The sequence below is a fragment of the Haliaeetus leucocephalus genome, unplaced genomic scaffold (genome assembly GCF_000737465.1).
Source record: "Haliaeetus leucocephalus isolate CR32 unplaced genomic scaffold, Haliaeetus_leucocephalus-4.0 Scaffold295, whole genome shotgun sequence".
Taxonomy (NCBI): domain Eukaryota; kingdom Metazoa; phylum Chordata; class Aves; order Accipitriformes; family Accipitridae; genus Haliaeetus; species Haliaeetus leucocephalus.
In genome coordinates, this window is record NW_010972731.1 from 8,967,857 (window position 1) to 9,038,478 (window position 70,622).

Here is a 70,622-nt window from a genome sequence, read left to right on the forward strand (position 1 = left end):
TGCAAGTCAAGTTTATTGCTGTCGGGGGTATAGCTCCATGACTGGTAATTCTGGCTGCAGCTAAGTTCATGTATATGCAGTACTTTAGCTGGGACAATGAAGGAACCCTGTGAGTGTTGCTATAGTTTGTACAAATAAATGCTGCGATGAGAACTATGATTGCTTGAAAGCTGTCAGTGGTGCCACCACGCACATGGGCCTTCGCGGAGGTGTTTGGCTTTTCAAGAAACAACTGTGGGTTCCAGAGCTGCTCTCCGTACTTCAAATGAAGGAAAGAAGTAGGGCAGTTGTCTTATCCTGTTTCTGCTCCTCTTTGATTAGAAGAAGCACTTGGTAAGTCACACGCATCAAGTCACACTCACACACACGCAGAGCAAGCTTAGAAGGAAACAGGCACTTGGGAACAAAAATCCTGACGCTTCAGTTGGGGAGCATCCTTGTTACACTGCCTGCTCGCCTCCTGTTAGCTTATTAAAGGCTGTTCTGAGCAGTCGGGTCTCTGCTTGCCACTGCCTCTTGCCTCTGTCTCTCCTTCCTGCACTTAACTCCGATTAACAACCTCTTTTAAATAATCATACTCAAGCTGTGGGGGCAGAGAGGGGCTGAGAACTGAACTTTGGCTTTTGAAGATGCAAGAGCTTTCCAAGACCTGCTTGGTTCATTTTATTCACTGAACATTACTGCATGGCCCTTGGGGGTGGCTGGATCTACGCATGTTGCTCCACTGCAGCAGGAAAGGGATGCACAGGTGCAGCCAGGTGTGGAGCTGGAGGTTAAAAGTGGCAGTTTTGGTGCAGTTATGCTTAGGCGATCTCCCATGTAAGAACCCAAAATACAGTAAGAGCTGGTGGCCCACCCAGCAGCACATGCCAATGACTGCTTTCCTATAGTAACCCTCCTTTGTCAATCTCTCTGCTGGTCTGCATGCTTACACAGCAGTGTTAGAAAATGAGCAACTTGCTTTTGTCTTTGCGGGTAGTTGCTGTTTGTGCAACTAAATACTTCTCCGGCGCCTTTCCTTTTGAGGCATAGCCAAAGAGTCAGAAACTTCTGTCTTTACAGACAGAAGTAGAACAGAGTTCCTGAGTTTCACCCAGAGCCTGTGCTTCTCTCACCAAACAGGGTTTTGCTTTATAACTGCATCCTTCCTAGCCCCAGGGAGGACACGCCAGAGGGGCAACGAGCTTAGGAGCTGGATGTGACTGCAGATGTGTGCCCAGCGCTATTATCAGCGCTGCAGTGCCACAGCCTAGGTATCCTGGTACATCTCACAGCTGCTCGTTTTACTGCCTTAGGGGTTTTTGGACATGGCTTGCAAGGCACTTGCACCAATACTGCACCTGTCACCAAAAAAGAGTCACGGCCATCTACCAGAGTTGAGCCTGGTGGCTGTGCTGCTTGGGTAAGTAAAAGGGACCAAAAACTACAAGGCCAGTAGTTTTAATCTCTGCCTTGAAAACCAGTTTTAGAACCAGAAGCTTTCTGGGGAGGATGGAGCCATTTGTAAAAGGAGTAACAAATCACGTCTGTACAGTTCACAAAGCTTACTAACATCAGCACCTGAGCCAGCACTGGGCCCTATCCCTGGCCTCTGCAGCCCTCACTGCTGGTTCTACCTGCTCCAGGCACCTGCTGCTGCCGCGCTGGAATCCTCCATCTCCAACTACTGCCACTGAACTCTAGGCACTTCTCTGTCATCTCCTCTTCTACCTGCCTTGCCTTCCCATTACGACAGCTTCATGCTTACTAGTATTAGTTTTCTCCCCTCTGCACTTTACTTCCCTCTGCACTCATCTGCTCTTTCAACAACCTCTATGGTGACCAACAACCATTGCACTAAGTGATCTTCAAGCTACACCACGCTTGTTTTCTCCTGCCCGCATCCTTCTGCAACCTTTCCACAGTGTCTATCCTTCGTATCAACTGAGTTTTTCAAAGGTAACTTACACCAGTCCCAATGCCATCACAAAGAGCACCCCTGTGTCCTCCTGCGTCCTCCTTCAGTCAGCCTTAAGGGACGTGGGCAGGCGCCTGGAGCCAAGGAAGCACAGCTGGAATGAAATCATATTTAAAAGTATCTAACACAGCACAGCAGAAGTGCTGGGAGCTGGACGGGGAGACTCAGGAGGTGATGTGATTAGTAATGGAAGTAAGTGTCCGCGCAGACCCCTTGCTTTGCCCAGAAAGGTCTCCCCTGCCAGGGGAAGGGGACAGATGCTGCCAGGACCACCAGCATCAGAGGCAAGATGCAGTCTAACGCGAGGCACCCTCCGCTGCGGCACTGCCCGCCTGGTCTCGCTGCCTAATGCTTCCCTTCGACCCTCTCGCATTTCTAAAGCGTGGAGCAGGTTCTGGGAACACACCAACTAGCACACTGCGGGGCTTTCCCTCCCCTGCCACGCTCCGCTCCACCGGCAGCGACTGGCCCAGAGCCAGCCCGGCCGAACCTCAGCTGGGAGGAGAGCACACGCACCACATGCACACAGACACCTAATACTTTATATACACGGGACATTCCCAAGAAGAAGCACTTAATACATCCTTTAAATAACTCTGACAATAGTATTCTGTCTCCTATCTACATGTTTCAAACACGTTACCGATGCTATGAAAATATAGCAAACATACAAAAATATATACATTTAAAAACAAAACATATAAATTACTTACAATATACATAACGTGAAATGGGGATGATGAAGTGAAGGCAGCCCTTGGGAAGGCTTCAGCCACTGCTCAGCACCCCCCACGCTGCGAGCAGGGGGTGCCCCACGGCGCAGCCCCTCCCCGGCCGGGCATGGCGAGCACAGGCCAGCTGTAGCCCCGTGCACGGCGAGTCCCGGGGAGCTGCGGGGTGGCAGGACTGGAGGGACCCCGACAAAAGCTCCGTTAGGGCTTCACCTGCCTCCCCCGACGCCTTTGTGCTTCTCGTAGGAAAGATGCCAGGAGGTACCGGCCCGGCTGCCTCAGGCTGGGGCCTTCTGGGGGCTGCAGTCACTTCACCAGCACTTGCTCATTTCAGTTTATGATTTAAACCAACAAACAAACAAAAAAAAAAATACTGCTTTTTGTGATATATTATCCCGTTCTTGTTAGATCGCATGTGTCATTGTTAGCCGAGGAAAGCAACATTTAAAGTGCTGGGCAGTACATACGAACAAGTAAACCAAAAAAAATACATATACTTACGTCAATACATTCCTTGGATTAGAAAAGCCAAGCAGCCAGCAGCACCCGCACCCCGTGGGCCACTGCGTGGGGGGCGAGCACTGGCAGGCAGGGGCTGGGTGGGGGACCGCAGCGAAGCCAGCACGTTGGCAACCCCACGCTCAGAGACGGCTGAAAGCAGCCCGAGGTCTCCACACCCCTCGGGCTGAGCTGCTGCTCTTTATCCCCTCCGAGCCTGGCCAGGTAGCAGGGCTGGCAGCTCGCTGCAGCTTGCAATGATGTCATTTGTTTTAAATATTGGATTTCTTTAAATACAAATAATAGTACCAATTTCTGGAAGATAAAAGTAGCCAATACTGGAAATTAACTGATCTGGGTGTAGATATCATTTATCTATATCTATATATATTTATGCTTTTAAAAAAAAAAAAAAAAAAAAAAAATTGGTTAAATATCTTCTCAAAACCTGTAGCTTTCCTCCACAGTGTGACTGGTCGACAAAAATCCAAGACTCAGTTCAAACCTTCAAGGCCTGGGGCTCTCCTCTCCCCCTTTCCATCCGGCACAGCCAGCGGGGAAGGGAGGTGAGCTTTGTACCGGTCACCCTGTGCCAGTCCCCAGTAAAGTGTCCTTGTGACAGTCGCCATATGCAGGCTGTTTGCAGATGGGGCCGTTTAGCAAAAAAGACAACTTTTTAATACTGCCCTACCCCAACAGGGATTTTCTGCACGCTGACCGTACCCCGCACAGCCTTCCCCAGCCGTCCCCGAGGGAAAGGCTCAGCCTTCTCCAACCAACCCTTAATGCTGGAAACCACATCTGATGCAGACGGTCAGGTCCGTGGAGGATGGTGGCTGTGCCAGCCCCGTTGCCGGCACCAGCCCCGTGCGCCCCGGCAGGCACAGCCGCCGCGGCGGGAGCTTTCAGAAGCGGCAGCTCCTGAGGCTCCAGGTCTGCACGGCAGGCACAGCCCACCCTTCGCAAACCCCTTCCCAGGCGCTCTCTGCCCTCCGAGGGCATTGCGCCCCGCGATGCCCGGCACGCCGCCTGTTACTTGACAGCGGGGTGCACCCTGTTCTTGGCCCGGAGGGGCCGTTTCTTCTTCACCGCCGGAGCTACAGCAGCGTAGGGTTTGTGTGGGGGCAGCACAGAAGCCGCCACACTGATGCCTCTGCTAGCTCGAAGGAGCCGGCTGGGCACAGAGCCCCTGCTGCCTGGTGGGGCGGCAGGAGAGTTGAGGGACAGCGGGGCGTCCCGCGGGGGCTGCAGGTCCGTGTCGGAGGAGATTTCGGGGGAGGGCCCCTGCTCTGTGCTGCCTGCGCAGTACCTGCTCAGGACGTCCTCTGACATCTGGGTGTACCTCCTCCTGGAGCGGCGGCTCTGAGAGCCCTCCAGCTGATGCTCGATGCGGTACACGTCCTCCGTCACCTGGTTGACCCGGTCAAATTGGGCGAGCAGCATCTCAAAGAGGGAAAGGAGGCGCTGGATGTCGGCGTCCACTTCCAGGCTGTCCCGGGTGCTCAGCACGAGGCTCAGCCCGTCCAGCTGGCTGGAGGAGGTGGAAGCCCTGGAGCTGTCAGAGGCAGCGCTGGGAGTGGGGCCCCGAAAGGACTTGGAGTCACTGGAGTCTCGGGACGGCAGCGGCTCCATCCCTTCGAACCTCACCTTGTGTCGGAACTGGAAGAGAACAGGGGAGCAGGGGACAGAGTTATTTCAGTTAAGTGGGAACGCCGTGCTGTGTGTCCTGCTCCAAACAGCCCCAGGGCTGCTCCCAGCCATTCCTGGCGGGCCAGGCCATGGCACGGACCTGGGGATAGATCCCAGATAAAGCCACGTGGAACTGTGGGCCTGAGAACTGGCAGCAGATACCCCTACAACACCCCATCGCTAACCCAGCTCTTGGGCCTCCAGGAATGAACACTGCTCCAGCCCTCACCTGCCAGAGGAACGTGACTGTGAACAGCAGTGGGAAGTAGCCAGAGGCAAAGGAAAGCCAAGGATGGTGGACATTGATTCTCTGCCAACATCTGCAGCCTACTGCCTGCTACCAGGGCCCTTCTCCACAGAATCTCCCAGGCTGCACTCACCTCCTTGGCTTTGCTGAAGCCCATCCACATTTTCAGCCTGCGCACGAAGAGCTCCACCATCTCGTAGTCCTGGGGCTCGAAGGCTGGGCGGTACAGCTCAAAGTGCATTTCCCGGTAGCTGTAGATAAGCACCACGGTGAACAGCCTCAGCACAATCCACACCTCCAGGATGATGTAGCTGGTGCAGAACAGGTAGTAGAGGCCCGAGGACTCAGGCAGGCAGGGGCGGAGGTTCACGCTGCCCCGCAGCATGGCAAACAGCAGCAGGAGGCTGCTGCCGACGCTGCGGAAGGACTCCGAGGAGGAGGAGAAGAGCTGCAAGGAGGACATCGGAAACGTAATGAGATGTAGCAAAATGTTCCCCTGACCCCCGATACTCACTACCCCATCTTACAAAGTACGAGCCCTGAGGAGTGGCCCACAAGTCAGCCATGACAGGGACAGGACACAGACACAGTCCCTGGCCAAAACCGCCTGGCCTGTGGCAGACAAGAGCACCCCGCGCGGGCTGGGCACTGGAGCGCCCGGAGGACCTGCTGAGCTTTGCTCGCAGTCATGGTGTGGTGAGGGACGAGGGGCAACGCGACGCTGGGCAGCCCTTGCTGACAACCAGCCACTCTGTGAGGCGAGGCGAGGACGGCAGGTAGTTACCAAGAAGCCGAGCTGAGCGTAGGCCAGGATGAGGACGGCGAACGCCAGCCCTGTGGCGGTCAGCTCCTTCGCAGACTTCTGAAAGGTTTTCCCAAACACGGACCACTGCCTGACGAAACGCAGCTGCTGGGCAGCCTAGGACCAAGAGAGAGGATGGTGTTATAACACGCGCCCATCGCAGAGGCTGCTGCAAGATCCTTCCAGCCCAGGGAAGGGTCTTTCAAACATCTCTACAAGTCCGAGAAATGCAAACTCTGGCAGAGTGGAGGACATCCTAGTCAACGGGCTCCTTGCAGAAAAAGTCATCCCATCAGCCACACTAGGGTGAATTCCCCAAGGGAACTGAGGGCCTTTAGAGACCCAAAGTGCTACAGCAAAGATGCATGTGGCATCACTGCCCACCACCTCTGTCCCACAGTAGAGTCCGGATGTGGCAGCAGCCCTGCTGCATTTGATCAATGCCTGGCACAGCAGGACCACCGTCTTGCATTTGTTTTTACTTCAGGGGCCTTTGCTGCCCCTGACATGGGACTAGTCGTGCATGGATGACGAGCTGGCACAAGAGGACCAAAGCACAGATCCCTGCCCACGTGCTGTTCCTACCCAACCCTCTCCATACCTGCACAGTCAAGAGGAAGAGGAGGGACGCAGCCAAGGTGCTGAAGACGGTGTTGAGAAAGGCCACCTGGTAGAAGTTGGTGAAACCCTTGCGGTTGTTGAGGTACTTGAGCCACTGCTGGTCAGCAAGGGTGGCTTGGCTGAGATGTACCACCACGGTGCAAGTGGTGAGCAGGATGAAGACCCACTGGCTGTAGTTGCTCCACAGGGTGAAGTAGGCTCTGCCTTCCTTCTTGATGGACAATGACTCCGACACCACGAAGTAGACCACAAACATCATGAGGAAGACCTGGGGGAGGAATGGAGAGGTTACCAGGGAAGGAGAGGGCAATGTTTGACTGCTATGCTGCACCGGGGCACCCTGCAGCACCCCAGGACAGCAAAAGCCCCACATACTAGGCTGAGTTCTGCCAGCCCACAGCTAGAGCACACCGCCCTGAGCCCTTCCATGCCTTCCTCGCTCGCTCAGCGCCCTGCTCCCTCCTGCCCTGGCAGCAAAGCTCCCCAAACCACGTCCAATGCACTTGTGGCAGGGTGGCAGTGCCCAGGGGAAGAGGCTCCGCTTATGCTGAACCCTGGCCCAGGCAAGGTCTCTGGGGACACGGCTCAGCTGGCTGATGTCCCTGCTGAGGACAGAAGAACAAAAGCCTCAAGTTTCCACAGCAACAGGCATGAGTTCAAGGAAGCAAAAAGGCTGAGCCAAAACCAACAAATGTTGCCAGACAGGAGGAAACTCCTTCCCCTCAGTGGTGCCAGGGACGTTTTCCATGTGCTATCCAGGCCTGGAAGTGGAGTGGTGACAGGCATGGGGACAAGTGGCCTCAGGCAGGGGAGATCTAGTTCACGGTGATTGACGCTGCCCTTCGGGAGCCCAGGCAATGGGTCCCCAGAGCCCTCTGTGCAGTGACCGAGAGGGAAGAGGAGCGCAGGGGAATTAACACACACTGACCATCATGAGAAGCTGCAGCGTGACACCCCTGCTGAGCCGCAGCAGCGGGAAGGGGCTGATGGTGACCGCGGCGATGGCCTGGCCGGCCCCCAGGAACTCCAGCTGAAGGGTGATGGCAGCGTGCAGGTCCACACTGGGGTTATACTGCATCAGCTCCACAAAGACTGCCCGGCTCCTGTGGAGGGGAGAAGAGCAGCTCAGGGCACTGGGACAACACCAACTCTGGGCTTTGGTGCCACTGTTTTGTAGGACCATAGATCCTCTCCCCACTGACGCTCCAGCAGCTCCCCTTAAAAACCTGGGTGACAGCAGAACATTTCCTTCGCCCCTGCCACACTTACATGTTGTCGATCCAAGTGTGCTGCTGAAGGAAATTCAGCTGAGCCCTGCTTTCCTCTAGCGAAGCCCCCAGCTCCTGGACGTAACCGCTGCTATCGTAGAATGAGATGTAACCCCAGTACCAGACCCTGCAGAGGAAGAGGAGCCATGGGTGAGAACTGAAGGACGGAGCAGCCACTGGTATGCTCTCCTATGTGGCAGGCCAGGAGGAAGCGTACAGATGCAGACCCTGACCCCTATGCTGCACATCCAAGGGCAACAGCTGCCTCATTATTTATTTCACAAGACAAATTACAAAAGTGCATTGATTCATCTCAGTGTTCCCAGCCTCAGAACAGCCCCAAGCCCTGTTGTGCCCCAGACCAATGAAGACACATCCAGGAACAAACCAGAGCAGAAACCAACAGTGATTTAATGTCCAGTATGCTGGTAAAGGCCAATCTCCCATAACCCACTTTAAGAGAAAGCCAGTGCTGTTCTGTGGTCTCTGTGGGTGGCTGGGTTACCTTGTTCTGCAGCTTGTCTCTGCCCTTGAAGCTAGAGAGTTGAACCCTCTAGCCTGGGCCCCTGAGAACAGCACTATGCTGCCGTTCAGACAGCCCAAGGTGACACGCACATCTCCAGGGAAGTTGGGTGAGTGGCAGCTATGTGTCTCCCACCATTCACACTGCCACTGTAGACATGTTCAGAGAAGGCCTTTGGCATTTCTGTGTTTATTTGCACTTTGCCAGGCTCAGGGGCTGCAGTTGGCCTCACTGAGGCGAGGGCTGGGAACCACCCTGGGCACCGAATCAACTGTAAAGATGCAAAGCCTTTGGCAGATGGAGCAGGGGGTGTAAGTGCAGGCTGGGCAGCTCCTTACCCCGTCAGGTCGGGTGGCGAGTAGGACCACGCAGCCGTCACATTCATGGCTGCCCTCTTCCAGCCAGCTGTGTAGTCAGCAGTAGAAAAACTGTCCGAGTCGGTGCAGTTCCTCCTGGCAGTCATGCCCATGCCGTGGAGGACGTCCTGGGCACTGCGCTGGCACTCGGCTGGAATGAGACCAACACTGTCATCCTGTGGGGAGCCCAAGGCAGCCAAATGGTGCTGGGGCACATAGCTGAGCTTTCACACTTAGCATCTCCCTTCTTCCCAAGCTCCCTCCACCTCCACGTCCTCAGTCACACCTCCAGAAATCAAGTCGACCTCTCTAGTGTAAATCCCCATGATTGATGCTCCAGTTCATCTCCGCAGGAGCAGAACCAGAGGCACACTAATATACACGCTGCAAAGAAAAACCTGCCTCTGTAACCTCTGCCTTGCTTCATTCAGCCCCAGCTGCATCCAGACCTGGCCATTTCATCCCTGCAGGAATGTCACCGCCCACCCTGTGACAGCAGAGCCATGGGCCCTTGCCCACCTACCTTCCTGCAGCCTGAGCTGGCGCAGCCGGGCTGTCCCCAGTGTGGTGCTGTAGCTCTCCTGACCCGACCGGTTGTTGTAGAGGTAAGGGAGGAAGACCTGCGACATCCAGACCCAGAACTGATCTGACCTGCAACGGGGAAAAGGCGTGAGAGGCAGAGCTCCCGGGGCAGCTCTGTTAGGGCAGTCTCTGCATGTCTCACCCTCGTATGACCATCTGTGTTTCACCTGGAGGGGGGGGACTGAGTTTTGGAGAGCTAACCTGGGCTGCTCTCCTCCCAGGTGCCTGGCTAGCAGGCAGAGGCAGCATTTCCATTGGTGCTGGGGTCAGGAAAACATTTATTTGACATGCAAGACCTAAACGTGATTGAATCCACTTGGCACCTGGATGAGGATCAGACCAGTGGGTCTGTGGCAGCGCGGTGGAAAAGGGATGATATTTAGGACCAGATTCTGCTCTGCTCTCCCCCCTTACACCACTTCCATCCCAGAACTCCACCGAGTTCACTGGAATAATTTCTGATTCATATTGTGGTGAATCAACATTTCTGTGACTTTGCGTGGCACAGACAAGTCACATCTATTTGCACAGAAGAATCAAGGGGTCTGTAGTGAGACAGGTACAAAGACGCTGTTAATCCCAGGCAGCCGCTCTGATGTGAGTCTAGACTGCTGAAGTTTGCAGTGGTGTGGAAACTCAGCTGGGAAAATTTAATCTAGTTAAACCATATGTGCAGAGCAAGGAAGGGAAGGACTGTATTTATATGAGATGTTATTTTTGGTTCTCGTGACACTGTTTATGGCTAAACCTTACAGTTGTAAATTTTAGAGGCAGAGCAAACTTGTGTCCTTTTAATCAGAAACAGAAAGATAAACATCTATAATTCACACAGTCGCTTCCCACTGAGGAAATAATTAAAATTCAAAGAAATTAAAGCTCTCAACCTCCACAGGTCCCTCTGTTCTCCAGGGCAGAAGCAGAACCACAGGGACAAAAAGAGACCTGCTCACTGCCACACCATGCTCGTGTGCGAGTGCCCAGCTCCCCAGAGGCACCAGTGCTCCCCACAGAGTTGAGAATCTCTTTATGGGAACGACTGTGGAGCACGAGCCCAACAGCCAGCCCCAGCCCGCCCCCTGACTCTTCACTGCAGTCCTGGACAGCTTCTCTGATATAAAGCAACATCTTATTCCTCCCCAACCCCAGGGCCTTCACAGTTACCTCTTGATGCGGAGGAATTCATTGCTGCCCAACTGCTGCTTGATGGAGCTCTGCAAAAGGAAGGCCCTGCTGTTGCGGGAGGCATCTCCGTAGTTGGTGAGCAGGATCACCAGCAAGAACATCATGTAGATGAGGAAATTCTGGCAAGCAGAGAGTAGAAAGGGATTGCACCCAAGCATGGGGTGGGGGGTTGTTTCCCAATCCTGCAGCAAATCAGTGCTTTCCACTGACTGCTCCCTGCCATGCAGCAGGATCAGGACCCAGAGCATGCTGTTCGTTCTTTTTCCATATGGGAAGCAGCTTAAAATGAAACCCAGACCACAGGCTCATAACAATATTCTTTGTTCAAAGCGGCCAGCCCAGCACCACATGTTTTAGTTGATATGCATTGCACAACCTCCCTGTACGAACTCCTATATGCTGGCAGCTCAGCTTATACAACAGTTATGGGGGTTTCCATCCTTTAAAGGGAAATCACTCAGTTAAAAATAACCTGACTCTGTTAAAGCAGCTGTGTATTCCCAGCACAAGTGTGGAGGATTAGTACTGAACGAGCTACAAACAGATTGAAACTTCTGCTCCTAGATAGGGAGTTGTGTGTTTCACAAGACACAACTAATGAATTTTCTTGTGCAAGTTGGCATCTACTCCACACTGCAAACCTTGCCCTAACCTCAAACACCTGAGTTAAGGAGTCAAACACACCAGCTCCTCCAAATCGAGGATGTACAGTCCCCTATTATGGTTCTGCTTTCCAGCCATCTCAGAGCTTCAGAGAAGATGAATATCACTGCCAGTCTTTTACAGATGGGCAAATTGAGGCAGAAACTGGAGGTATGCACCTACTAGCTCAGGAGGAGATCACAGCTGGACTGGGAGGACCCACACAAGGACACAGCTCCCGGAGCCAGCACTCTGCCTCTGCCCTAGGCACCACAAGCATAAGGAGATGTCTTACCTTCAGCATCCTGTGTAGCAGTTTGACCTTCCTGGCCTCCTCCTTGGCCTGAAAAAGGGCAAATCCCTGTGGGGGTCGGACTTTGCTGATCTTCTCAGAAACATGCTCAACAAACGGATGCTCCACCAAGGTATCATCTTCCTCTGGGTGCAAGCGCTTGGCAACCAGTGAGAAATAGAGGGCTTCCAGCAGAACCTGGGGAGACAAGCAGTGTGGGCACTGGTGGCACAATCTCTTGGAGCACTGGGGTCACTAATGGCTGAGCACTCTCTTGGAGCAGATAAGACAACCTCTAAAACAAATTGCCACCAGCCCTGCCCCTCCTACTGCTGCTGGTGTGCACATCCTTCCCCTCCTGCAGGGATATGAAGATGGGAGAGAGTATTCAATCCACAGTGTCCCGTATGACCTGATTAGTATCTGGACAAGATGTAATTACAGCTAATTCATACACGTGTACAGATATGTGCTTGTATATTCATGTTATCCTTACCTTCAGGGGCTCCCAGACCAAGAAGGATGCTAGAAAGCTGAATATCCCTGAGATGAGCCACATGAGGGCAACGCTGGAGGAAAAGCCCACCCCGATCCACACGGAGACCCCCGTGGAGGTGGCGAAGAGGAGGAGACTGATACCGTGAGCCAGATAGGAGCACCAGGGTGGGAGCAAGCGCTTCCTGAATGTTTGGTCTGCAACTGGAAGGAGGAAGGAAAACTAGCATAAACGTTACTGCAAAAGGGTCCCAATGGGCACAGGAAGGGCTGAGCACACCACTCATCCCAGCAGAGAGCTCGCCACCAGTCCTGGGTGAGTTTGGAGGGATTATCCCAAACATGTCCCACTAAGCAGCAACACAGACAGCACACTGAAACACAGCCAGCCTCAAAAGAGCAGCCTCCCATCTGCAGCCAACAGGGTGGGCAGGAGAAGGGATCCTGATTTGGGTAGTGGGATGGGTTCCCTGCTTTATCCCAGAGCTCCAGGACATTGTGCACGTCCAGCCTGGCTGGAGGTGCTGCTGTCAAACCCATGAAAAGCCACACAGATTTGTTGCTCTGGCTGCCTTCAGACTGCCAAGCCACCCTGCCCCGGGGCTCGCTCAGCACAGCTTCTTTCACCCACCCATGCAAATCAATGCCTGCATGAAGATACTACAACCATTCATCAACCAAGATGAAATGATCGATTTTAACAGACCCAAGAGGATTGCTGCCGTGTCCAATTTGCCGTGCTGCAGCCTGCCCCAGGGAAGCTGTGCCTCGGGAAGCCAAGAGCTCATGCTAAGAGAACTGATGCTGAGCTTCTCCACAGGACACCCAGGCATTCATCACTCTCCAGACCTTGTGGGGCCTGACAGCCTGCTCCCTGACTTCTGCAAGCCCAGCTGGCTGGCTGTCATGTTGCATGACCCAGTAGGAAGTGTCTCTTCTATTCTTTGCTTTGTTTGTTGATTTGAGCTTTCTTTGGCATTTTACTCCCTTTCCCCTCTGGTGATGTAGAGCAACTCTCCGTCTCTCATGCTGGATGGATGAAGGGACTGATGGCTGCAGATGGGTGCAGCGAGCAGAGAAACTGGGGAAGCAGCGAGCAGAGAAACTGGGGAAGCAGCGAGCAGAGAAACTGGGGAAGCAGCGAGCAGAGAAACTGGGGAAGCAGCGAGCAGAGCCTCCCTAGGGTGCACGGTGGGGACCATCACAGCACAAGCGGTGGCCCAGGGCTTACTGAGATTCAGGCTCCAAGAGAAGCTGGCAGGAAATAGTAAATACATCCCAAGCAGGGGAGCAGCCTTTCCTAAGGCTCCTTTTCTATTTACCTGCCTGTGCCTCCCAAGTGCTGCTGTGTGCGACAGTCCCTTTTCTTGCACATCCCCACCCTCCCTGCCCTGGCGCTGGCACAGCCCTGCAGCCCTGGTACCTGTCCATGTCGACTTGGCTGATCTGCTCACTTCCCTGGGAGGAGCTGCCATGCTCTGGCCTTTGTCGTTCAGCTTCTGCATCATGACAGTCTCCACCTTCTCCCCAAACACGCTGGACCTGCCAAGGCAAAGGGGTGATATTGGTGAGCCATGCCACTGCTGGCTCTGCAGTAAGCAGGCTGGCACTGAGGTGGACTGAACTCCAGTGCTAACGCCAGTGCAGCAGCCCTGGACCAGTTAGAAGCACTTCCTTCTAGAGCAGCGGGCCCAGGCTGCTGAGGCACACAGACACTCCGCATCTCATGGAGAAGGGCTGAAAGTTTTTCCCCTCCCCTAATCTAGCAGCCCAGCTGGGTGGTGGTCAGGGTCCCAAAACAGGGTGCTCTGGGCACGATAACACAGGAGAGGTTCAACCCCCCTTCTCCCTCCTGTCAGTGCCATGAAGCAAACCCACGTCCCAGCACTTTGTCAGCAGTCCACAAAGCTCTGGAGACACATCTTCAGCTGGGGCTTTGAAGGAGCTTTCAGGTGGCTCCTAGAAGGGTGGCAGTGCCCTCCTGGAGCTCTGGCTGGCAGGGCTGCAGGAATCACAGCCAGCAAGAACATAGTGACTCTTGACAAGGCTGTCCCAGGCATCTGCAGTGTCTCAAAACCCAGCTCAGCTCACTGTGGCTGGGTGCAGCAGAGCTGGCTGGCACAATCCCAGCCGCTGCAGAGCTGGGTGGGAGGGCAAGGGACAGGAGGCACTGGCTTAGTGCGGGACTCTGCTCCCCGAATACTTACAGGCCTGAGATCAGATCTGTTTCAGCCCTCATGTACGGCCCTAGGTCCTGGGAGTGGGAGATGCCGCTAGCTCCTTCTGCCAGGATCTGCCGGATCAGATCCTCATCTGAGGAGAGAGAGAGTACAAACAACATTGGCAGGAGCACAGCACCCAGCATCACACCAGGGGTCAGTTCCGCACCACTCGGGCTCAGCCACATTTGTGGAACTGGGGAGGCAGAGGGCCACGGTGAGGTCCTTCTCCATGGGACAGCCCTCCCGTCCTCCCTGTCTTCTAGCTCCCGTCTATCCCCAGCTTGGCTGCAGAGCCTGGCATGAAACTGCTGGCATAGGAGGCCAAGTTCTTCTCCTTCTCCAGCCATTTACAGAGGTTCAGAGACACACTGTGGCTTTGCAACCAGTGAAGAAGTGCTGGTTGATTGCAACATTCAGATCCATCCCATAGAAACACATCTCTCCTTGCTCCCAGTCTGCTGGCAGTGTGGTGACCACTCACTCCAGACTGATCCACATCAGATTTCTGCTTTTGCAGACTGAAATCCCCATTAAGAAAGTACAACCCTCCTCTTCTGCCCTTCAAACTGAAGCCAGTGGTGATGGCAGCAGGCTCTATTATTCTGCCTTCTCCAGAGCTGAGCCAGGGCTCCCAGGGACCAGACTGCTCCTCCTGCACTTCCCTGGGAAATTCAAACCCTGGCACAGAGCAATGCTATCCACACACCCACCTGAGGCAGAGAAATATCGAGGCTGTCCCTGGTGAACGCCAAGTGACAAGCTGTCCTCCTCAGTTGCCAATGGGGCCTCGAGTCCAAGGTGGCGGCTGGCCCGGCCTCTCTTCAGCTTCTGGATGGTGTTGCCCATGATGGAGGGGTCACTGAGGAGGTCTGGCCAGCTGAGCAGGGCCTCACTGGAGGGCCACCGCACGAGGCTGCAGCAAAACAGAGGAATGGGTGCAATCAGGTATGCGTGGGGAATGAGAAGCATGAGAAAAGCAACGGTGCAGTAGGACTGTCTAGAAGGGAAACAGCTGTGGGAGCACAACCCCAGTCTACCAAAGCAGAAAACTACCCTAAACTCCTACTTGCTCCATCCCCAGAAACCTACTTACCTTTTGGAGTCCTCCAAGAACAGATCTGTTTTGGTTTGCTCAGAGAAGGCCTGTGGAGGAAGCAGAGGCATTTCAGGCACATGACACTAGTTTGTGCCTGGTTAAAACAGCGGGTTGTTAACATCAAGGCTCACTGGAAACCTGGACCCTGAGCTGCTATTAGCCCTGGGTCCACACGTCCAGGAGCCTGCTCTCCTCCAGAGATAATGCCCAGGCACGCTGGACGATCCATGCTCACAGACACAGAGCAGTAGCTGGAGACAGCTTGTGCTCAGTAGCTGGGACTGGCCTGGGCAGAGATGCAGGTGAGAGATGAAGGGCTGTGGCCCTCCCGCATCACCAGTATCTGCCAGAGGCACTTGAGTGCATCAGTTCTTGCACTGACAGCTGTGGATGGACACCGTGTTCTTGCAAGGGAGCATATAGATCCATGCAGCCTGTCCAGCTTTTGGATGGGAAGCAGGTTACCTCTGCCCGGAGCCCGGGGAAGGTGGGGAAGGAGCTGTCGAGGATTGAGGAGTCCAGGTAGTTGTCGATCTCCAAGGACTGCTGGTCTGAGTGAGTCACGGTGTGGTTGATGGAGACCTGCAGGAGACAGAAAGGCTTGAGCAGAAACGGGAGGGGTGAAGGTGACAGTGTCACAGTGGCTCAGAGCCCTGCTGCTCAGGGGATCCCGTCAGCTCACTATGCTGAGGAGCTCCACACTTCTGCAGGCAGAGCTGGGGGACCCCAGGCCTGCCTAGCAGGGCTGAGAACAGGCACATGCTTGTGCACATCCTCAATTACCTCCCAGGCACTTTAGGCACTTGTGCCCACATGTGCCACAGCCCGGTGCCATCTAGGCTACCCCAGGTACAAGCTCCCAGGAAGCCACAGGAGCCTGCAACCTCCTGCAAAGCAGGGAGTGCTTAAAGGAACAAGAAATATCAGACATTTGCTGCTCATCAGTCACTGAGCAGCTGGCTGCAATACTTAATGGGGCTGCTAATTGTGTCTAACTAGTCATTAACTCCCCAGCTAATCCTTTCACAGCTGCCTAACCACAGCTCTGTTCAGACAGCTGAATTTGTACCCAGGGTAGGCATTTCATTAGCAATGCTCCACTGAGCATGTCTCACGCTCCTGCCAATGCACCAAAGGGTCATACCTTTAAAAGGCATTTGGGTTCCTATCACGTACTGAAATCAAGAGGGAGTAAGTGCCTCAACAGCTTTTAAAATCTGCCCTTTTGGTCTCTGTCTGGGCATTGTCAGAATCCAGGCAGTGATCTGTCCCTCTAAGGTCAGGGGCTGCTCCCGGCTCAAAAGGGAGGCAGACACTTGCTAGGGGCAAGGGTCTGGCCATGGTGCAGGGCAGCACAGAGGCACAACTGGGAAAGTGCAGAGACCGGCTGGAGAAGTGATGTACCACACAGGGCAGAGTCTAGCCTCAGATGAGCAAACCTGGTAGCATCACACCCATCTGGGCAGCCTACAACTACTTCTCCTCCTTACCTTGCCACGAGCCATCCGAAAGAGAAATAAAATGACCAGGTAGAGAGGGTAGACCACCACGCTGGACACCAGACCAACAGCCACTGTGTCCACATTAACAGGGATCAGGTTGGAAACGGCCCCATTGCTGGAGAGAATCAAGAGAAACCAGAGACTGCTGTTAGCAGGAGCACTCAGGGCTGCCAGCTAAGCGAGGAGTGAGACAAAATTGCACAACCTGGCATTTCAGATATGCAGAGAAAGAAAGGAGCATGGGCTGTGCTAACAGATGATACAGCAAAACCAGATAAGGGGGAAAGCTGATCAGGTTGTCCTTGGTCATCCATCATCCATGTCCTGGTCCCAGATTCTTTGGAAAGGGAAGGCTAGACTCAAGGCCACAAGCAAGGCACCTATTCACAGCAGACGTAAGGTCTGTCCTGCCCTGTGAAATGGGAAGTGCAGGAGGGGCCCTGAGGAAGCAAGGGACTGGCCAGAGCACCAAGGGACGCAGCGCACCTGAGGTGTACGTTGCCCACCACGCCGTACCACACAGCATTGGCGCAGAGGAAGAGGAAGATGAGGAGGGAGCAGCAGGTGGCTCTCTGGACACGGGTAAAGCGGCTGCGAGGCGGGCGGTCCCACATGGACAGCCAGACGTGCTTCTCAAAGAAACCTCGCTGCAACTCTGCTATGAAGATCCGGGAGAAGCTCCTCAGCTCTGTCTCACCTGAGCACAAAAAGAGAGAGACTCTCAGGGCCAGGTGCACAGCGGAGGGGACCCGGCTGAGCCTGCCATGGCCCCCTCCTTGCAGACTGATGTTCAAGGAGGTACCCGCACTGCATCTCTCTGGTCCCTCCTGCACAGCTGGCTCCTTGCCGTGCCTTGTCCTCTAGCACAAAGGACACAGCAGAGCACTTGGCCGCGCAAGGCATCAAGGCAGTGAGGAAGAGCCGGTGTGCAGGCTCTGTGGTCTCTCTGCAGTCTCTTGCTGTGGGCACTTCCTCATCGCAATAAGAACTGCCATGTTGGTCGGCCACCCCAGCCCCATGCCCCAGGGGTTGAGCACTCACTGGCAGCATAAACCTCCTTCTCCACCATGCCATCATTCTCTTCACTCTCCACCGACAGCCAGTCATTCACCAGGAAGAAGTAACTCTTGCTGCTCTGCAGGTCCCGGACTATGACATGCTGCAGGTACCAAGAGGGGCTGAGCCCTAAAAGTTAAGAGACGAAGAAATGTGTTTCATGGCAGACAGTCCTTGCATGAACCTGTAAAGCCGAGAGGGCAACACAAGAGCCCCTCAGTGGGACAGCAGCAGTTACCCTGGGACACCATCCTCATCTGTGGGAATTGCACAGTCCCCAAGAGAAAGGCTTGGCACAGCCAGTCACCTCCTAGGCTGTACGGACATTTACAGACACTGTCACAGCATGCTGCATTGTATGTGTACAGGATTACAGCTGACCAGTCTGCAGACTTCCCTGTGATGCAGACTCCATGTCTCCACCCAGCAATCTTCCCCCAAGCCAGTGGGTCACCATGGTCTCCCACCAGGGTTAGTCCAGACTGTAGGCTCAGGTACCTCTCTCCTGGCCCAGGTACCAGGTGGAGCCGAGCCTGGTTCTGACCTGGGATGTGTGACGGCTGCCGCAGCCCTGCACATCCGCTCACGTCTCACCTTTATTGTCATGCCAAATGCGGATGCGCCAGATGCTCCCCAGACTCCGCTCCGTTGCGATCTGAAACACGTCGAGGCTGTTGCGGTGGAAGGCGTTTTCTCCATCCAGATGTCTGTGACCACTTTTATTGTCTACACCATACAGGGCGATCCCCACGTGGGCCGTGGTACCTGACAGAGTTAACGGGGCTCAGTTAGGCAAGTCCACCCAAAGTGGAGCTGTTCCCCGGCCCTGCCTTCCTGCCAGTGACCTGGGACCAGATGAAATGGCCCTTCAGAGGGGCCACCTGGAGACTTGGGAGGAAGGAATGTGCTCGACAGCCATCCCACACCCAGAGATAGTGTTACACACAGCCTGGAGGGCAGCTGCTCAGATTGGCCTGGTGCATGGACCTTGGCATGCTCATGGTTTTCCTCTTTGGAGGGGACTGAATCTGACATTCCTTGCCTTGCTAACACCCTAATGGGAGGAGATGTTTATTCTGGATGTTTTTCTCCACCAAGTAGTTGAAAGACTTGTTTTCTTTGACTTCTCTCTGGCACCACTTGCCAGATGCTCCTTGGTCCACCTGCTCAACCTGGATGGTCCTTGGGGTGGCTTCAGGAGAAAGCTGCTGCCAGTGAAATTGGTGGTTACACTAAGATCAATGGGAGCATGTTTGTGGCAGTGACATGGTAGCCCTCCACCTCCGTCCTTGCTTAAAGCTTCCACATCCCAACTGCCCAGATTTCCAAGTCCAGGATGATGTTTCTGGCAGCTCTAGCTACAAACCCAGACCCAGATCAGAAAGCCAAGCTTTCTGCCGTCATGCCTCTGGGAAAGATGCAGATGGCAGAACAAAGTGATGGATGCTGGAGGACAGCAAAATGGTCCATCTAAAGGGACCACATGGCCTGGGTGCTTCTGCAGAAGAGGCTCAGAAGCGAGGAACAATTGCTGCTTCTTGGCTGTTCCTGCAACCACAGCCCGGTCAGGGAAAGAAGGGTGGGGATATTTCTATACTGGGTGGTTCCTTTCAGCAGCAGTTCCTTCTCCCACCCCAACAGCAAGTGGTAGGACAGCATGCTCTTCTCCACAGCTCTTGACCTGCCCCATCATCACACAATAAAAACTGAATGCTGTGGGAAGCCCTGAACTGACAGTCTGCTCAGTGCTGCTCCAAACACCAGCTCAGCTCTGGGCCCTGCAGGGGAACATTCTGTGCATGACGTGCTGAGGTGAGACCTCAGGGGAACTACACAGATGTCACCCTAGGAATCAAGCACAGGAGTAGACTATGGGCTAACCTGATCCTCTGCCCCAACCAGTTTTCACCAGGATCTCATATTTGTACAGCCCGTTCTTCCCACAGAAGGGAATCACCCCCACTCGGTTAATGTCAATCATGTCCAGCTTGTGCACGATCAGTGCAGCCACTGAGTAGGTCACAAAGCAGACGGCACATGTCAGCAGAACGATGTAGTTGAGACCTGGGCCTGGAGCCTAGAAGAAAAGAAACACATTGAAAGGCACTCTCTTTGCCCAGGAGGACCACCCCCCCCCATTCCCCAGGAGTCATGTTGCCTCCTTCCTGGCTATTATCATCATTCACAGACACGATACCACATGCAAATAGAGAGACCTCTCTTTGCACATATGACATGCAGCGTACTGCAGCAGCCGGCTGAAGCTGCTGTAGCAGCTGCCGAGAGGTCTCTGCTCCCACTTGTGTCACACCAACAGAGCTAAGAAGAGCCTGAACACCCCTGGGAGGCAGGGAGCAGCTGGCAGGTATAAGCTCACTGGGATAAAACAGTGCTGGGTGACAGCTGGGAGGAGCGTTTGGCATCTCACCAAGAGGTGAACACACTGCGAGGTGTCCAGAATGGAGAATAAAGCCATCTGCAAAGGTCTGTTTTTAGCAGCAGCAGCCAGGACTCAAGATCAGAGGAGACGGCCCCTCAGTGAGCTGTGCCCATGTGCAGCTCCCAAAGGCTCTCAGGTACTTGTGCTGGTCTGCCAGCTGGGCACAGGTCAGCCATGACCCAGCTTGAACGTGAGGCTGACGGGAGCCCGAGGCTTTCCTCTAGGTGACAACAATCTGCTCAGCGTGTGGCAATGCTGCACAGCCTCTGCTTTGTTTTACTCACAGGGAAGATGAACTGGACGGAGTTTGGGGGGACAAACAGACTGGCCCCAAAGGCGGTGAGGTGCTGGGTTAAGCACACAGCCTGGTCTGGCCTGGTCTCTTCCAGTGGGATGATGCCTTCTGTCTTCCAGCGTTTCTCCTGCTCACTGAAGTACTGGCAGAGGGAGGTGTACAGCCCCAGAGTCACCTCCACCGGGGACCAGCTGAAATGGTTTGTGATGTTGAAGTAGTATTTCTGGATGGTGTCATCAGTTCTGGAGAAGGGAAAGACAGCAAGGAGACATTATTAACCCACTTGCTGAAGGGACACAAACCCCATTCTGATGGATGTGTGCCCACAGAAAGCACCCTGCTGCAGGGACAGGTGAGCATGCACACGATGAGGAGGAAAAGTCCAGTGAACGTGGCGTAATTTATATCACCCTTTGGCTGTGCAGAAACTCTGGGGTTCCACAGACCACTTTAATTCTTTATCTTTGTATTATTTCAGCACCTGGAGCACTATGTTGTAAATCCTTTTCCTGTGCTGGCAGCCTTGCACAGCTCTCCCACCTGCCCTTCCCTGTGTCCCACTGAGCCACACGACACTTCCACAGTCACTCCATGATGCTTGGCTGGGAGCAGATTTGCTTTTTAGAACGATTAATCCCTCTTTGAGCATCCTGTTACCGAAAGCCATGGAAGCTGTGTCAACTTACACAACAGTGGCTCCACTCTTGCCCCACCTATTCCCAAGCTGCCTATCTTTTCTTCTCAGATAACGCCTAGGAATGGCTCGTAACTAACACGAGGCAGGAACACACACACTCCTGGGCCAGGCAGCAAGTCAGCAACTGAAGTTACAAGAATGACTGCTCTGATAAAAGAAGAGAGCTTTGCTGCAAAACCCAACAGCACAACAGCAGTGCTTAATGAGCCCCGGCACGCTCCAAGCAGAAGGCAGGCAGGGTGGACAGAAACCCACGAGGGCACCTGCATTCTCCTCCTGTCACACGTTGGGAATATGAGTTCTGAGGACAGAGGTGCTTTTGTGAAGGTTGCACTGCAGATCAGGAACTAGGCTAACGTGTGGTGCTTTGCTCTGGGAAATGGTTTCATGAGCTGCATGAAGCAAGCCCTGAATCTGCAAAGGTCAGTGTGAGTCCCTTGGGGAAAGAGTCCTGGTAAAGGTGGGCAACTCTGGGATCGCTACTGCACAGAGGATGAAAGCCTGGACAAGCAGCAGTCAAACAGACTACAGCAGGTATCAGGCCAGTGAGCAGAGAAAAGGGCAATGGGGGGAGACTCATCACCAGGAGAGGCCCTGGGCGAGGGTCATGATACTCACAGGGAATGGGATTTACAGCTCTAAAAAGGGGAACCCTCCCTCACCTGGATCAGAAAGGCAAATCACAGAGCACTGAGCTGCTTTTGCACCCGTTGCAGAAGATGTCTTGGAAAGAGGGAGTGCCAGGCTAGAAGAGGAGGCTCTGAGGACAGAGGAGCACTGTGGATAGCTACAACAGCACCAGCCCTGCAAAGCAGCCTGGTATAAACCATGGCAAGGCCCTCGGCATCCCTCACGTCCATCCATGGGACAGCCTGTGGGTGACAGGATTACAAGGGAGGCTTCTCTTACCTGGGTGAGGTGAAGAAGGTGTAGAGCTTGTGGTCACTTCCAGCCAGGGCATCCAGGCCAATTTTCTTAGAGGCACTGCAGTTGTGCTCATTGGGCTCTGGTTCGTGATGGAGATAAGCCATGATGAATGGCTCAGGCTCACTTGCAATGTAGTGATCTGCATGGGGAGGGGGAGAAAAAACAGAAAGTACTTTATAAACACCAGAGAGAGTTCCACCACAAGCCTGCTGCCAGCAGTGAATGTTCAGGGAGGAGTATCAGGAATGCAGAAAGTTGGGAGAGATGCTTTTCTAGATTGCAATTGCTCAGTCTGGAGTTCAGAGGATTCCTGAGCAAGAGACTGGATACCATTCACTGTACCTGACCAAGAGAGGGACCGGACAAACACCCTCCAGTGCTAATGTGGCTCAACAGAAGGGCTGGGAAAAGCAAAAGGCTTCTCAGTGCCAGAATCCACAAGCAAGGATTGCACCAGGGACTGGATAATGCCCGTGACAGCCAGAACCTCAACCATGCGGTGTGGAACTTGCTGGCTACACCTGACATCCCCTCCCACACCAGTTATCTCTTGACACAGCTCTCCTTTGCTGCAACACCCAGCCCTCCTCTCCCACAGGAAGAAATAGCAAAGAGCGTAAAGAGTTGGATCCATCTACGCTACCATTCAGGACTCTGTAAGTGAGCTGGAAGTGCAGTCCTGCTTCTCTGTTGTTGCTCTCCATAGTCACAATTAGGTTCACAGATGTTCTTGCCTCGATGACTTCAGTGCCAGCAGAGAGGTTGTCAGCATCTGTGTTGTTTGACACCATTACGGTGATGGCTTTCTCTGAGTCCAGGCTCCCAATGGGGATCTGCACCCCGTTGTGTGTCTGAAACTCCATGGAGGCGACCTTTGTGGACACGGTGTAGTTGCTGATGTAACCAAAAGGGAAAGGATTGGAGTCCACCTGGAACATGACTTGAATGACATCTGTCAGGTTGGAAAGGGTGGTGTTGAATGCCTGGGGGATGGAGAACTGGCAGTTCGGTGTGTTTTCGTAGCAAAGCAAGTTAAAGGGATCAGACCGCTTGCCTGTGGCCTTAATTTCTCCTCCCACCAGCTCAAGGGGCTCTTCATTCAGCACTCGAGACTTCATGAGGATGCGCATCAGGCTGGAAGACAGGTTGTAGGCTTTGGGAGCTAGCAGCAAATTGTGGGAATCAGCAAGCAGCTCCTGCGGCTTGGATTCTTGTGAAGCCGTATTGACAAGGTGAATTAGGTCACCTGCCAGGAGAGAAATAAAGGTGCAAACAGAGGAAGTGGTAAATAGCCTAGATAACATCTGACACCTTCCCAAAACAATCAGACAAGTCTTTCCTTACTGTCTTCTCACTGTAACTGTACACTGTGCTTATGACCTTCCACACTGGGTGTTCAGTAGCCCATAGCTAAAAATAGAGCTGTCAGGAATTCCTGCAGTGTCTTGGCTAATCTACAAAGTTTGGTGCTGAATACTTAATCACAACAGGCTTTATTTTCCTCCTGTATAGTGACTAGAACAGCAGATTGGGAAACAGGGAGGGAATGGATAAAGCAAACATACGTGACTAAGTTTTTGCACTACAAAGTGGAGAACACTCAAACACATAACAAGGAGTGCAAAGAAGGTGTCTGCTTCCTCCCAGGGTAACCAGGTGGGAATTTCCACACAGTGTTCACGGGTGCCCCAGTGAAGTTTGGCACCCTCCTCAGATTGCAACCAGGAAGGCAAGCATCTGGAAGCCATAGCTGTTACTCATTGTTTACTAAAAAGAGAAGTCCCTGTAGTCTTAGTGAGTTTATTAACAACTGACGTATTTAAATGTCCGCAGAGACAGCTGCCAAAGCCAGGACAACCCTGGGAAAGTGCAGGGAGAAGAAAGTACTGGGGTGCCACTCTCCAAACGTTAGATGCAATTTTCCTAACAGCTTGAAAAGGCCAAACCTCCAATGGTACAGGAGAAAGCCTGCAAAGCTTCCCTCAGCCTGCTTCTGCCCAGCACCCTCTGCAGGGAGACCTGTGCCCTCAGCGGCGCCGCCTGGTCAACTGTCACCCGTTCCTGTGTGAACAAAACCCACCTGTGATGTTGAGGATGTTGTCGGCGATGCCAGTTGGTGTCACAGTGCCCTGGGTTGTTTCCCCTTGCAGAATTGTCATCATGGTCTCCAGCTTGTTCAAGGTCCTTGTCAGGCACGACTTGCAAACCAGCTCCTTGCTCACCACCTGCAAAAGGAAACACAGTTTGATTCAGTAGGAACGCTCCCAGGAAAGACGAAGGCAGCTGTAGGCAAGTTCAGCTGGCTCGGTCCTGCAAAGACCTGGGCAGATTTGTTCGAACACCATTTGCACTCTGACAGTCCCAGGGAGGTGACTGCAGAGACCATGGCTGCTCTGCTCACGCTGAGAGATGCCAAGAAGTTGGTGGTGTCACCAGGACTCTTCCACCTACCTCCCCTCACATTACAGTCTGCCAGCGTACAGGCAGGCATGCCAGGAGTCTGATGGAGGATGCATTAGGGTTGGAAACAGCAATAAAGGGCAGCATATTCAAGTTCGCTGGAGTTCACTTGTAAGGACCAAGCACATCTCCTGCTGTTGCATCTCCTGAGCACCCCTTTGGGGCGACACATTATTCCTCCAGAAATCAACCTGAAGGAGCTGGGTAGGATTCCTGCATCCACTCCGCTATCTTCAATGGAAGCAAGATTTAGCCCTTCATGAATCTGTTTCAGTGTCCAAATACTCCTGAAAGCTGTGGGAGGGATCCTGCCACTCATGCATGATGGATGTCCCTCCCTCTGCTCCCAGATGTGTCCAAGAAACAGAATGTTCTAGCCATGGCCTGGAGCTCCCCGCACTCTCGAGGGCTGGATGGGAGGGGACTGAGGCAACACATGGAAGCTGTTACCACAACCCCGTTCCTAGCTCTTATTCATCTTTTTTCTTTTAACCATCATAGGATTCAGACGTGATTCACCGTATGTTTTGATGAGGAATCAAAACAGCATCTGCAGGTCTAGAATTCCCCCTTTTCTCCTTTTATTTGTAAGCAATGAGAAGTGAGGACATACTATGTAAACTGGAGTCCACAAGGCACAGTCAGCTATCAAGGAGGTGGGGAAACAAAAGGGTTATGGGGAGGAACCACCCAAGAGGAGCTACTGCTTAGGAAGGAGAATTCCCTAAGAAGACTGAGATTCTTTTTTTCCACCTCTAGGAGAAATTAATTCTGATTTTTCCTCTCCCCTGTAGGTAAAAGCAAAAAGTACCAGCATTGATTGACACTTCTCTAGGAAAGGAAATGTGTGAACTCTGCACTAGTCTCAACCACTTGGGAAATTCTAGATTACTGTTTTTCTAAGCTTTTCATTCCAATCCAGAGCACAAAGTGATCCTGGAACATCAGCTTTTCCCGTGGAACAATAATTCTATTTCTAGACTGAAGCTTCCACAGCGAGATCAAGTCGCAAGGCAAAAGCACGTGGGAGAGACAGAAACAAACCAATCCAGCATCAGAATGGGATGTGCCGAACCCCAAATCCCTGAACAAAGATGAACAGAAAGAAGTGATTTTTGAGGTTTACAGACTTTGAAGAAGAGAAAGGAGCAGCGGAATAGGGACTCTGTGGGTGGGATGCAGTAGTCTGTCCATCATTTCAACGACAGCCTGTTCCCGCTGGGCGAGGTTGCTGACCTGGCTGGGGAGGCGAAGTGCAGCCAAAGCCAGGGTACCTGACTCCAGTCCCGAAAGCAAAGATTTGGGAGGGCTGGGAGGAAGAGCACGCCAGAGCCGACTGGCTGACCACCAAACCCCAAGCACATTATATAACTGGGCTCTCTTCCCTTTGCCCATCTGACAAAACATATAAAGCCACTCCTAAATCCACCAGGCAGCAGCCCCAGCACCAAGGAGCTGAAACTGTGAGCTGGCTGGGGAACACAGCGCTTCCAGTCAGCAGTGGAGCAGAGCAGTGTTTCTAATCTTGTATGGTAAAAATTGGGCTGGAAGGAACATCAGTCCTTGGCACTGTCCCCTGGCTCAAGGCAGGTCCGGCTCTACTTGTGTTACTCCTGATGGAGTCCAGCCTGTCCTTGGAGATTCTGCAAGTCTCCCAGCAATTTATTCCAGTGCTTCTCCAGTCCGTCGAGGCCTCTCCTACAGTCTCCATCTGCAAGTGTGGGAACCTACTTGCTAGCAAGCTGCCACACCAGGGCTGATACCAGAGAAGAAGCACAGAGCTCTTAGGCGCTGTCTTCCAGCACATGAATGCATCATCTTATCCATGCCTGCTAGATCGGTGACACGGCAAGGTGCAGAGCTGACAACACTTAGGACATCACCACAGAAACCCTAATGATGTCAACAAGTGATACCTGTCCTCCCTGTGTGGTATGTGTCAGGGGGAGAGAGAGAGACAGGGGAGCAGGACAAGAATTGAAGAGCATCTAAGCTGCACCTGGAAGAGCAGGAGGCTGGAGGTGGTGATGGGGAACATACCGTGCACTGTGCCAAGGCAGCTGAGATCTGCTGGATATCATCAACTGTGTTGACCTTCAGCGAGTTCAGGGTTTCTGTGATATTGTTGCGAGTCCAGGTCCGGAGTTCAAATTCATTCCCAGTCTCAGGTTCCAGAAGCATGGACCGCTCATACTGGTGGGGGAGAAAAGCAGGCAGAGTGAAGAAATGTATCAGGTTGTTTCAGAGGATGATGAGCTGTGCTGAAGTCACCTCTTCCCTGCACTCCCTATCTCCCTGCCTGTGCTCCTCCCCAGAGCGTGATCTAATGAGCTGTTTTTTCAGCAGAACTTCCTCAATTTCACTTGTGCTCTCCAAGCAATTACCTTAACAGCCTTGCACTTGACAGCTAAGTAGTACACCAGTGTGGAGTCCTTACCCAGCTAAGCACAGTGCCTGTGCTCAGGGGGATCGCCCCTGCCTGGCTTCCAGGCATGCAGCAGGCTCTTACCAGGCAGGACAGCATGAGTATAGACCAAAATTCCTGCCCCGCCTACAGAGATGCACATGGAGGGACTGGGCCCTACTTTAGGCAGGAGTGAAGGTAAATGCTGCCAGGAAGATGACGCTCCTGCACTGTGGATTAACAGCCTTATATGCAGGCAGACCTTTCTAGCTGCACTAGCGGAGCAGTCAGAAGAAGGAGGTCTCCTTAGCACCCCAGAGCATCACCTGAGCAGCTACCGGTAGTTTCCTGCCCTGCTGAGTTGGAGTGGGGTGGCTAGCTCAGAGGAAGTGTGAAGGAGGTGGGGGAATTTGGGCTAAGATTTCCGTTTCTAAATTCAGTATTTAGAATTGAGGTTGGCAGTAAAAACTATCTGAGTATGAGGGGAAAAAAGCAGACTGCATGGGAGATGCCCAGGCCACTGCCTTCTCCGGGACCTCTGTTTTATTTTGCAGCCCCTCTATTTTCCCTGGTCATTGTGTGTCTGGAGCTTGTTACTATTTCTGATGCATGAAAATAGATCCAGCCCAGCTCTCAGCATGCACGTACACCGATTTACATGAAAAACTGTAGCATTAGTCATTTCCCTACATCGCTGTACAAAACCTGGCCAAAGAACATTACCGGCAATTGCAAGGCCTTCTGGAGGCCCCTCTTGGGCAGAGAGTGCTGCTTTACCTCATTTAAGATGGTGATGAGGGCCAGAGAGTACTCAATGACCTGTTGAGGGTCCCCTTGTTTCACTAAGCCCTGGAGCACGGTGTCAGTTTGATTGTAGAGCCAGTGGGAGAGGCTGGGGAACCCCTCGGGTAAGCCGATTTCCATGGAGCTGCCAAGGGAAAGAGGCATTTGGGTTAAGTGCAGACTGTCAAACGGGGCTGGGGGAAGGGGGCAGAACATGCCCTTTAGCTGGGAAAGAACATGAGGGGGGAAGCAGGTGGTTAGACAACAAAGACAGCACTGCTAATGCCTGCCCTGGTACCCAGTTTGCACCAGCTGTATGTAGGAACTTCATGGACCCAAAGCCAGGTTCCTCACTGGTCCAGCTCTGTGAAGCTGCGGATGAAGGACGCACACGGGTGCATCGAGCCCAGAGGATAAAATCCAGGTTTAGTTTGATGGAGCAGAAAGAGCACTTAAAAACAGGGTCGGTGTGCTGGGAGGAGCTGCATTGCTTTTGGCATCGTTCCCTAGGGTCTGAGGAACAGCTGGGACACAGATCCTCCTCCGCAGGCACTGCAGGACTGTGAGCTCCAGCCTGGGAGGCTGGGACCACATGTACAGTGCAGGGAGCTGCAAATCAGCCTTGAGAAGGAGCAGTCCTACAGCTTGGTCAGGCAGCAGAGACCAGCTCAGGCTACTGCCCAAAGACCTGTGGGCGCTTGTGGCCTGCATGGAGCACACTGGAAACCAAGGGGCGTATGCAGAAGGGATAACTGGGCTCTGGTGCTGCTGAGACTCAAGCTGCAATCCTTTCCACCCTATTCAAATGCACGTGCTCTGCACCTTGGCTACGTGAGACCTCCCTGGCTCTCAGCAGTGGGACACCAGGCCACCCACAGCACCAGAGCTTGGTGCTGCCAACTCTCCTTTGAGGGCTCCTGATGCAGAGGTAGTGGAGCACAAAGCATAGAGATCTTCTGAGAAAGTGACATCGTGCCTTCAAAGCAAAGTGTCACCAGGGAATTAAGGAGGTGGCCAGGAAAGCAGTAACATGGGAAAGTCTCCCCCTTGAGCGATGATCCACAAAGACTGGAATTCTCTATATTACGCTTCTGCTGAGCCTCCCCTCTCCTTCCTGCCAACAGCCTCTTCCAGGAGGCAAACGTTTCACCCAGGATCTGCCTAGCCCTTCAGGACAGGGATCCAGTGGTCAAGCCCCGAGACCATGACTCAGGAGCCTCGGCTGGACACCAGCACTGCCGTGTAAGCCCAGGCTGCGAGCGGTGGGTCTTACCGGTTAATGGCCACCACGGTCGCTCCCAGCTGGTCCTGAACAAGGACTGACACGGACACCATGAAGCCGCTCTCGTGAAAGCCCGGGGGCAGGAAGGCACTGTGCTCGGCGCGACTGCCCTTGTACACGCAGAACTCGTGGTAGTGCCCGGCCCTGCAGCGGGATGCCAGGAGGATGTACACCAGCGGGCCCTCCGTGTCCTCCGTGTCTCGCCAGCCTGCAAAACAAACCCCAACAGGGGGTCCGATGGAACAAGGGCACGGCGGGGCTGAAGCCACCATCCCGAAGCCCAGCCTGACCGTCAGAGCTGGCACTGCCTGGCAGTGCCCCTTCCTTCCCCTGGTGTGTCCCACCGCGCTCAGCCCTTCGGCGTGGCACCTGCCCTCGCTGCTGTCCCCAGCAAGGGGTCACCCCGCTCTGGCAGAGGGACAGGTTGTCCCCACAATGAGGACAGCTAGAGGACTCCATCGGGCTGGAGGGAAGTATTCAGAGCCTGCAGTGTAAAGCTCTGACCCTCTTTGTATTTTTCTGATGTTTAGGGGTTCCTGCCTAGGTGTTTGGGTCTTGTAACATTTAAAAGGATTTGTGAAGAGTTCATGAGCAGAATAAAAATGGGAATAACTCTTCTGGGGCTGGGAACAGCACTGACCCAAAGCCACAGCTTCTGTACAAGCCCTGCAAAGCCTAACATTAGACAGAGGCTCAGCGCAGCCCTCAGGCAGTTCAACACCTCAGGAACAACTGGGTCTAGGATAAAACCTGCACAAAGGTTTCCTTGGAGCTCCCAGGAGTTATGGGGAGTCTTGTGGGAGCAGGGCAGTTGGGAAATTCACTGCACGTTTGCCAGTGAGAACCAGTGGAAGTGCTGGCTCTGTCAAGGCTTGCTGCACTGGACATCGACCAGGGTCTGGATCCTGCGTGTTTCACTTCAGCTTAAAAACAATCACTAAGAGCTAAAATTCCCACCACTCCAAAGAGGATTTCATAATTATTCTGGGTAGCTCAAAACATACCAAAGTTACAACCATATCATGCTGAATACACTTCTGCTTCTCCCCCAGCTTAAGCTGGGCTTTGGTGACCAGCCATCCCAGAACCAGCAGAATTCATCATCTCCTCTGCAGCGTGGCTTCCCAGCATTTGTGCACAGACAGCATTAATCTCTAACACTAATCATTTGGGGAAATATGGTTTTCAGAGGCACTTATTCCTTGGCCCAAGGCTACAGGATGTCAGCCAGGCCACTTTTCCAAAGCTAGACTCGTTGTTGCTGTCTCTGCAGCTGGTTGAGAAGATAACTGCTGATGGGAACATCCAGCCCACATGGCAGAGAAGGCCCCAGTGCTTCGTCTTTTGACTCTTCCCATATATGTGTGACTCAGTTTTGGGCACCTATCTTCTTTTTCCTGCACTGAAATACCAGTTTCTTCTGCAAGTACTGTCCTGGCCTGGATATCACCATTCAACTACATGAAACAGGATTTTAAAAAGTGCCTGCCTGCTACCCTGAGTTTTAGAGCTCCATAATTTGGGCACACAAAGCTGCTCACGGTCCAAACTTTGGAGATCAGAAATGGAAAGATCCACTTCTAAACTCAGCCCTGGCCAACAGTGTCTTGGGGTAGGAGCTCGGGGTAAAAAAACATCTGTGGGAAGAAGGGCAGCTGGTTAACACACTGGTCATGAGAAACCTTTGCCCATGAGGAGCAGAGAGGGCTGGCAGGTGCCCAGCATCACTGTCCATACGCTCTCACCTGAACACTCAAAGTGCACTTTTGCCATCAGCGCCCTGAGGGGTCCTTTGGGAGACAGCCGGCAGGATCCTCCAACAGGTGGCTGGTTTGGGAGCAGATCGATGGAGGCAAATCCTTCCTCCCCTGTTGTGAGGTCTGTGATGTGAAGGGTAAAAGTATATCCCTCCCCATCCTTCAGTGCCCCTTGCCTCAAGACCAGGTTCATTCCTGTGTCGCCAGTGGAGGTAGTTTTTTTGTCCAGGATGAGAGACTTGTTTTTAAAGCTGTGTGCTGCCCATCTCTATAGAAATGAAGAGGGGAAAGACAGGAGAGGTTTTGTTTAAATCTGAAGTTATGTCCTTAAAATGTTTTCAGATTGAGTCTCTTATAAAAAGTAACAGATTTCTAGTGGGAGCATCTGCCAAATTTGCAGTTGATAATTCAGCTTTAGTCTTGTGTGCTACAGCAACAAGAACTGGAACCTTTCCAAAATGTCTGGTGGGAATATTTCCACTGTGAGATCTACTTTAGTCTCTAGGATTACATCACCCTCCGACAGAATATTTCATAATACAGAATACAAAACACAGGAAATAAATTAAGTACTGGTGGAGTCTCCACGGGATACCATGTTTTATATGCTTCAAGCTGAACGTGTCCTGGATTGTTACTGTTAATAGCACAAATGTACAATTGTGATAACAAGAGAAACAGCGCGATAGCCAGCCAGAAAATGCCATGCAAGTACATGCTGGGCTTGCTGGGAGCAATACAGATTAGCTCTCGCAACAGGACTTTCGCTTCCGAGACCTACTTCATTCAACAGGTTGCAGAGATGCTGTGTAGTGGAATGTGTAATTAGAGGAGGGCATGAGGGACGTGGGGGATCGGAAGAGACTGAACCACCTCTGCTTGAGCCATGAGAATAATGGGCAAAATGCCAGTCAGCAGGGAGAAGAAAATACTCTACAGATCTCTTCTAGGAAAAAAAGTGGCTTTTGTGTGAAACAAGCTGGTCACTCATGGGCTTGGCTTGAAAATGACCCAGCAAGGACTTGCCCTTGGGTAGGTCAAGACACCGATGGAGGACTGACAGGCCATGTGTCCCGCAGCCTGCAGGCACAGCCCCGGGCAAGGGAAAGCTCTGGACATCTCACAGGGTGTCCAGTGGTTACAGGACATGGGGAATCTGCTTCACAGGCTTTCCTAGCCTCCTACATGCTGCTGAGACATGGCACGTGGGAGCCCCAGCTCACACCAGGCAAGCTCCATGGAGGACCTGTTTTAAAAGTTCTGACTCTGCAAGCCAGTCCTGCAGCCACTTCCAGGGGCTGTGATGAAGAGACCAGTATCAGCCAGACTTCTTCATCCCCTCAGCCAGACCTATCCTGCCACTGCATTTATGGTCAGAGATTGTTTCCCCTCCTTGTCTCTACAGCAGTTTAGGTCCAGGACTTTATTTCTCACACAGCTCTTTCCACCCCGTCCTCTCTGACTCTCCCCTTCTCCCTGAAGTCCACCAAAGGTGAAGCAAAGACCAGCACTGCTGATGACTTTACCCCAAGCTTGGAGTCGTTGTGACAGTTCTGGCAGGTCCCCTCCAGGTAGACGTAGGAGCTCTTGCTCACTTCATAGACAGACTGAGCCTTGCAGGAAACACACTCCAGGGACACGATAGGGACTCCTCCCCTCTTGATGAATACCTGGGGAAGCAAGAGGCTCCATCAGAAAATCTGAGACAAAAATACAGACATTGAACAGGGAAGCAGACATCCCAGCACTTGGTTCTGCAAGGAGGAATTGCTCCGCACCCACCCAGTCTGTGCTAAGGAAACAGCAGAAAGGGATTTCCAAAGGATTTCATGTCAGACTTAAGCTACATCACTTTTCTTACACTGGCCAGTTCTTCTGCCACTGATTTCAAGAGCCACCCAATGCCAAGATGGGCCGATCCAGGTAATTCTGGATTTACTTTATTCACACTTTTTAACAACATAAATCACTTTCAAAATGTCCCTCTGGTACCCTGTGCTGAATTCCCAGCAAGTCTTGCTTGTGCTGTTGGGTGGGGATGATGCTAACTGAAGCACTGTGCTGCACCAACCACCTCAGGACAGCTATTAACCCTACAAAAATGGGATCCGTGTTAAGAGTTTGGAAAAGAGCAGTCTAACTGGGAGGAGGAAAGCCTCCATTACAGCACAGACCAAACATCTGGTGAACACCTGCCCCAGGAAGAAACCACAGCTCTCCTTTGTTTTCGGTGGGCCAAACTCTTGGTCCTGCCTCTGCAGCTGTAGAGCGCCTGACTTGGTGGGGTCACAGCAGATCTGCCATGGACACAGGAGTGTGGGGCTGTGGGTCCCTATCCTCGACTCAGAAGATTGCTAAATGGGAGGTGTTTACAGTCCAGAGTAACAGAGGGCTCAGGGCAAGCCAGGAAGCGTGGGTTTACTGAGGATGTGCTGCCCTGTGCAAAGCCAGCACGGTCCTGCTGTCTCCCTCATCCCTGCTCTGATCTACAGAGCTTGGAGTAGAACCACATGCCACGTTTCAGGACACGACCCTCAGGCTCTCAAGAGCACTGCCTGTTCAGAACCATCATCATTTCTGACACTACCTATGTCCCTGAGAGACAGGAATGATGACAAAAATAGGCAGAAAACACAGCTCCCACTGGGCATCAAATGCATTTTGCTCTACAGCCTGGAAGAATCATCTTTTCCAGAGTGGCATCTAGTTTCAGACTTTTAGCTCAAATCTAAGCTGCACATCTCAAGACATCTACCACACCTCCCTGGCAAAGCACTCGGAGAGAGGAGAGCTTTAGAAGCACTGGTGGCTCAGACACAATGGCTATTGAGCTCTGACCCCTGTACTTTGTCTAAATTCCTTTAATCCCCTAGGAAATGGGGTCGTCCAGCATTCGACAGAGCCCTCTGCCCTGGCATAATGAGTATTCTGAATTCAAAGAAAGACAGTAATGAAGACATTGTTTAATATGGCAGACTTTTAAAAGAGGATAAATACTCCACAGCACTAAGCCGGAGCGCATTGAAGCTTCATTCATTCCTACAGTATTTGCAAATTTCCTGCGACACTGGAATCATTGTTTTGCGCTCATGCATGGAAACCAGATAGTACGGAATGTCCTTGAAAGACTATCAACTTAATTTTTTTCTTTTTATCCTCCAGCTTTGGTTTAAAACCCAGGCGGTAAGAGTTTCCACTTTCAGACTAACTATATCTCTAATTGCCAAACGCACCACGATGAATGTTTCTGACATAAACCATAACTACTGCCGGACTGCAGATGCGTTCAGTGTTAGGCTTAATTTGACATAAACAACATGCACTTAAAAAAATCCTCCCTTAAAAATATTCAGAAGGAGAGAAGAGAGGAACTGTTGACAGTAAAATTAAGTACCAATTCTTAGGAAGCTCTCTCTGGGCAAAAATCATGGAAGAGCCTGGTGCTGTGACATGTGAAGAGCCCAGGACTGCACACGGTGCTGGACGAGCTACCGACCACGGACTCCGTTCTGTCCTCCTACGGCAGATCTGCAGTCGCAGACTCAGTCCCAGGAACGGTGGCCAGTACCGTTCAGGGCTGGGTCACTACCGCAGCCTCTGCACAGAGAGGGACTAACACAAGGTCTAAAGGAAGGAAGAAACTAAAAGGACTTGGCAGGACAAGCAAAAAGTGCTGCCCAAGGCAGCATAAGATGAACAGATCACAGAAATACCAGTGTTTGTTCCTGCCAATGACCTGGACGGGATCGGTTATAGAGCCCCAGTGATGCCCTAAAATCTGCTTCCCCTGCTTTCACGTGCTGGCTGGTGCAGGTAGATGGCTGTACTTCCACACCCCCAGCTGAACTGGCACCAGCTCTCACATTGGGCCGGGGGAAGCAGCCTGGGGAGTCACCCATGGCTGGGCATGGTCCTGAGCCAGCAGCACTCTCCTCTACAAACTTCCTTATGAAAAGGGCCACAGAATTCCAGCTCAGCTGCGTCCAGCAACAGGCACACAAGGACAGAAAGCGACAGTTGTCTGCGGTACGTACGGTTTGATTTGTTGCCTCGGGACTCATACCCTCCTTCCTGATGGTGAGGTCGAACGTATACTCCACATCTGCTTCTAATACAGCTTTGGAAATTGTGACAATTCCTTCCTTGGCACTGAAATTCAGAGAGCACCCTGCAGCCGAGCTCTGCTTGCAAGGAGAAAAGAACTTTCAAACCCTCCTTGGTACGGGTGCACATCGGGTTAGTCCACAGCCAAAACATTCAGGTCCACACAAAGTCACCGTTACAGATCTTACTGTGCAATGCCACCACTGGGGTGGGAGAAACGGGGTGGTGTGTGGACAATAAAGCACATTATCCTATTCTTCAGGTTAGTAAGCAGTACTTGGAATACTCCTGTATTTCATCTGAGCTTCAAATTCTTATTTTATAGTAATTAATTATTCATTAAATAGCTTATAAACGTTGCCAAACAACACAAAAAGCTTACATGAAACTCAAAAGTCTAATCCACACACTCCACATCTTTCTATTTTGAGGTAAAGATAGAAAACAATGACTTTTTACAAGCCAAAGAATCCCCAAATCAATCAAAAAATGCTCCTGAGGAGGATCTCCCGTAAGAATTTGAAGGGCAGGTCTCCCTTGCCCTTCTATCACTGTAAGGTCAAACCATTTCAGCATGTGAGGACAGTGACCTGCCTGTGACCACAGTGACCATGACTTGTGGTCACTTGATTCCTCCAATTGGAGATATTTAACTGTTAACGGGTGAGGGACCAGAGCCCTCAGCCCCCTGGACTGCAGTCAGCAGCTCTGTAATGCCTTCAGGTTCTGGAAGCAGCTATACTGAAACTCTGAACCAGAGGGCAAGTACGAGGGAAGAAGCAATGCGAATGCCTCAGCTTCCAGTGCCAACGCTTCTGCCGTGCACAGGGACACTGTGCAGCACTGGACTGCAGCAGGCTGCACTGCATAACTCTTCACAGCAATTTCTGCAGCATCATCCTGAGCTGTGAATTGGGAAACCTTTGCAACCCTCCTTCCGGAGCAGCTTTGTTAAAGATGCTCACAAAAGCTTCCCTCAACACCATTTCATCCCAGACACGTGTTTGTAGTGGAGCTGACAAGCAGCTGGAGCTCCCCAGTGATCACCCCCTCTGGCTGTGCAAAACCGCTCTTACCTTGGAGGAGAATGTACAAGACCAATCATATAACAACGGAGTCTGTTCACCATCATCCAAGTTCGGGTCATAGGATTTCTCCCCATCCAAGATTAAGTCCTGAGTGTTGGACCATACACGGTATGACCCCCCATCAATGATCGGGACCAGCTTACTTGGTATCACAGTTACATTGGCAAAGATGCTTTTGGACAGTGGGGTATCTCCAAAGGAGACAATAAAGATGAAGCAATAGTTCCCAACTTCCAGGGCAAGTTTTGGTATAACTAGCTGGGGCCTGTTCACATCAACATTTGGCAGACGGATCCTGCTGGAGTCATCCAAGTTCATGCAGCTGGGTGCTCGGTAGATCTCCCACAGGTGCTCCGTCTGGTACTTGATGCATCCTCGGAGGTCAATCTGTGCCTCTAGGTAATTCCTCTGGGACCGCTTCATGACTACTTGAGGGGGCAAGGCTAACTCCACCTCTGGCTCCTCACACTCCAGGACTTTCACAGTGACAGTGAGGTGGGCTATGAAGAAGCTAATGAGATTGGTGGCATTCACCTCCACCAGGTAATCCCCAGGGCTCAGGTAAGAATAGTTGGCCACCGCAACCCTGGTCATTTGAGTGGAAGAGCCATCCCCAAAGGTCCACAAGAACTCAACACTCCTGCTGCTGGGCACCACCACTGCTTCAAACAGTGCTGTCCTGTTGACAAAGGCATTGGAGGCAGTGAGGGAGACTTGGACTATCGGGTCTTGGACCTGGATGGTTCTGGTGATATTGATACCTCCCAAGTCATTGAAAGCATTGAGGTGAATCTCGAGTAGACCTGCAGCTTCCGGAGTGTAGGAAACACTCTCTCCTGCCACAGTGACCACGGACTGGCCTTGCTCTTTCCACAGGGAGAACTGCCAAGAGAATGACACACGGGAGCCACTTTCCACCTGGGCACTGAAGCTCTTCTCCGTGCCCGTGGGTATGCCTTCCTCACAGCAGTTCAGGAGCCTGACATTGCGGATGGCCTCCAGGACAGAGATGAGCACCTGGGCATGTGCAATGCTGATTTGGTTCTGCACCGTCACAGTCACCAAATAATCACCGCTTTTGGTGAACTCATGCGTGTACTTGGACCCGTTGAGCACCACAGAGTAGTCCCCACTTATGCTCACCAAGTAACTCACAGAGGTACCTGACAACATCCTGATCACAAAGGTGACCTGTTCCCCTGGCTCCACCACCTTCTTGCTGGCAAGAACTTCCAGTCCTTGAATCCTGTCCAGCACAGAGATATTCCTGCTGGCCAGAGCCCAGCTGATGTCATTCGATGCATTCAAATAGACTGTATAAAACCCTGCTGTGGGGAACATGACTGCCACAGACTGGCCAGTCAATGTGCCATTTGGCACCTCCCACAGCCATGTCACTTCAGTCCCTTGCTGCAGCTCTCCCTCGAAGACCACCGTGGAGCCTGATGAGACATATCTACAGTCCAGTTCTGCAGTCCCTATACTCAGCCCCTCTATGACCTCCTCTACCCAGATACAAATTGTTGCATTGGTTGAATCCAGCTTGTTTTCTGCCCCAATGACAACCTCTATCACTCCAGGGCTTTGGAAGGAGTGTATAATAAAGGGTTCAGAGGTAACAGGAGAGAAGCCATCCTCTAGGTACCAAACGTATGTGATGCCAGTGCCACTGGTTATGGCGGTACTTATGTTAACAGAAGCATTAATAGCAACTGGGTTTGGGAAGGCATAAGGCTTTAAAAGACCAATGCTTTCGATGAACTCCAGTGTTCTGTTAGCAGTTGCACATCCCAGCATATTAGTGGCTTTCAGATAGACAGTGTAGTTTCCAGCTTCTAGGATGCTCAAGGAGAAGGTTTTCCCAGTGAAGGTCTGCACAGCATTGCCATCCCTTTGGGCTACCCAGCTGTAAGAGATGTTTGTTCCCTCTCTCACTACTGCCTGCAAATGGAGTGTTTTGTTAGTTGGGAAATAGATGTCCTCCACCAGGTCACTGCTAGCCACCTGCAGGCCTTCAATCTGCTCCAGGACGTAGACATAGATGCTGTCCTGCAACGAGCTGATCTTGTTCTCTGCTGTCACAATTACATTGAATGTACCCACGGACCGGAAAGTGTAGGAAATTGTGGAGGACCCTTGGATAGGAGTGCACCGATCACAGAGGATCCACGAGTAGCGAATGGCACTGCCAGCTGCAAGTGTGGCTACAAAACTCACCGAACCATTTAATGGCACCACTGTCCTGCTGGCATTGATGGTCAGCCCATGGAGCCGACGTTTCACTTCGACGTCGATGATGGTCTCGTTAAAGCTCACATCGTTCCGGCCCATCACACTAATAGTGTAATGGCCTGTGTTGTTGTAGGAGTGGGTAGCGATTTGCCCAGGCTGGGTAGTGCCATCTCCAAAGTCCCAACAGTAACTCACTTTGGTTCCATTCATGCTGGCAGAGAACAGGTAGATCTGGTTCAGCTCCAAAACACTCGTCCCGTTATATTCAATCTTTGCTACCCCAACTGGTTCCTGAACCTCCACAAACGCTGTGTCATTGTTGAAAGAGACGTTGTTGGAGACGGTCACTGTGACCAGGAAGACTCCTGTGTTCTTGTAGGTGTAGGTCACCTCAGTCCCACTCGATCTAGTGGACTCATTGTTCCCGAAATCCCAGCGGTAGCGGTACTGGTAGAGAGGCACAGCACTGACCTGGAAGCTGCTCTCTTCACCAAGCCTTATGAACTGCTTGGAAAGGAGAAGGGTGACGTTGACTATCTCTGGCTCTACACAGACGCTGGTGAAATAGTGAGCCTTGTTAAACTTGCTTGAGAGAGTCAGGGAGAGGGGGAAAGTCCCACTTCGGGTGAAGTTGTGCATCACCACAGGGTCCCCGCTGATTGTGACATTGGACGAGCCATCTCCAAAAGTCCAATCAAAGATGTATTCATCAGGATTCCCTGTCACATATGCAGTGAGCTGCACATCTGGGTGCTCAAGGATGCAAGAAGTAGGCTCTATTTTGAGTACTTCCAGGACAAATATCCGAACACGCACAGTTTGGGAGACAGAGTTCACAGGATTCACAGCTGTCACGTTCACAGTGCAGTTGATGTCCTTTATGTACACGTGTTCCACCACTGGCACCTGACTCCTCAGCACTGTCCCGTCCCCCATATCGAATATCCAGGTGATACTGTCCCCCGTCTGCACTGAGGCATTAATGGTCACAGATGCTCCCAGCTCTGCTGCCTCATCTGCGGAAACACGGAGCCCAGTTATCTCTTCAAACACTTGGTAGCACTCAACCGTCTCCATACTGCTTATGGTATTGTTCGCTGTCACAGTGATGTTGTATACCCCTCTTCTGGGGTAGCTATATGTCACTGTAGACTGGCTCTCTGTGAACAGTGAGGACCCATCCCCAAAGTCCCAGGTGTACACGACACCATAAGGAGACGGCAACGGATCGGCTCTGAAGGTGACCGGACGGCTCACAACTAAAACATCCTCCTCTGCTTCCATCTTCACATCAATCAGATAACTGTAGATGTGAACTGGGGTCAAGTGGGTGAGGTTCTCAAACTGGTTGGACACAATAACCACCAGGGCATATTCACCTGCATTGGAAGAGAGCAGAAAAAGACCAGTTGTGAGGACATGCTTGTGCAACAGCTTGCTCAGTGCTGCAGCAATGTGGGCAGCGTGACGGGGCACTGCAGGGAGATACTCGCTCCTGCACTGCGCGCACCCTCGGCCTCCCTCCTCCGGTCCAGGACAAGCAGGAATTACAACCAGGCCATGCATGTGAGGACCAAACACCAATTAAGAAGCCAGTCCGACAAGACACAGAGAAAAGATTTTCTTTCTATTCACTCACAAAACAGATCCCCTTCCTGCTGCCCGCAGTAGCGGTTCCTACCCCTGCTCCCATCAGCATGGAGCTCGCCTGCCACTCCTCTGTCTGCTGAGACTGCCCCAAAAGGGGACTCTGTGTGGTCGACCTGCTTCTTACAAACTTCTCCTAGAAACAGTTACAGAGGATAGCAATTGCTAGAGACTTCCAGTCACTCTGGCTGTTTGCTCAGGAACAAGGTAATGACTTTCAAGCCACTGTTTTATTGGAAGGTGCCTTGTACCCTCTTTGCAAGAAAAATGCCCACGCCCCTTCTTTCCCAAACAACCGTCCCAAGCATACCTGGGTCTTGATAGACGTGTGAAACGTTGTGCTCAATTACAACCTCATGGACACTGGGATCAGGCACAAGGAAAGACTTGTTGTAGGGAGGTTTGAACAGGTACGTCTCCTGGATACCATCTCCAAAATCCCACCTGGAGAAACATGCAAACCATGTTACACTGCACAACATGAGAATCATGGAAATCCCAGAGGAACCCTGGCCTGGCCTAGGGCTGTCTTTCAGGCTCAGGGCTGGGTTTTCCAGAAAAACCATAGGAAGCATAATGCCAAATATCAAAGCAGTAGCTGTGCCCAAGGCTGCAGAATTGTCACTGTGAGAAGAGTACAGCACTGGTAAGAAGAAGAGGAACCCAATATTAAAGCAACATTGCAATCCTTTAAAAAAAAAGTATTTCAGCCTGAACTATAGGTCCCAGCCAGCATGACTGAACCATGCTTGCAGGGATTTCAAATTAACTAGACAGCAGCTGATAAATGGGCCATTTGACATCAGCAGGCCCTGGGAAGAGAAATAGTGCAGGCAAGACTGGTAAGCTATGCACAGTAAGATCCTAAGTTCGGGCAACTTGCAAAGGACTCACAGGAACAGAGCATCCACAGCTGAATCAATCTGAACTCTTGCTGTAAGCTCCACGGTGCTGTTCTGAGGGAGGACTGGCAGGACACCCAACACAGTCAGGTTCTTCATCTTATTCATCATCTCCACCGTGACATTGTAATTGACCGTAAAGTTACTGACGTGGTTGGAGGCGGTGAGCTGGGAAGGACAGTGGGATAAAGAATGCATTTGGGATCACCTTGCCACGCTGCCCTCTCCTGAGAGTGGGGCTTCACAGTACTGAAGAGGTCCCCCCAGGCAGGCAAGCAGGTTAGGTCAAAGAAGAGTAGCCTGTGGGACAGGGAGGCAGGGGCAACAGCCTGAATGGCACTGGAAAGCAGCAGTGACTGGAAGGTCACCTACCTGGTGAAGCCACCTCTTGCTGGAACCACCACATCTCCACCATTAAAGTCAGTCCAAGGAAGGACTGTTTCTACAGCAAGAGGGCAAGGAGAAGAGCTTCTCATCCTGAGACTGCTTTGGCTCTGAACTTGCCAGTTACCCTTCTGCCTGCTCCAATGTGCCCCGCACACTGTCTCCAGCTGCTGTGCCCAGGCACTTGCTGCCACCAAGGGGGCAAAAGCCACCCAGTTTCCTTAGGACAGCGGCAGACGAGTGGCTCCAAGCACAGAGTGGGAATAGGAGAGACTCAAAACCCAAGCATGCCACGTGCAGTTCCAGCACCTTAGGTGTAGTGGGCACAGAGAAGGAGAGCAAAGTTGGGCAGAGGAGGGAAAGGGACACAAGAGACTGAAGAGACATGACAAAAGTAGAACAGGATCCTCAAGATTATCTAAGCATGTTACAGTGACGTGGCACCTAATGACGAAGCATCTTGTCACCTCCTCACCTGCAGGAGAGCTGAGCTGCTGACAGAAGGAGCTGCTGCTCCTTCAAACCCAGCTGAATAGGGACCTCCCACCCCAACAGATAAAAGAAGTTTGTGTCTCGACTTCTGTGGATCTGTTACACTGAACCCAGTGGACCCCAGACCAATGCCACCTTGTCAGCTCTGTAAGTGAAAGCAATCCAGGCTTGTCAGCACAGTGCTTCACCCAGCAAATTAGTGCTACTCAGCATAGTGCTGCACCAAGCAAATTAGTGCTAGCATGTCCCTGGAGCTAGGGCTGGTGTCTCTTCAGGAAGCCAGCAGTTACCCTGCAAATGGATCAAGCAGCTTGGAGCCAGACCAGGACTCTGCATGGCAGTACAGGGCATGATACAGAAAGATGTTCTGGCCAGTGATAGACTCCTATTCCACAACAAATACCTACCTCTCTCTGCCCAGACTCTCTGCTCTATCGTTCTTCTGGGGTCATGACAAAACCCAGTGTTCCAGTCTGCACCAGTAGAAAGAGAACAGGACAGAGACCAGAAGAGCTTGTGGCAGAAGCTCTGTCCTGCCTATGAAAGTCTTAGTTTGCATCCTGCCTCTGCCTGGTTCTGAATCCATATCTCCTCCCTGCCAAAGCAGCAGCCAGCACCCTGTCGTGGGGGCTCCCTGCCTCATTCCTGCTGGGGAGGAGGAAGGACAGACACTCCATGAACATAAAAGAGAACATGGAGAAAAGAGAAGAAAGCAAAGACAAGGAAGACAGCGAAGTCAGCTGTAATGGAAGAATAGCAAGAAAATTACTATTTGCATTTGCAAGAGCAGGTCAGTGAGAAATAGCAGAAGAGCTTGTTAGGAGCACAGTGAAAATCTCCTCAACTCAACTCTGCCTTCTACTCTCCCTGCTGCTTTCCCTGCTTAGTTTGTGGGATGAGATGGAAACCCAGGATTGAAATGGGAAAGGCCTTGGCTTACCGAAAGCTTGTACACAGCTGGGCTTTGGTAGATAACGTTGAAGACAACATTGTAAAAAGTGAAAGATGGCTTATCATCTACTGTCCATCGGAAAGTCACATCTGACCCAGCTTCCATCACAGGGATGTAGCTCTGAAAGGTATGAGAACATTTTATACTAGTGCAAGAGAAAAGCATGCACAGCACTTCCCAGGAGATCTCCAGCTGAACTGGAGAGGAGCAGAGCCAGACTGGGAGGCATCACACATCTACAAGACGGCGCCCTCAGAGCATGACACAGAGGCGCAAGATCATCTGTGGCTTTGCTGCTGGTAGAGAAATGCAGACCCTGACTCCATAAATCAACAGCAGAGCAGGGAGCAGAACCCATACTGCCTGCTCCCACACCCTAGTGCTCGGCTCTTGTGATCAGCTCTCTTTCTTGCTGGCTAAAAAACTTTCTGTTATCTTTGCAGAAACAACTCAGCTTTAGCTACGCCTGTAAGCTGAGTCTCTGACCCTTGTCCATTGATGGTGCCTGACCCAAAGGCAAAAATGGTTGACCTGCACTGGACAGGGCAGGCTCCCTCCTCACTCCTACAGTGCCTCCTGAGCAGACCATGGCAGCCAGGAAGGGTGAGACCAACAGGCATTGCAGGCACAGGGTTCTGCCATAAGCAGCCAGAGGTTGAACAGAGCGTTTCACAGATACCGATGGGCAGTTATTCAACAGGCTCCTAGGGCTCGGCTGTAGCTCTGGGGACAGGGGATTGGAGAAAAAAAAGACCGCAAACACCAGAGTAACTCCAAGACTTTGAAGGATGGATGAAACATTTTTATAGCTTCAGCCAACTGATGTAAGGATTTAGTAGAGCAAATCTAAACACCTAAAGGAAGTTGACAAGTCAAAAGAAGGTAAATACTGGCCTTTCATAATGCCTCCGGTTTTCTGTGGAATTGGAAAGCCAGTATCCCCCCCCGGCAGGAGGTACTGCCTTACCTCTGAGGGAATTAAAGTGAACGTATAGCTGAGCTGCCTTCCTGCTGGAGAGCACCAGTGCTTTCTGCCACATGCCTGTGCCTGCAGCAGCTCTGTCTGCATGGCCTGGGAGCCGGCGCTTAGCAGCAAGCAGCGCTACACCCAACCAGTGTGGAGCCGAGCCCCAGCCCTCCTCACGAGCCAAACCCACACCGTTAGCAGTAAAGGCTAAAAAAGCTACCGACGAATTAAAAGCAGCAGTAATCACTCACCACTCGTGTATTTAGCAGGACTCTGCTCTCAGGGTCAGGGGTGGCCCGCAGCCCGCGGATGGGCTCCTCCACTTTCACCGTGACAGTGATGTTCTGGGAGCTCACGGCGTTCTCTGCAACAAGGACGTGGGTGCTCACCCCCTCCCTGAGGCCACTCAGGCTGACCACAGCAAACCAGGTGTCGTTGGTCTCCCTGGCACAGTCCGCCGTCAGCAGTTTAACAGCCGCTGGGCAGGACCCCTCGAAGGGGAAGGTGCGGTTGTCCCCCAGCCAGCTAGCTGTCGCGTTCAGCCCTGAGGAGAGTCTGACAACCAGGGTAGTGTGGTTGGATGGTAGGTAGACCCTGCCACCTTGAGGAGCGGGGTGGATGACCCGCAGGCCTGACACCCATGAAGTCACCCAGAAACTGCAAGACAGATTGGCGCTGAAGACCCCGTTGTCCACGCTGGCTCTGACCGTGTAGCGACCTGGATGCTCCAGCCCCGCGTTGTGGGGGCTGATCACCGAGACCAGCTGTTCCTCGGCATAGCGAACTCGGAGAGAGCAAACAGTGTTGTTTATCCAGGTGTCACCAATGAAGCCATCAGACAGGCCAAGTGCCCACTCTGAAGAGTTCATGCTTAAGACGTTGGTTCTGTAAGGGGATGTGGTACTTGCTTGGCACTGGAGGAGTAAGCCCAAGTCTGCATCGTGCTGGATACTGAAGACATCCTCAGCCCTGACAAAAACATCTTCTTTTTGGAATGTGACCTGCAGAGAGAGGAGACATTTTTGGATTAATGCCTCAAGTTAAGAGCACTCAGCGCCCAACTCTTGCCTGGACAAGTCAGTTGGATTTACTGCCAAGTGGAAACCAACAGAAAAGCCACAGATCCAAACACAGCATGGGGAGACATTTCACCACTCTGCTGTCCTTGGCCACTCCGAATAAAATGTGCTAACACAGAAGTCAGCTTTATGCTCTCTCTCCACTGCGTAAGTGCAATAGGAATAGCCCAGAAAATCTGCACAGCCTTTTGACCAACTGCGCTATTGCAACAGGTTACTGCAGGGAGTCCATGGCTTAGAGTGGGGGAGACAGAAAGAGGTAGCATGTGTGACACTGAGCAAGTAATTTCATTTGAATGGACTTCAGTATCTCCATCTGCAAATTGGGAACAATTCTTTATTTACCCAAAGCACTCAGGAGAAAACTGCCCCACCTACTCACTGGTTACAGCAGCTAATAAACACTGACCAGATACTGGGAAGAAGGGCCAGCTGGTATTGTAAAGAAAAATTCCTTGATGAGTTCATAGCTGAGCTGACTTTCATTGTGCTGAAGGGAAACGGGGGCAGAGCTGCTGGCAAGAGAACTGTTGGCACACTCGGTCATGTTGCAGCAGTTGTTTAGTGATGAGCACAAATTAGTCAAATGACACCAGTGGAAACCAGGAGGACAGTCAAGTAGCGTCCAGTTCCCATCATCCTGAGCAGTGTGGAATGGTTCTGTAGCATTTTTTCCCTCCTGGTAGTCTGAAGAAGTGAAAGAGAAAGCAACAATCACCATTCTGACAAGTAACACTTCTAGTGCACTTCTCCTTTGCTCCAGATTCACAATTTTTTTCCATTTTGACTGACCATGGCTCCACTCTTAGTAAAAGTTGCAACTGCAACACATCCTGGTGCTATGCAAGACAAGTGTCCTGTTTTACTGGAAAATTTCACAAAGGCACGAAGATCGTTAAAAACAAAGTTGGTTTCTTTTCCAGTGAGGACACACCAATTTGCAATCTAAAAGAGATCTATGTTCAAGCAAAAGCAAGTCCAAGCAAAAGCAGAGCTGGCTTTGACATTGAAAACATATTAAGCAACTTTTCTTAAGTTAATGTTTCCATGTCAAGGTATCAGCTTTTCAGTGTCAAAAAATATCCTTTTGTAACCAGCCAACCCTATGGCCATAGCAAACATTGTGCTGCAAAATTAACTGTTGCCAAAACTGTGACTATTGAGCTGTTGTACAAGTAATAAAAGGCTTATTAGATTATCTCATCCATCAGGAAGAAATGGGCTCAGGACAATGTTCTTCCTTGTTAACCTGTGGGGCCAGATGGACCAGAACACATTCCCATTTTACTTGTCATGTGTCCCCAAAGTAATAAAATATAGCTCAGAAGATTAATTCACTTCTACACATGTTCCTTACACTCACATTTTCTTCACGCATTGAGACAGATTTCTCCCTCTATTAATTTCTCCAGGACAACCACTTGCCCAAGGCAACCTCAGGCTGTCCAAACATGCCTGCAGATTTTGTACTTTAATGTCCTCAAAAAATAGAACAGAATAACTTGAGCCTTTAAGGCTTCAAAGCTTCTGCTTTGAAGACAGAGGGGCCACAAGAAGGCCACAAACATGCAGTTTGACACGGCCCTGATGGCATCAGCTCTAACAATACCACAAGTGTCGAGAGGAGATGCCTCACCTTCTCCATCTATCGGTCTATGCACCTGGAACCTCACTTGAACGGGTTGATGCAGTTCCTGCGTCACAAACTCCAGGGCAGACAAATATCCCTCGTGCCTGAATGCCAGCTCAGGGAACACCATCACCTGCAAAAAAAACCAGGCTCTCACCTGCCTGCGTTTCCCAGGGCTCGCTCTGCAGCAGCAGGATGAGCAAACCCTTCTTACCTCCACAGCTTGCCATGGAGCTGACAGCACATCTTCTGTCACATTCTTCACACCCTCATGTGTGTCAAACACAGGGTCTCCCACAAGGAAGTTTTCGGCATTTAAGAGAACTCCTGTTTAAAAAGGAAATATGTGAACAAAGCCCACGAGACTCAGCAAGGTCTGAAGCTTTTCCCCCCACCCTGCTCATGCTTGCTCGCACCATGCAGCAAAGGTGTAGCAGGGCTTGGGCCACTCAGGAATCTGTAACTCCAGCTTTACTGGGAGAAGTAGCTGCTGTAATCCTGTCGTTTCCTTCTTCTTCTTACAGGTGTTTTGATTTCTTTCTCATCCTGCACAAGTAATGTTTGCATTTCCAGTTCTCAGCAATTTTGACTTCTAGGAACTCAGCAAATACTTCTCCCTTCCAATACCTCATGATTTGCTTTGAATTTTTAAGCACGAGGTGCACTCCCCATCCTCCCCGTCCCCCTGGACTTTATAGGAAATGTGGCCAGGACCAGCTGGTTTCCACCAGTGGCAAATACCTCTGGCTCATTCATAGCCACGTCAGGCTCTGGGGACTGAGAACAACCAGCTGATGCTGTCCCTCCTACCAGGGCCAGTGGGCGCTCTTCCTAGCGATGGCTTTTTCTTCTTACCTAAACCTTCTCCTGTATTTCATGCCCTTTCTGCTTCTCTTTCTTACTCCCTACACCACTTTAGGAGATTTGGAAGGCTGCATAAACACAAACCTGCACAGCGCACACCACATAAAAGCTCACCTAATGATCTCCAAGGCCATATAGTCTTTTAAGTCACAAGACCCCAACACCTCGCAAACTATGAGATGCACAGAAGGACAGCAAGAGTCACCAAGGCAGCACCATGGCCTCGGGTCCTGGCAGCAGCAGCAGAGACTGCTCAAATAAGAGAGAAAAGCTATTTCCAAAGCTCTGCCTCTGAGCTTCACTCCTCTCTCTACTTCTATTGATGGCAAAGATTGGAGTGGGCCAAATTCTTCCCTTCGGGCTATGGCCAGGTTTCTGAAAGTTTATCAGTGAAGCCTCTGTTGGGAATATTGTGGTTGTTGCCAGTCCAAATTGATCTGGGGTGATGCTCTGGATGACCCCTCCATGAAGCCCTATTTTTCCTTGGCACATGCCACTGAGCAGGATACCTGCCTGCCCACGATGCCAGCAGACAGTGGAGAAGAAGCAGAGCCCACCTTTTGGCTTGTACTCGCAGACATAGCTGTGCTTGGCCATGCACAGGTCTGTGTTACACTGGCCCGTTGGGCCCATCCGGACACAGTGGTCAGCGTTTGACGGATGGGGTTCTCCCGGCAGCCAGTTCTGACAGCTCTCCAGATTAAATCCTTCACCTCTTTGCTGCGCTCCAGTGCTTGCAAAATCATTGAATCCAATCCAGACATCAAGGCTCCTTCAAAAATAAAAAGAGGGGGGATTTCAGGAAACTATGAGTATTAGAAAGATCTGGGACAGATGCCATCTATGGTTCTCAATGAAAATAATCTTAACAACAACAGCTTCATCCATGCGTCACAGGCTGCATTTAACAAAGCCTTTTAGTTACTAAAGGATTTCAGTATCCATTCTACCACCAGTACCTGGCTCTTCAGTAGCAGCTCCTTCACGGCTTGCCATCCTGAGCCCAAAGGATCCAGACAGAGCAATCAACACCAACACTACAGTGCAGTGGAGCCAGGAGAGAGAAGCAGCTCAGGGGACCACTGTGTGCCGCCAAGTCAGACCCTTGGTGATCACTGCCCCACAACTTGAGCCACCCCATTCCCAAAATGCCAGTCTCTCTCGCTCCAGTTACAAGAGGACCCAGTTAAAGGCTCCACCAGCACCACAGAGCTCATGAGATACTGGTAAGCACTGATGCATACCAGCCACAACTGGTACAGCACAAAGATATCAGAGAGGGTAATGAAACACAGGCACGAGGTGACACTGGCTGGAGAGAACCACAAAGTTTTATTGTGTTCAGAAATTCCCAGGACTCCCTCTAACTGCACATCTTCTGCTTCCCCAAGTTGGAGTTGCTTCCTTCATATTAATATCTTTATTAATACCACCATGCCGCCTGGCGTCCCCTCCCAGCGGGCACCGAGGGCTGACGGCCACCCGTGGGTGCTGGCAGGGCTGAGACCAGCTCTCCCCCATGGCGGAGTAAACCCTGCACAATACGGGGAAGTGGGACTATCCGCAGACTAAGGAGTATCAGCACGTTGACTAGAACCTCAGACCCCTCTAAGGAGAGCAGTCTGTTAAAATGGCCTACCTGCACTGCAGTTTAAATGACCCTCACAGACACTTTTAAGCCTGCATTGAGTCATGACTTAAGAGGAATGGTGTGGTCATACAAAACTGTCTGAAAAAGCTGCATCCTTTAGAAAACTTTTGTGCTTCATCTCTGCAGACCTGTGGAATTTGCCACTAGCCAATTCTCCACTGCAAGTGGAACTGGCACCAGTGCAGGATTAAACCTCGGACGGTGCCAGGTACGGGAACTCCTGTTCGCTTTGATGCAGCTGCTGGGAGATCGTCAGCTCCTCAGCCACCGCTGAAAGGCAGCAGCCACTGGGGGGACAAGACGCCGGCAGCAGATGCCAAAGCCCTGCAGGCAGATGAACCCCACATACACAAGAAAAGGCCAGGATCACTTTAGGAAGATGAAATGTCCCTTCCACATTTGGAAACTGGCTGAATCCCAGCAGAGATTCTGGTGGAAAGTGCTGAGCAGTCTTTCATAGCCACAAACAGCCTGGACAACTGTTTCTAATCGCACCCAGCAGAAAGTGAGGCATTTGTTCCTTATTAACTTTGGAGGGGGGCGGGGGGAACAGCCTCATCAGGCACCCCCAAAGTCCCCAGCTCCTTCTCCACGCTCCCTCCCACAGGTTGCAATCAATTCTGCTATGGCCTTGCCCCTCCGCTCCAGTGTGCTCCCAGGGTGGTACAACTCTGCAAAAAGCAGACCAGGGAGATAATTGGTGTCTCTCCACCACTAGGCTCACGCCAGATGAAATGATTCATGAGGTCATGCTGAAAAATGACAACGAAAATAACTGTTCCGTGAATCAGTAGTTTTCATTGCAAATAAGATTAAAAAATAAATAACCGCTGTGCTCTGCTCCCGAACCACTGGCAGGGGATTAGGGAGAACAGGCTACGAAACCGCCTGTTTGCTGCCATCAGTAAAACTTGGTAGAGATTTTCCTTTTCTAATTCCAGCTATGATTTAACTGCAAGACACCAAAAAAAAAAAGGGGGGGGGGAAGGAAAAAGAAGGAAGAAAAAAAAAAAAAGAAAAAGGCTGGCTGGCTTGCTTCCCACCCCTGCCCCACTGCTTGGCCCATTACCTTGCAGAGAGGAACAAGAGGACTCTAGACATCCTTTTTTGAAGGAAGATGTGAGCATCCCTCTGCCTCTGAGGAAGGACCAAGCTGCATTGCTTGGGGCAGCAGGAGCAGAACAAAGCCTGAGGAGGCTCGGACGGGGAGAGGGGCTCCCTGCGCTGCCTCAGAGGGGAAAGTGGGGTCCCCTGGAAAGGGTGTGGGTTTCTGGAGGTGGGGAGGGGACCAGCTCAGCACATGCTGCTCCTGGGGAGGCCACAGAATGACTGGAGCGAAGGAGAGGAGAGAGTGGTCCTCACTGCTGCATGCTCTAATGGGAAACAGATTTCTGCTTCTGTCATTTTCCCACAAGAAACTATGGAGGCTGAGTGTTCCAAAAACCTGCGGCTCAGTTGATTTGTCTTTTATCGCCAGGGAAATCGCATCCTGGAACTGCCTCATTCATGTTTATCTGAATGGATTAATAAAATAAATACATGAAATAAAGGGGGTCAGAGAGGAGAGCAACGTGGGGCAGCAGCTGGGGCAGCTCATTCCCTTCTGAGGTCTCATGATTTCCTTGTACTGCAGTCCATCAAAAGCCCTGCACGCAAAGCCTGATAAATCAGAGCACCAAGTGACCAGTTTCTAACCTGTGGAAATGGACAGACTCCTCTTCCCCAGAGCAGCGACCACATTTGCCATCTCAGGATAAACCCCAGTGTGAAGGGAGTAGGGCAAGGATACAACTTTAGGAAGAAGGGGCTGTCAGACCTTCAGCAGAACCATTCAAAGCCTACGTCACATGCAGCTGTTCCCTTCCATGTGCTTTCTGGGCTGTGTTTATTAAGAGGCCATCTCCAACATCTGCATCTGGGAGTGCTGACAAGAGCTGTCAGGCCCCTGAAAGCTCTCCTGGTCGTCCTCCCTCCCAAGATGGCTGGTTGCAGAAAGGGCACTTAGAGGGGCGGATTTAATCAAAGGCTGACACTTCCAGTGCTCTCTGTTTATAAAGCTCAAGTCCTGAGGTGGAACAGATGCTGCTGGAGCCTGATACTCGGAGAGGAGCACTGCTCCTTCTCAAGAGGCGAAAGAAGAGGGGAAGAGGTCTGGGCTTCAGGATGCAGCCATGTCTGGAAGGGTGCAGGATCCCAGCTGGGAGGCAGGACTGCAGCACTGGCTTGGGCTCTACTAGAGCGGCTGCTCGATGCCACGGTGTCACACATGGGATAATCCAGCTGTAATTCTGCTGATGGAGGGAGCTGGTTGCAAGGTCACCCTCAGGCCCTGCTTTGCAGCCAAACACCCTCGTGGACACGAGCGCCTGCCCCTCTCCACTGCCCAACCCGAGCCTGCAGATTTTGCTGAACTCCCAGGGGGAAGGTCTGTCCAGCCACACTTGCTCCTGACCCTGCACCATTTCAGATGCACCCACAGGCACAAACGTAGGGTACAAGATGCCCACCAGCAGCAACCCCACGATTCCCGGTTCTGACTCCCAGCCTTTCTGCTCCATTCCTCTTCTTCCCTCCACAGCCTTTAAGCAAAGAAGCCAAGTTCAACAAGGGCTCAAGCTCTGCTTATTCCTCCTCTTTATTCAGCAGCCTCACTCCTACCATCTCCCCATACTCAGCCTGGACCCGAGTGTCTCTCCAGCCTGACTGGCTGCACAGGAACCCTCCCTCCAGACCCCTCTGCAGGTGTGACCCCAGGAACACAAGACCTGTCCCTAGGAAGTCTTAACCCTTACCCTCCTCGCTTACCTGATGACATGAGCGACCAAGAAGCTCTGGATCTCAGGGCTGCTCACAAAAGCCAGCTCTCCATTGCCATGCTCCTGGCAGTGCTGCTGCGCCTCCAGCCACTCAGCCTTCTCCACCACCAGCTGATAGCAGTGGTTATTGCCCGGGAAAACCAAGCCATCCGGGGGACACATGGGGTGAACTGCTGCAGAAGACAGAACAACACAAACATGACGTCCTTTCTGCAGGCCCTCACACCCCAACCCAATCTGGGGAGCGAGGCTCCAGGAATGTCCCGTCCTTCTTGAAGCCCATAAATCCCCTCTGCTGTTGAAGCACGCTCTGTGCAGTCATCTTCTTGGTCCAGGACAGTGTAAAACACTGCCTGGTCAGTCAGGGGAGCAAGGAGTGCCCGAAGGAGTCATCCCTTACTCCTTGTTAGGAAGGAAGGGAAAGGGAAGTCCCAGGACCCAGTGCCACCCCTCCCTTGCCCAGCACCCACCCAGCCAACCCTGCTTACCTCTGCCCAGCTCTCCAGCCTCTGCGGTGATACCATACAACACCGTGAGGCCAGTGCCACCTCTGTTGCGGATCCGTATGTCCAGACTCTCATTCGTCTTGACCAAGGATGGACACTGCAGTTCTAACTGTTGGGGTGAAGCCACCACCTCAATTTCTGCCTGCACGTGTAAGACCTTGGTGCCCACAAAGATGGTGGCAGTGACATTGTACTGCCCAGGTAAGGCATACATGTGGACAGCTACATTTCCAGTGGTGTTGAGAACCTCTGTCTGGTCCCCAAATTCCCACAGTAAAGTGCTGACAGCAATGGGAATACTGACATTGAAGAGCACGGCCTGGTGTAGGCTGTACCGGGGCTGGAGTCCTGTGAAAGACACAGGGAGCTGTGCCTGGAAGGGAGAGGGGACGAGTGATGGGCCATCACAGTCCTGCCCAGACAAATGCTCAGTGCAAAATGGCAAACAACCGGAGGAAGAGTTTGTTTCATGGGCAGTACCACACAAACACTGCCCCTGGGTGCTGAAACCTCCATATTCCTGGTCTTCAGCATAACAGAGGGCACCACACGTCTCCTCAGTGAGATTCCCAGAGTGAACAGATGTGAAGACGATGACAAGTTCAGCCCCTTCTGTGTGGTTGCTTGTCAGACACGTTACGTATTGAGCTCCTGGAGAAAGAACAGAAGATCCTCTTGCAAACTGACAATGAAGCCATGGCTTGGTGAAACCCTCCAAGAGACACCACCCCACTACCCCTGGGAGTGGACTTCTCCTGGGCAGCTCCTACTCCAAGCATTTCCTTTTTGAGACTTGCCTGGGAAGTCTTTAATCCCTCAGCAACCATTTCCAAACTCTTCATGCTAATTAATGATGACAGAAATAACAAGCCAGTCACACAGATTTATGGAGCAGCAACACTTAGCACATAAAAGGGGTCTTTGGAGAGCCTGACAGTCCCATAGGACATGGAGCCGCTGAGTCTGACCCTCAAAGGACTAGCCACTGAGTGAGACTCGGAGAAAAGGTTGTCCCTTGGCTGTACCTTAGCTTGGTCTGGTGTAGCACATTTCACTGCATGCTGCCTGGGGCTTCCAGCAACAAGTCTACAACCAAACACAGTTGGGCAGAGTGGCACATCAGGGGCACAGGGGAAACACCACCAGACCCTCCACCAGGCCCACGCTGGAGCTGGGCAGAAGCTGCAGCCACCTTCATCCTTGGGGAGAGCCAAGAGCTTCCCACCTCCTTGCAGGCAAAATCTGGTGCTAGAAAAGAGGGCAATGCCACACAGAGCCTGCACCCGAGGAGTGTGGAAGGATGCACGTGCATGCGTTCATGGGACGGATGCACAGAAACAACCTATGCCTGGTTACAGGGAGCACAAACACATACACACATGGACACGCAGGCACGTACGATGATGGCAGCCACAACAGCCCCGCTCTCAGAGCAACAGCTCATTCCCTTGGGTTTACTTCCCCCTCACCGGCTTGCAAGGGGTGGGATGTTTCTCTGCCACAAACACTCAGGCAGGGCCTCTGCCGCGTGCACAGCCGCAGCCCAGCTGGGACTGCCTGGCCTCCTCTCCAGCTCTGCCCACGCAACCAAGCCGTGTTTGCTCTTCTGTTTCTGCCGGTTGCTACAACATCTCCCCCCAAACATCTCAACGGCTCCGGCCTTGTGTGATCTTCCCATATCAAATCCATCCAACTGTCCGGCTTTCTCCACAGCCTTCCTGCAAACGTTGAGGCACTTTTCTTAAGAAAAGTCCCGTGAGGAGGACCACAGCATGGGAACCACTTTGCTTTTTAACACTGGCCTGGTCATACTTCTTCATTCCCTGCCCGTCAGTAACAACTGTCAGTAGCTGGCAGGCTGTCCCCAGCCTACTCCCATTACACTGAATTACCCAGAAGACAGCCTCACGTTATTGTTTCCACAGTAACTTAAAGTAGTTCAAGAGGGGAACAACTAATTTTCTAATCAAGGGGAATAACAGTGCCGGTGTTATTCCCCTCGATAATTCCTGCAAGGTGCTGCAAGGCCAGGGTAACTTTGCCCGGGAAGGAGAAGCAACCACCACCAAGGTTTTGGCCTTGGGGAGCACCGCGCTTCACCGGGCGGCTCAGCTGGCTCCCACCAGCTCTGGTGCCCTCAGCCCTGCATCCTCCTGTCATGCATTAAAGGAGATGCCTGATGCCTGCAGGGGCGAGCACTCACTGTCCCTCCCTCTCTCTTACTCAAAGAGAGCTGAGCATCCAGGCAGGATTAGGTTTCTTAGGGCTTCCCCTTCCCATTCTCCAGTTAAACACTGCCCGACATTTCTGCTAGCCAAGGCAGTCAGAAAAACGCACCCAGAGCAGGCGACGGGCTGTAGATCCGGGCAGTGTCCATTCAACACTCCCAGCGTGGAGCCCTGTCACCTGCAAAGATTCAACTTAGCATGTCCTCATGTCCCATCGACTCCAATGAGATTTCATTGCTTAAGGTCAGACTGTTCAAAGTTTGAGAGAATGAAAGCCTAAGGCTGGAGGTCATGGAGCTAGCGTCATCTGATGGCTGCCCAAAGCTTGGTCTGTAACAAGTTTGCTGATCTCAGCCCTGGTGTGACCGACTCAATCCTTAAGGCATGAGGGTACAGTCATACACTACCATTATTTGCTTAATTAGATTAGAACTGGTGACTTGAGGTCTAAAGAAGTCTAGATGTGATCCCCAGCTGCCCTTGGGCCCGTTGTTCCCACCAGTTTAGTCATCTCCCACACCACAGCCCCCAGTGCTTCCTTACCACAAGTAGCATTGACGAACAAGACATCGAAGAGGGAAAGGTTTGCCACCTCAGGAGGGTGGGTGCATCTCGTATCGGACGCTTGAATAACTTTCACTTTTCTGTCTTCCACCCAACGGGGCAACCAGGAAAGTTTGCAGTCACAAACAAATGGATTCCAACTTAAGTTTCTGTAATGGGGAGATCAGACAAAAGTTAGGCATTAACTTGACATGTGTGAAGTGTTAATTACAGCAGTGTGCAGATCCCGCACTGTTCCCATCTGTGCCACTCCACTGAAATGCTTCAGAAAGAACCGCGAGGGGAGTTAATGAATAGGGAATCAAGCAATAATTAACATGATTTTTCTAGAGGCTAGAATTAGGCAAGTACTCCAAGTACTTTTTTAACTCTACAAATAATTGTTGCAATTAGAAGCAAATTACAGACACAATCTTATATTTAAAATAGTCTGCCATCTAACAGCCATTGGATGTAATGGCAGCCTCTCCAGCTAAGGGAGACTATTTACAGCTCCATTAAAAAATAGCTAAGAGAATAAAATTGATCTGTCAAAAAAGAAATGCAAAGTCAATGATAATCTTTCCATGTGGCAGTTTAATGAAAAGATGGAAACTTTAATTGCAGCTAAGCTTGATCCAAATTACAGCCTTTGGCATTCAGCTGCGAACAGGACAGAGATGGAAAGCTGTTTGTTTAGCTGACGCCAGCTGGGCCGGGCCACCGCAGGGGCTGAACCCCGGATTTTCATACTGAAAGCACCACTTTGCCAACCAGCCTTAGCAGGGACAGACTCATTTGGACCTTCTGTCTTTTCAGTGCCACTTGCAAGCAAAAATGCAGAGCTGAAAATGCCCTTTGTGTCCTGTGTGGCTGAGCTTTTTTCTTACTTGCAAAAAGCAATTGCATGGGGTTAATCCTTTTGCTCATTCAGACACAGAACTGCCATTCTGTGCTGTAACTTCATGTATCTCTCCTGAAAATGTGTGGCTTCCCCTTGCCTCCCTTCACATAATGGCACAGATTTTAATTACTTCAGTTATAGGCCTAAGAACTTGAATCACTTAGGGACAACATCTTGAAGTGCCTTCAAGTGACTTAGACACCTCAGTCAGGGTCTCCCATGTTGCAGGTCGGTGCCCTTTTCGTTAGATCTCCCAGTCCCAAGGTGTGACCATACAAACAGAACAGTAAGTGTGACCCAGACCACAGCCAGAGACAAGAACCTCAGCAGAGCTGGTGTGGGAGAGAAGCAGGGAAGCCAAAAAGGCCCTGGCAGAGGTTGGAGGTATCCAGGAGACAGAAGCAAAGTCTAGGAAGAGGTTAGGCTTGAAGGGCACCAACAGGACCCAGGAGCAGGACACAGCTTGAGGAAGAAATTGGAGAAGAGTACAAAAGGCAGCTGCTTGGTTGGGTATGTGCCCCAGGTCTCCCCGAGACAGCGCTGCATCCCACACCACCAGGAAGGGAAGAGCTGTTTCAAGGAAAGGTCTAAATAAAGAACTGGGAAACAAAGAGGATGAACTTACATTTCACTTAAATTAAATAAATTATCAAATATTCCATCTTCTAATGTAGAAATCTTGTTGTGGCTTATATCTCTGTAAAAGAGGGAAAATGAAAAGGAAAGTTCATCACGCTGGTAACAACTTCCTGGCAAACATACAGGATCAACCTTCGTCCCAAGCTCTGCTTGGGTACTAGTTACCCTCTGAACACCTTGAGTCTCAAAAGCCACATGCATATGATAGCAAAATGCCCAGACAGGCACTAAGTCACGGAATGACAGTGTGACTGATGTTGGAAGGGACCTCTGGAAGTTACCTGGTCCAACCCCCCTGCTCAAGCAGGTTCACCTAGAATGGGCTGCCCAGGACCACATCCAGAGGGCTTTTGTGTATCTGCAAGGATGGAGACTCCACAACCTCCTTAGGTAGCCTGTTCCCATGCTCAAATACAGTTCCAGTGCTCCAAGTCCTTCTATAAGTCCTCCTTTTAGGAGATTTTTGAGGTGTGAAGATGGCAGGCTGTCCAAGCTGCCAGGTACTCAGCTAGAACCACCAAATCAGGTTTTGGGGCTTGCTGTATTGGTGCCTTTTTTGATCTGACAGTCCAATTACTCTTTAAAAAACAGTTAATCTTCCCTATGAACCATCAGCACATAACAGTGCAAACTCATCTGATCAGCAGCTGAACCAGTGAGTTTGCTAACGGTCAAAGCTCTCCTCTTCTCCTGGCCCAGACAGAGTCTGTGTAGTTTTAGTGAAACGGGACAGCTCAAGGTGTGGGGAGCAGTGGGACATCGGCCCTTTCCCCCACCTCTGCCAGGCTCCTCAAAGGACCCTCAGACTCCGTACCCAATTGCCTCTGAAGACAAGTGGGATTTGGACACTGCAGTTTTATAATTTTCCATGTACTAACAAACATCTTGTGACAAATCTCAATCTCTTGCCTTGATCTCCTCTCCATCTTGCAGTACAGCAAGTCAAATCCTGCCCAACTCTCTGAATGCCAATAAGCGAATCACTGGACTGTGCAGCTAAATGCCTTGAGGAAGGAGTCCATGGACACATCTATCTGGGGCTCGACAGATGAGGTCAAGCAAGAACAAGGCTAACTTGTGAAACACAAGCATGTGTTCTAGGTACCAGCTCAAACGTGCACGGTGAGCTGGAGGACTGGAAGGGTGCAGTGTGTACTTACAGTTTTGCCAGAGAAGTCAGGCTTTCAAATATCTGAACATCTAAACCACTGATCTTGTTATTGGAAAGATCCCTAGAGAAAGAAAACACAATTTTCAGCTTTCATTCAACTTCATTTTGTCATTCCTCCATTACTAGACCTTAGAAGAGCCTCTCTCCAAACTCCTTCCAGACTCCAGAGCAGAAGGTTTTGGTGTGTTAAAGCGGAGCATTTCTCCTGGCCAAAGAAAACACCTTTCCCAGCTATAAATCATTCGCTGCTCAAAGCTTTGTATAATGTGTAGATACAGATTAGGACTATCATTATATGCATACCATTCTGCAGTGTATCTAGCTAGAATAATTACAGACATGACAAATGTATTACTAAATTTGATGTATCCTTTTAAAAAAATATTCAAGTCTAATGTACTTTCAAAGAAGTAATTAAGAAATAATTTAGACTAACATAGTAATTAACATAGAGAAAAATTTCTGCAGAACTTCCAGTCCATTTCTAGTGCCAAAGAACTGATCATTAATTACACAATTGATGCGTTCAGCTTTTTACATTTTAAAGATCTTTCTGTCTCTCTTTGGAAAAGCTTAAAAGGAAAGAAGTAACAAAGAATATTTTCCATTTAAAATCAGGTTAGACTGTCCTTATAAAAGGAACACCGTTTTAAAAAATCTCTAATTGCTCCCTGTAACACCAATAGCCTTCAACTCATCCAAAGCAAAATTGTTTCTGTCCTCCAGTCCAGCTTTCTCTTTTCACCCCATGTCCTCTTTTTCAATTTTAAAATGTCACTCAGCTAAGAAGTGAAAGTTTCGCTGATCTGTCTCCACTCGTTTCCAATAAACTTCACTCTTTGGTTTCAGATGAATCTCTTTCGGCCAAAACCTTCTTTTAGCAGCATCAAAATACTTATTCCGAGCCCATGCAATGGTTATTATCCTTCAAGGATTTCTGGCAGAGCTCCAGGGAGGCGGACAAGGCTGGATTCACAGCAGCCACAGCCGTGCCGTGTCAACAGAGACGTTCTCCTGCCCACCTCCCTTCTCACCTTTTTTCCTACAAGCATTTCCCATAATTTCTTCTTGCTGTCTCACCTCTTATTTTTTATCCCCTAATTAATTAATTCTTGGTTTGATCTGACATTTAAACTTAATTTATCCAAATGAAAAGAATTCTGCCAAACTGGCAGGAAAATTATGTACGATTCCAGGAAACTCTGGGGATAAGTAACAGGGATGGATGTCTCTTTAAAAGGTTTGAGTTTATTTTCCCTAATTTTGCTGTCCAAGAGTTCTTTGCCAAGCTGAGAGTGGATTCAGAAGAGTTCACCAGCAACACCAATAAAGAAGTCCAAGAAATGTGCAAAATAAAAGCTCAACAAATCCACTTAAAAAAAGGATGCTAGCAAAAATATTCGATCAAGCCAGTGCTCTTTTGTCTCGGGGTAGCTGGGACAATAGTTAAAGAATACAGAGCATCCTTTGCTGAAGTGACACAGACCACATGGGAGTCACATTCTGCACGGGGGACATGAAAGTCACCTCCAAACCTGTTTCCAGCTCCCACTTGCAAGACAAACACACAGGACAGCTTGGACTGGAATCCCAACTGCTGCCAGCCAGGTCAGATCCTTCTTCACGGAGGCTCCTGCTCCACCTCTCCTTGAGCATTTTCTGTAAATTGTACTCCTCTGCCTCTGCACCTTCTTGCATTACTTGACCAGTTACCTTAGAGGGGAGACCAGTACAACTATTTCTCTTCTCCTTTGAAATACCTGGAAATAACCCATTTAGTTTTTAGGCAGCCCCTCAAGCCCAAGACAGAAGGAAATGGTGCTTCAGCTCTGATGCCTTCTTGCTCCTTGCCCAGACGAGAGAGACCTCCAAACCAAACTGTTCTGCTGCTACAAAATCAGGGCTTGGCCATTTCAAAGAGCCTCTTCCAGCAGCGCTGCTTGGCTGCATGGAGAAGAGAGCGCGCAGGGCAGGGTGAAGCTCTCACCATCACAGATGGCAGAATCGGGCAAGCAGGCACCTGAGCCATGCAGGGGACTGGGACACCCAGCCCCAAGCCCAGCCGCCTTCTCTGCAGCTCTCTGCAGCTTTCTCTCCATCTCTCCCATCTTGCTGCTTCCCAAGTAGGAGGTGAACAACTCCAGCAGGACAGCTCTGCTCATCTCCATCCCTCTGCCACAGTGCCAGGCATGGAGGGGTTGGTCCTGAGCCTTCCCCAGCCCTTTACAAACATCCCTTATCATTATTTCCATTTCATCTCAGAGAAAGCTTTTAAACTTCAGATAAGTGAAGGCTAAGACCCCAAATCCTCGACTCCCAGGGGTCAGTCAGCTCCATGCCTACCCAAGAGCAGGACCAGGGATGACTGTGACCTGGTACCTGCTCCAGGAAGATGCACAGTGGCAGAGCTGCTCCCACCAGCCTCAGCAAAGAGGTAAAATGCAAATACAGGCAGTAATTCCCCACTCAGTGCTGCTTTTACACAGTGTGTTGGACCGACACTAGATGTCACTGCCTGCTGAGCGGCACGCATGGGGGAAGGAGCTCCTGGTGAACAGGAGTGATCCAGTGGGGACCCAAGGGGTGCAGGACGCCTGGTGCTGTGGCTGCGGCCAGCGGGTTTTATTCAGAAAGGGCCAGGAGGAGCTGTTCCCCATGAACAACTAAGTGATAACCCTCAATCCTCTGATTTGTTCAAGGGACTGTGCTGCTTCATATGGCCAGGACAGCTTGGGAGGGTGTCAGGCCCCTCGGATGCGTGCCTCTGGGGTATCAGTACCATCATGCCCCAGTGAGCCTCCATGGCAGCATGGTGGAAGGGCTGGAGAGGGCTCCCGTGCCTTTTTCCTCCTCTCCTGATAGTACAACTTGGCTGTCATTCTGCACACACCAAGCTGATGCTGCCAGATAGTACCATCTGAGCTCGCCCATCTATCCTGCTCCCACTACTGTCATCCAAAGCCAACACTGACCCACAGCCCAGCACGCAGAGAAGCTCCACCAGCAGGCTTCAAAGGAGAAACCTGGGGCTCGGTTCCCAGGCAAGGCTGCTTCAGAGGCTGCGAGATGCTCTGAGCCCTTGGAGGTTGTAATTAACCCAAGCTCTGTCTACACCCTGACACTTTGTCACTTAACTACAGCTCACATGCTTTCCAAGGGATCCCAAGACCTTGGTTCCCACCCTCTGTCTTCCACAGCCTGAGCTCCCACCCAGCACCCACAGACACTGCTGAACTCCATCCAGACCAGGCACTAGATGGCAACCCACTGTTACCTACAAACCAGAGCCCAATTCTCTTGCTATTTTCTACCCTTGCCTTCATGATCTGATGAGGAACCGGTATAAAACCTCCCAGCTTTCAACCTCCCCAGACCTCCTCAGTGCAGAGCCTGCAAGGGAAGCAGAGCTCCCATTGACAGGACAGCTTGGAGAAGTGAGGAACGGTGACGGATGCCAGCGCCTGCCACCTCCAGCTGCGAGTCAGTGAGCTGGGGCTCCCAGCTGCCTGCTTGCCTTCTCCCACTGGTCCCTCTCCAACTTGTATGGAAAATCATATTATGCCTTCCTGGCATGGGAAAGATGGCTGTGAACCAAGTCAGGTTGCAGAAAAAAAAATAAATCAGGAAATACTGAGCAATAAAAACCAACGCAAAGGCTGTGGGACAGAGCTCAGCCTCTCGGTGCCACAAACTGCCACGACTGTATTTTCCCAGCCCACTGCCAGGCTGGAGAAAATTCGGAGCAGGTTCAAAGCAGAGCTGAAGCCAGCAGAAAACAAGGCTCCCCATTGAAATGCACTGCACACACAGACTGCCGCCCTCTCCACGAGAAGAAAGAAAAATTTAGTTTACTGTGCCATGGGGGATACTGAGAACACGCTGTGCTGCCTGGAAGAGGACAGCTGTGGGCAAGTCACAACTTCTCGATCCTGCCTCAGTTTCCATACCTATAAAATGGAGACATATAATGCCAGAGGAGGCTGGGAGGGCTGGCACACTTCTCCGCACTCTGTGGGACAAGGGGCACCAAAACCCACTGACTACGGTATAGAACAAAAACTGCAAAAGATGCCTTACAGAGAGCTCCCCTTGCAGCTCCCTAAATGCCCCAGCAAACAGACACATTTAACTTACACGCCAAGCAAAGGAAGATTTTAAAATGCTTCTTCTGGAAGAGAAGTTGGTTGTGCGGGGAAGGTGAAGCTTCAGATGAGGGAACATTTAGTAATGATGGCGTCAACCTGAGCCTTGGGAGCCTTCAGCTCCATCTCAGCTCTGCTACCAACTCCCTGTGTGATGCTGGGTATGCCACCCAACCTCTCCGGAGCTCCGTGTACCGCAGGGCTAACAGCAGCCCGTCTCACCGGGAGTGTGAGGACGGATCAGTCGCAAAAACTGCCAGCGAGATCTCCTGCAGATGGGGTCGGGTAACTTCTGGGGGTAAAAAGCATCGAGCACTGGCGTGCCCTCACATAGCTGCTGCCCTCCAGCAGCTGCTGATGGAAATGAGCAGCAGGGCTTGTTGCCACCCGCTTTGTCCCTTTGTGATGCTCAGACAGGTTCCACGGCCTCGCAGCTGCAAGCCCAGGGCAGCCACGGGGTTTATTTCTGCAACACTGTGGTGGACAGGCTTTTTTTGGTGCACGGCTGTTTTTTTCTTAATTCCACAGAACATATAATGTTGAGCAGAGTATAGCACGCCTCTGCCTGCCAAGCCTGATGTCATGCTCTCATTATGTCATTTGGGGGCCCGCTCTGCCTTCATTTCACAAAAAAGGGAGGGAAGGGAAGGGAAGAGGGGGGCAGTGCTGGCTTGTGCCTTCCCCAGCCCTTTTGGTGCATGGAGCCCGGCCAGAACAGTAATGGGAAAAGCATCCACAGACGGAGAGAAGCGTCTGTGTGGAGAGGAGCCTGTGTGCAGGCTGGGGGAGAGTTGCAGCGGTTCAGTAGAAAAGAAGCTCCAGGTCTATAAGCCACAATAAAAGCTAAGCTTTTTGTGGGTCAGTGAAGTCTAGAGGTGCTAGGGAAAGACGGTAGCTTGAGTACGGTCATATTTCCATCCAGAGTCTGCACAGGAGCTGATACAGTGGCCACTAAGGGGCCTGCAACTGTGCAGGAGGGATAAAGCATCTGCCCTCCAGGCTGCAGGGTGCAGCCTGCAGGCAAGGGAGAAGCTTTTCTATCTCCCAGCCCATCTTCCTGAGCCGGGCTGGCCCAACAGGACACATGGGGTGAGTACATGGAGCACCTGCAACAGAGAGACCCTGTCCTTCGGGGAAAAGCACTTTCTCCTGTGGATCAGCCAGGCTGGGCTCTTCCCACTAGCCTCCCCCAACCAGCCGGTCTTCCCTGATCCATGACAAACCCCCCCGAAATGCAATTTGCCTCATGTTTGTGTGACCCAAGTAAGAGTCCTGGGGACAGGGCTGGGCCCCATTCTGGCCCAGACACTGTGTTTTAACAGCAGGTGTGGTTGCAGGGACGTCAGAATAGCTCTGCTCTCTATTCCGTCCTGCCCCTGATCCCACCCCCCAGTGGCGGTCAGTACCAGGTGTTCAGGGAGATCCATGAGCAATCCTTCCCCAACACACCTCCCAGCTCTTGGCAGCCAGCAGCCAAGGATGTTCAGAGCCAGAGACTGCATTGGACTGTCGTATTTAAGAGCCACCAACAGACTGATCTTCCACAATGCCATCTTCCCCTTCCTGAGTCAGCCTGGGCTCCACAAGAGCCTACAGCAACAAGCTCCATAACTCACGTGCTTTAAAAAAGTGCTTTCTTTCATTTGTTGAAACCTGCTAGATGCATTGCTTCACTGGATACTGCCTAATTTTCTGCACTGTGAACACTGAATAGTTGTTCTTATTTATCTTCTCTGCCCCACTCCTGACTCCAGAGCCCTTCCCAGATTGCCTCAGTCCTCTTTCCCAAGCACAACTTCCAGTGGAAACAGTTCCCCCTTTCTGATCTCAACTCTACATACTTTGCCAAAATATCCACTGAATTTCACCTTCAGGATACAAAGGTGCTCAGTCCCTGGCAGTTCCCGTGGATAAAGCCTTGCAGCAACCAGGGAGGACAGGCAACGACCAAAGTGAGCAGCAAACTGAGGCACAGAAAACACCGCAGGCAGCACCAGCTGCCCAGAAATGCTCCGAGCAATGCCCAGCAATGCTCCCATTTCTCACCCCCACCAAAAGCCAGGCTGCACGGTTCCACACCTTGCAACCAGAGAGGACAAGTGACAGAGGGACACGTGAGATGGTTTGTGAGACACAACGAAGCCCACTGCTTCCAGAGTCCTCCATCAGCTGACAGAACAGCAAACTGGAACAGCAAACTGCCCAAGAGGGTCACTGAAACCTTGTCTTATGTGTTACCATGGCAAACTTTTCTAGACTCCAGGAATAAAAAGCAGCATGGTGCCCCATGCAGCAGTGCTGTGCTGATACTGCCTGACATACATAACAGACTTTCCAGAAAAGAGGAGGAAAACCCTATGTGTTTTTGCATGTTTCAGCCAGGAAAAATTACAGGGTTTTGCTGATCTGATTCCTTTTTTTCTTTGTCTTTTGGCTTGCACCTCTCATAGGAAGCACAGTAAAAGTAACAGCACTTGTGTGCATAAGGGGAAATAAGAGATTCTTGCCACAGTGGCTATGGAAATCTAAAAAACCACTGATTTTTCTGTGTGCAGGGTGCAGGGAGCAACGCTGTCATCCTGCACTAGATGCAGGGACACCCCAGCAGGCAGGCTGGGAGGAACAGTCTGAACAGCTCTCCTGCACAATGAGCTCTCAGCCTTTCAGCACAGACAGGAGAGCAACAACATGGGGAGATCTTCATCACCAGCTAATGGTTTCAATCACACTGAAGCAGGGATTTTCCGAGGCAAAGGGATTCCAGCTCCACCGCACATCACCTCCGAGAGCTGCAGGCAAACACAAAGAAGGGCCCTTCGCTGGTGGGTTTCACCCCTCCTTCCCAAAGCCATTTAGCAGTGGGTCACTCTGAACGGATGCATCCCACCCAAGAGGAGGCTGCATTTCATCCGTGTGCCCAAGGACTCCACTGCAGAGATCAGCTTCCAAAGAACAGCAAGGCTGTTAGGAAGCAAATGCACGAGATGGAGGGCTGTCCAGGGAAAGGCTCAATGGGAGACACCGGCGGCTGCTGAGAGCGAGTCCTGAGCAGAGAGCTGCACGCTGGGACTGGCAGACGGCGGCGAGCACCCTCATCTCCCCGAGGCTGTCACAGCACGATGACAGTTTATTCGTTCATCTTGAATTTATGAGTTTCAAATGCTGGCCCAAGTCTTAGCTCTCTCTAAGGAATTTGCCCCAAAAGACTTTTTCACAAATATTCATTTAAAAACTAAATGTTTTTCTTCCCACGGCAAAATCGTAATTGTTGATATGAAAATGTAAGGCAAGGATACAAGTATTTTTGCAATGTTCTGTACGCTTTGTGCTCTCCTGGGAGAACCGCAAAGCACTCTCACATATGCCCTTGCAAGGCAGTTGTGCCAGGAGACGGTTGGGTTTGACACAAAGCAGACCCAGATGTAACTCCCAGTTCCGCTGCAGACTCGCTACAGGACCACAAGCAGGTCACTCCATCACTGCGGGCTCCCCTCTGAGCAATGGGAGTGAAGCAATGCTCCTTCCCCATCTCACTGCCTTGCCTCATCCTGCCGCAAGCCTCTCCCAGAGTACCAGCACAACGCAACCCTCAGATTTGTAGGAGTAAATCCTACTTGTCTTGCTGGGTTGGGGCCACAGGTTCTTCACGATCCCCCTGAGAGGCAGATGGCCGCCCACAGGGCAGTGTAAAATGCTCCCTTAGCACTCAGCAAAGTGAGTGAGCTCAGGGTCAAGCCAGGCAGTGGGTGCCTGTGTCCCTGCCGGTGGCTGAGGAAAAGGGGCTGCAAGAGCCTGTGATTCAAGCAGCGTGGGAAAGACTGATCCCCAAGTCCTGCACGAGATCGAGCTGAGACCTTTGGACACCCCAGGTGAGACGGCAGTCCCTACCCAGCCGCTGCTTGTCCACACTCCCTCTGCTCCTGTGCCCGTGCCCCATCCCTGGAGCAGACAGAGGAGGTGAGGTTGTGCGCGCCTGCGGGATGCACAGTCAGGGCTTCCCCACCACTGTGGCCAGGGCATCCCCACTGCTGTGGCCAGGGCATCCCCACTGCTGTGGCCAGGGCATCCCCACCACTGTGGCCAGGGCTTCCCCACCACTGTGGCCAGGGCATCCCCACTGCTGTGGCCAGGGCATCCCCACTGCTGTGGCCAGGGCGTCCTGACCCTCCAGGTGGGAGCTGTCTGCAGTGCAGCTGAGACTCAAAGAGCGGCTCCTCGGATCCCCGCAGCCAGCAGCTTTCCGCAGACTTTCCCAAATATGGTTATAAAGTCGGACCAGGGATGAAGCCACTCGAACAAAGGGGACGTGTTACCTCATGGAGCGACGTCATGTTCTGGCAGGGCCGGCTCATAGGCAATGGCATCATGCGCTCTGTCCCTCTTCCCCAGCCGAGAGGGCTGGGTGGGGGTTTTTTCACACAAGAGGCTCCCAGGAACCAGAGCGCTGCTGTCTGCACAGGGACCCACAGCACGGCTCATTTTACAAGTTATTCTTAGACTGCAACTGACTTCATCTCCTCGTTCCCAAAACAATGGAGCCAAAGGCGAGGGGGGCACTGAGGAGTCACCAGGGGCCTCCTGTGCTTGTGGAGGTCAGCAAGGGCTTCTGCAAGGCGCTCTGGTGGGACGAGGAGCTGGCTACAGGGATGGCCACTGTTGTGAGAGAGGCTTTCCATGCCAGGTCCCACCTTCTGAGCCACCAGAAGCCGGCACTGACTGGAGCTGGCGCTGGACGTGGTCCTCCCCTCCATTGCCAAGAGGTGACTTAACGTGGCATAAAATAAGGCTTGAAACATCAGGCGTCACCCAGACCCACTCTGCCTCTGCAACATCACACTAAAAGATGAGAACAGGGAAGACCTTCAGCTTGGGAAAGCAGCAACCCAAATATTTAAATAAAGTTAATGACCATAATTAGTGCTGCACGTAAACAAGCCGTCTACAGTTTCATCCAGCTAAATGCCAGCCCTACAAATACACATTCGTTTCATGGAAAGTTTGCAAAGAAACCAAAGATGCGATAAAACCAGCTATCCTCCCAGCACACATGGCAGAGCTCAAGCAGACCATATTAGACGCCTGCAGCCCAAATCCAACTACTTTCCACGCAGATACCCACTTCTTCCCCAAAAAAGCATCTGTCCAGGGAGCCTCCACGTCCTGTGGCATTGCATGCCAACACACAGCTCTTTTCAATGCCCAGCTCCGGTCTCTTGAAAACCCAGAGTGTTTCCAAGTCAGCATGTTCAGAGCCCAGTCATATTTTATTTTACCATGAAAAGTGAGCCCTCTGCAAGCTGTAATTTAGGAATTACACAGCTGAGCTACTAAGTGTTTAATCTTCCTCACAGAAAGTGAAGAGTTTTCCATAAATGTTTAGGTATTGTTGATATTAATTCACCACCGGGACAGGGGATGGAGTAGATAATCTCCAGGTCCTGTTTTTTTATTATTCCATTTGTATTTATTTTAATGTGAGGCCTTTGCTTGGACAGCTATCCTCTAGGGATATTATTTCTCTGTGAGAAATGATAAAAACATAATGTTATTTTTTCCCCAGCACCATGAGTTCTGCAATACACAACAAACGAGAGCCACCGGCAAGGTTCACAGGATGCAGGAGGCTCTGGATGCTGTTGAACCGATAGCAGCAATATGTCGCTGAGCTGACACAGGAGTTGGAGCCAAGAGACGCAGAGAACTCCAGGAAAAGTCTTCTCCAAAGCACACGTCCAGTTTGCAAACACTGACACAGTATGAAAAAATATTTGCATAGCCTGTTCCTTGGAAACCTTCTGGGGCATCCGTGTTTTGTATCCCAAAAGGAACAGTGGAACAACTTGGGCATCGATACAGCATGAAAGCTGTGAACTAGGGACCGCCTGATCATCTGAAATGCCCTGAGGAGATTTGCAAAAAACTTAATGCCACTTCCTAGTTGAATTCAGAGTGCAAGCCAGCTGAGAGAGAGTGAGACTGATAAGTGAGGCAGTATCAGATCAAAAGTAATTTCTTCAAACAGTTGGGAAATACTTCTCTCATTTCTCACACTGGGAGAACTGTCAGTACGTTGTCAGGCGCTGCACGGCACTGGCAGCTCAAAACCAAGAAGAAAACAAAGCCCCGAGGCAGCAAAACACAGTCTTCACGGGAGTTCACAAAGGATTGAGGATTTAGGAGTAACATCACCTACCAGCCAGAGCCACCCACGCACGGCGGGTAAAGCAGACACGAAGAGGGCACCCTGGATCCAAAACACTGTGAGAACAGATGGGGAAAGTCTCACGGCCAACCATCAAGAGGCGGCGGAGGGACAGCGTCACCGCGTCCCTTCATCCCTCCGGGTGTGGGAGCAGCCTGGGGTGAGCACAGCATGCTCCCGGCTTTGGACCTCCTGCTGTCAGAGCAGCACAAAGGCAAGCGGACCTAACAGAAAGATTTTGCAGCTATTTCCTCCTCAGTCGTTTGCAAAGTTTGAGCTCCAGCCCCTCAGGTCCTGCTCCAAAATCCCCCAGCCTGTACCTCCCATGGGGCACATGGAGCAGAGATGACCGGGGATGCCACCAGCCCGGCCCCACGGGCTCCGGCACAGACCCACCGGCACCCGCCTCGGTGCTGAAACGGACCCAGATTTCCACCCACCCCTGGTAACACTGGCCCTGTAGCCAGATCTCAACAGTCACTTCCCACGGGCGATAACACTCCGTCGAACGCTTTCCCTTTTGTAGCCGACAGTACAAATTTGTTTGACCTTTAGCTAACAGCAATCTCTAACAGACGAGCAAGTTTTCCAAGTTCCTGGGTGGCTGCTTAAGAAAAACATTCTTGTGTGTATTTTAGCCCTGTCTGTCAATAGATTTTCATCTCCAATATGTTTTACCAACAACATTTCTTTTCATTTAAGAGATTCCCTGTTCCAGGCTCTCACCAACACCCTTCAGCAAAAAGCATGGGATGCTAACTAAAAATAGCTGAGATGGGGAAAAGGGCAAGTGAAGACCAGGAAGACTCAACCAGGTCCATGCCTGGCAGTGTGTTGTTAGCAATGGAGAACAACTTTCAGCAACGTTTTGCAGCACAGCCTGTGCTGGAGAGATGCTGAGCCCCTTACTTATCTTCTCCAGAGAGAAAACTCTGGGATTTGGGGCAGTCACATTAGCACTTGATATGTTTAAAAATAGCACAAAATAAATGGTGCTGCTCTGTGAAAACAATGATGCTGAGTATAACCACAAAGTTCACAGCCCACTGCCTGCGACAGAAAATCCACAAACCAGGGGAGCCTGGAGCAAAAAGAAAAGTGCAGCATGTTCAGGACCCAAGACCTGGCCAAACCACGGCTGCAGCACAATCCGGTTTGTGTTTTCCTTGCAATCCTGATGTTATGTCTGCTTTCTGTGGTCTCCTCAGTGAGGCACAGGCTCTCCAGATGTTCTGAAGCCCTGGGACCTACTCAATTCATGAGCCACTTTTGGGGAAGGGGGGAACAGGACACAAATCTACTAACCCTTCCCTTTTGGCAGTCTGCTTCTTGCACTAACAAAGAGCAAGGAGAATGACTCACAGACTTTTAACATGATCATTTATCCCAACGAATCACATACTGCAAGCCATCACACTCCTCACAATCAATTCCTGCATCAAGCCTAAGCAAGCAGTTCCCCATCCTTCTAGGGAACATTCCCATCTTCACGTAAATACTTTCAGGGATGGGATAGCCACCACCAGCTTTGGTAAGCTGTTGCAGGGTTAGTCAGGCTTATTTCTGGTCTGAATTTGCCTAGCTTGAGTTCCCAGGGGTAGGATTCACTCCACCTGTCCACTGAACTGAGGGTCCCTCTACCATGTTTTCTGGTTTTAACCACAAATACTCCCCAGGCTGCAGTCACCTACCACCTTTTTGCTAGAGCAGCAAACACCAGCTGCCTCGCAGGAGACAGTCCTTCAGATAGGCTTTTAGTTGGATTCTTTAGGGCATCACTATGTCCATGAACTGAGGACACCAGGAAATACAATCCTCTGCTCCATAGTCCTCTGCTTACACATCCCTGGCCTGCACTAATCATTTTGGTGGCCATATCCTTCTTTGCACACTCGACTCCCACACCTTCCCTGGCTGAGTCCTTGCCTTCCAGGAGAAGGCTCCCATCCTACACAGCAGGCTGCCTTCCTCGGTCCCAGATGTACAATCTTACACTCGGCAGCATCGTTGCTCCTTTCTGTGACCACCTCTCCAACCAAAGCAGAGCTCTGTTTCCTTCTCTGTGCTTTGGCACTCTTAGTACAGTATCACTGATGTTTTTCGTTTTCCTCCAGTCTGTTGACACTATGGAAGTAGTCAGCAATCAATCTTTGAGACTTCAGTGCAACACAGCTCTTCATGATGACTCCGGTTTATTCCTACATTTTGAAGCCAGTATTTAATCTCTATAATATATGTAGTGCTGATTTTTTTCATTCCAATTTCTAACAAATATATGTGACATTGAGTCAAATACCTTACAGAAGTCATATGTGTATTACATCAACGTCATCATCTTCATCTACTCCATCTGTAAACTTACTTAAAAGGCAAAGGTTCATGAGATCTATTTTCCATAAGTGAATTTTCCATGTTGATTGCCACTAATTACACTATCCCCTTTAACTTCTAGCTAATGTCCATGCTCTGCACTGTATTGTTTCTCCTTGTCCTAGAAAATCAGGACACCAGGCTAATAAATGTTTGTACCACCCCATTCACCTTCTGTTAACACTGGCACCGTATTCATTTTGATCCAGTCCTTGGGAATTTCTCTACTGCCCAAAATCCCACTAAAAGAGAACATTAATAGTCCGTTGGGCTCTTCAGCCAGATCTTTTAAAATTCTTGGAC

At 51.3% G+C, this 70,622-nt stretch overlaps 1 protein-coding gene across 1 annotated transcript; it reads right to left on the minus strand.

Moving 5' to 3' along the window:
* Positions 1-3,791: 3,791 nt before the first annotated feature.
* PKD1 (polycystic kidney disease 1 (autosomal dominant)) lies at positions 3,792-58,355 on the minus strand. The gene is made up of 46 exons (XM_010570614.1): positions 58,351-58,355; positions 57,595-57,666; positions 56,421-56,492; positions 54,892-55,061; positions 52,103-52,771; positions 51,604-51,787; positions 47,705-47,919; positions 46,498-46,610; positions 46,290-46,416; positions 45,063-45,340; positions 43,826-44,575; positions 42,596-42,727; positions 40,772-40,947; positions 40,188-40,321; positions 35,987-39,609; positions 34,841-34,987; positions 32,333-32,476; positions 30,795-31,074; positions 29,041-29,257; positions 27,762-27,912; positions 26,621-26,773; positions 24,201-24,345; positions 22,764-23,366; positions 22,103-22,259; positions 20,486-20,738; positions 19,643-19,838; positions 18,356-18,526; positions 17,747-17,890; positions 17,192-17,402; positions 16,694-16,820; positions 15,669-15,785; positions 15,201-15,250; positions 14,818-15,020; positions 14,093-14,198; positions 13,309-13,427; positions 11,887-12,089; positions 11,394-11,588; positions 10,436-10,575; positions 9,216-9,343; positions 8,675-8,843; positions 7,815-7,940; positions 7,474-7,648; positions 6,526-6,813; positions 5,907-6,041; positions 5,256-5,570; positions 3,792-4,845 (listed from the first exon to the last, which is right to left on the minus strand). Exons 1-46 carry the CDS (start codon positions 58,353-58,355, stop codon positions 4,219-4,221), a joined length of 12,915 nt encoding a protein of 4,304 aa, XP_010568916.1. The 3' UTR covers positions 3,792-4,218.
* Between the last annotated feature and the right edge of the window lie 12,267 nt (positions 58,356-70,622).

Bases quoted from the DNA above. Each gene is read 5' to 3' on its own strand.
- PKD1 (XM_010570614.1), bottom strand. The intron at 10,576-11,393 runs GTAAGACATCTC...TCTGCTTGCCAG, and splicing joins TGCTACACAGGATGCTGAAG to AATTTCCTCATCTACATGAT. The intron at 9,344-10,435 runs GTAACTGTGAAG...TCCCCGTTGCAG, and splicing joins GAATTCCTCCGCATCAAGAG to GTCAGATCAGTTCTGGGTCT.